We start from the raw sequence: 72,089 nt of genomic DNA, 5'->3' as shown, positions 1-72,089 counted from the left end.
CTTATTCTGTGTTCTGTTCTATTTTATTTAAAGTGTGAGTCCTTCTAATGGCCCAAGCTTTTTGGTCATTCGTTATGCCACATGATGTTTGTGATGAGCTAGCAATTGACTTACAGGCAGGGCTTCTTTTTGGCACTTGAGCCCTGCCAGACTCTTTTGTATATAATGTTTGGACTACTGGAGCTTAGTTTCATTCTTAGCTTACAAATGAAGAAGTTCATAAAGCAATTTAAATGTACTTTAAAAGGTCACAGCCAGGACTGCAGGAGAATCTGACTATTAAGGAAGGATAAAAGATGAGAAGAGAAAGAAATAAAATAGCAGTTTTGAACAGCCGAAGCAATAGATGTGTCTGTCAGCTTCCCGAGCATTTTCAACCTGGAAGTTACACACACAGATTTGCACTCATTCCTCCCACTGCAGGAGAGAGAGGCCGGGCTTTTTCCTCTCCCTTTAAGGCAGAAACATATTTCTTCCAGGCTTCCAAATATTGATTTTTTCACTAGACCTAAATACTTAGTCCCTTACTCTCTACCTACAAAAGTTCAGCTGACATCATCCACACGAAGTCTGTTTCTGGTAGTACTGGGGTCTTCACCTCAAGTCAAGGGCAATGCATAGATACAGGAGTGTGAGAAAAGACACCTTTTAATGTGGGAAAGAAGCCTGCAAAGCCTAGAACTGGCCAGTATTTTAGTTCACTGGCTACATTTTATTTATAAATGTTCTTTACGTTCTTTTTATATAAAAATGACAAGCACTAAATCCTGCCAGAAGAAAAGATTATTTAAAATTGCAAAATGTTTGCAATCATCTTTTGGTGAGTTCAAGCAGATAACCTTAGCTTTTAATACAATCCTGGGAAACACTTTTCTTATTCTGAAAATGCAAAGGATCGCAAGTATTTCAATGCCATTATGGACAACTGAAATATGATCATTTTAAATGCATTTTTTCTCTTCTTATCAAGGAAATGGACCCTTTCCTGAGGTTCAGCATGTATATGCACATTACTAATATAAAACTAGCTTCTGTTTAACCATGAAATGCAAGGAAACAATAATCCTGTGCATTTCCAACATCTGTGGAAATTTTGCACTACTTTGGTCAAGCCAAAGAAGTTTTCTATGAGAAAAACTAATCAGCAGCGATGGAAATGAAGGAAATAAATTTTGTGGATCACACTATCTGTGAATTTTAAGTATTGTCTAAGTGTCTTTAGAGAAAAAAGGAAGACTTCAGAAAGAGCTCTTCTAACAAAAGAGTAGTAGCATTTTTGCACTGCCTGTAATTAACAAAGCAAGCAATTAAAGAAACACGGCAAACAAACACTGAAGTTTCTAAGGAAAACAAAAAAGGCTTTATCTTTGTATTAATATATTACATTTTGAATGACTGACAACATCTGAAAGAAGTCCAATTAAGTAAAAACATTATCTAGAGACAATCAGAATCTCACATTTTCTCTCAGTTGCAGATGCACTTTATGCATCACACGAGTCTATGTACATCCCCAAATTCATTAATAAAACCTTCCTCCAAGCCCACCTGCTCCCTCTACTTCACAGGAATGCTTTAATATCAGAGACAGTGTTAGTTAATGTGTGATATTTCTACAGCCTCATCCAACACTCTCCTCACTGCTTCTTATTTCAATTTGCCTCTTTTATGAGAGGAAGCCTTTCTGGCTTGTGTTGATACGACAACAACACTTGTATCAAATATGATAGCATGTACACTATACTGCTCGTGTCAGAGTGAATAAGCCAAACTACTTCTGACACTATAGTCTTGTTTTTCTTCAGTCATATCTGTATATTTCTTTTGGTTTAAGTCATTAGGGGGTTCTTATTAAATCAAGGAATTAAGAGGAATTATATAAAACCATACATAGGTATACCCATTTAAATTCTGTGTAGGCCCATGTTCCCACCCCCAGTCAGGTGCAGTTGTACTGTTACTCACCAGTGATGTCAAAACGCTCTGGAAATGCATCTGCTATGTTCTTAAAATCAGATCAAAATATCAATACATATTTTTAACATCCTCTTGTAAAACAAAAATAAAAGGAACATAGCTCATTATAAAATTGAGCCATGACAATAACACTCCTTTTGCATCACTTTTGATCATTACTGCTATGATAAAATACATTTTAAAACTTCAGCAAATCTCAAGTTTTGGACTCATCTAAGAACCTATGAAAAGGTTCTCCATGTTTCCACAACTAAATGTTTTGTATTCAGGTTTTTATTGCTTCAGCAAGTTTTCAGCAGTATTATATTAAATAGCTAAAGGGCATTATGTCTTACTGTACATCATTATTGAATAATATTGAGTAGAATTGCCAGGCTCTTAAACTCATTCTTTCTTTGGAAAATATGAATCATCTGAATGAAAGCAACTCTGCAACCAATATTAACTTACATTTTTCTGATCAGTGTTTTCAAATACACTAACTTAAGTGCTACCTTGAACTCAACAGAAAAGTAGCCATTTTTCATAGTATCTACTCCACCATCCACCCAAAGGAAGGTAAGCAATTCCCATTCATTTCTGGGTTTGATACACTCTCTGCTGATGTTTTATTATAGCACCTGTCACAGAAGATCTCAAAGCAATTTGCTGACATTAACGAGCTAAGTCTCCTGACTATGCAGACAGCATGTTATTGCACAGACTGGTAAACAGAGATATGAAAACACATCAGACTTCGTAGTAAGGCTGTAAGAGATGAGCAATAGCTCTGTCTTCTGCTTTGTCCCCTAGATAAGGACTTTCCTGTCTGTTGTTTTGTGAAGAGAGGCACAAAAAGGAGCACTACTAAGGGAAGTAGTCTAGTCCCAGTACTCCTGTCAGCGAAAGATAGTGGCAAAGAAATGGGTGTTTTAGTCCAAGCACTACCAGCTGGGATCTCCACTCCCTTCCTTTCTGCTCATCCAGCCCCTGTCACTGCCACTGCCACTGGTGGGATGGCAGTGCCAGCGAGCCAGGGGAACCAACTGGTTCATGGCAGCGGCCACTGCCAGATCTGGTGCTCCGGGGCTACGAATTATTGGCATTGTGTGGCCAAAGTCAAAGAGGAGTTACAGGCCACTATGTTATTTTTTGCAGACTATTTTGTCCCAAATATTATCAGATAAAAAACTACAGTGCACCCGTTTACTCCCTAACTGATCTTTTTTTCCTCTGGCCTCTCCTCATTTTGCAGAGATGGCCCTTTCGTACATCCCAAACGATAACCAGTGAAATGTTCTTATGGCTGCAGAGATCAAGTGTGGCTCCTGTCAAACACCTGGCCTCTATCTAATCTGTACTGGGAGGTAACATTACTACCTGTGTAGACATTATTAAACCAGCTTTAATCAAATTAACTCAAGTACTAAAAGCCCAGTGATGCAGCTTCACTGTAGGCTACCAAATCCCCCCAGCCCCCTGGGCTGTTACCCAAGGAGCTCCCCCGTGCAGCCTCGTGTGCTGCCACGCTTGCATGGATGGTGGTGGGAGCCGGCGGTGGTGGCGGCACGGCCAGCGCCTGCGACACGCCGCGGGCAGCACCGCTCCCCACAGCTGTGCACGCATGCACACAGCTGGACGAGGTCCCTCGCCTGGGCAAGTCACCGCCTAAACAGACAAGGCAGAGCAACAGCCTCAGAAAAGCACAAACACAACTGGGAGAGGGGAGGGGGAGCCCAGCAAGCATGGGTAAGTGTGAGGGATAGATCACCAGAATCAAAGGCTACGAACGGGTTTTACAGCAGTGAAAGCTGTGTCTGGGGGAGAGCAGCGGCAGAAGAGCTGAGGCAAAGCTCATAAACTGCGTGTTTGCTCCTGCTCCCTTCACTGATTCCCTGACATGTTACCCTGTCAATCTTGCAAATGTTTCAAAGAAAACTTCTTGAGCAATAGTGCTTTGCTATAGTTGCTGCTGTTGGGAAGGGTTATACAAACAGCTGCCACAGACTCATCAAATAAAACTCAACTGGATTTTTTGTTTACATGGTTTGCCCCTTAAAACCGGCGGCACTCAGCAGCAACATTCAGTTATAGCTGCCATATTAAAAATGAACCTTTTATTTTAAACACAGTACATTTTGTAACAGGAAAATCAATATACTGTAACCCAGAGTACTCAGACAACAGCTGTAGGACATAATCTGATGACAGAAAGTTGAGAACAGTATTTTTGGCAGTTATATGTTGAGCTAATCTTTCGCTTAAAAAAAAATGCACCAAGCAATAAAAATCTGAATTCTCTCCCTACCTGGGGATCCAAAGCTACACAAAATGAAGAAGCCACTGTTTGGAGCATTAAAGTGCCATTAACAGTGCTACAAAGTAAATCACTTGTTATTGGATTTTTTTCTTCATACGATACTGTAGGTATTCCCAGAGCTACAATAAATTCACAGGCTCTATCTCAGAGATCTCACTGCCTTTGCCAAAGAGAGAACAAGACACTGAAGCATAAGGAGTACCTTGAAGGACTGCTACTTTTCACTGCCCTTCACTTAAAGGTGCTCAGCAGTGTTCAAGACTGGGATACACAATCCACCCATGCTCAGCAAAGTTGCCTAGCTAAAAGAGGTGACATGAAGCCACAGATGTGCCTTGTACCTGGGGGTATAGGACAAACATAAAGATCTTACTGGAGATTTGAATTCTGATCATCTGTTACTTTTTCTATATTAAAAGAAAGTTTATCACTAGAAACGATCTAATCCAGCTACATTCCTATGTCATCATTAAATGCTGAATCTACATATAAACTAGGGATTTCTGGAACCTACATATTTCTCCTTAAAAGGTGTGACATCATTAGTTCTCTAAAATGGCATGAGATTCACTTTGAGTACAAAACAAGACATTTTCTTGGTGACTGAATGTCGAAGGGTGCTAGATCATTTTGTACCGAAATTGCTTTTTTCGCCACGTCCCGCTGCATGTATTTTTCTCAGATAATGACATTGTTTTTATAAAGGTTTCCGATCCAGCTTTGTATGTGGCAAATGCTTTAATTAAGATTGATGCATACCATTTGTTTAGCTCGCCGCCTTTGAGTGGGAAGCTGCAGCTGGAACTGCATTGCCCTCTAGTGCCGCGGCTCCGGCTCCGGCTCCGGCTCCGGCGGCGGTGGCTCCGGCGGCGGCGGCGGCAGCCAGCCCGAGCGGCGCGGCCAGACCCTGCCTGCAGAGGCAGCTCCCCGCAGCTGGGCAAGGGCGCCCTTCCAGCAGAACCGCCAGAGCACAAGGGAAACCAGGAAACCTGTCTTTTATTTCAGGGACGTCGTGATCGGAACAGCTACTTTCAAGCTTCAGCCAAGATTTCTGCCTGCTAATTTCTGCCTAAACGAGTTGATGCAAGAAATTAAGCAAGTTTGAACAGCCTCGGATTGCTGACAGGCTTCAGAGGACTTCACGCTGCGCAAGTTTTATGCGCTCATAGCTGACAGCTTGCTTGGAAGATGAGTTCTCAATCTAAAACTGGCTGGGGCTTCACAGCAACTTCTTGGGTAGAGAGATAACTTTCAACTGAACTCAAACCGTCTGCGTGTTGTGCAAGGATCCAGTTGTAACCTGCTATGGAGGATGATTTTTAAGATGAATACCTACCTTGCTGATAAATCCAATTTATCAACACCTGGATATTTTAAAGTGTCTGCACTAAATAATGGCAATCTTTCTGGAAACAACTCCAATGAGACAGCAAGCAACCTGGATTCACCTGCCTTGGATATCAGTAGGGCTATAATTGTGGGCCTTATCCTAGGTGCCTTTATACTCTTTGCTATTATTGGTAATATCTTGGTAATTCTCTCTGTTGCTTGCAACAGACATTTAAGAATCCCTACAAACTATTTCATAATTAACCTCGCAATCGCAGATTTGTTGCTGAGTTTTACTGTCCTTCCATTTTCTGCTACACTGGAAATCCTTGGCTACTGGGTTTTGGGGAGGATATTTTGTGATATCTGGGCAGCAGTTGATGTGCTCTGCTGTACAGCTTCTATTTTCAGTCTATGTGCAATTTCTATAGACAGATATATAGGGGTACGTTATTCTCTCCAATATCCAACTTTGGTAACAAGAAGAAGGGCAATTTTGGCTCTCCTGGGTGTCTGGGTCCTTTCTATGGTAATCTCTATTGGGCCTCTTTTGGGCTGGAAAGAACCAGCACCCAAGGATGATAAGGAGTGCCGTATCACTGAAGAACCATTCTACGCTTTGTTTTCTTCCTTGGGGTCATTTTACATTCCTTTGATTGTCATCCTCGTGATGTACTGTCGGGTCTACATAGTGGCCAAAAGGACTACTAAAAACCTGGAAGCTGGGGTTATGAAAGAAATGTCCAACTCCAAGGAGCTGACTTTACGGATTCATTACAAGAACATTCATGAGGACACGCTAAACACCACCAAATCCAAGGGTCACAATCCCAGGAACTCCTTAGCTTTCAAACTGTTTAAATTCTCTAGAGAAAAGAAGGCAGCCAAGACATTGGGAATTGTGGTTGGCATGTTTATCTTGTGCTGGCTACCTTTCTTCATAGTTCTGCCACTAGGTAAGTTGGTAATCAAGGGATGGTGTGGGAGGGGAAAAGGTTAATTTTTACTACAAAAATATCACAGAAAAAAATCAGGTGAATGATAAGTAGATACCATTTTGAGAACTGCAGTGAATAGATGAGAGGGAGGGAAATGAAAGTAATTTATTTATAACATTGGCTCTCTCAAAGAGTCATGCTGAAACTTTGCAAAGTCTGCAGCCTGGCAGAAAGTTTGCTTATTTGTTAGTCATTCTCAGGGATGGAACAGGTGTCAAATCAGGGGATAGTATCTTCAGAGTTTATAATAATCCTTGTTTATAGGCTTTGCTTAATGTGAATTAGCTTTCAGAAGCATTTTTATAGGGGGTAGGATGCTGTAACAAAAATCCTAGATAGAAATACAAAAAGAGTTTTAGCATTGAAATGTTTTTATTTTATTCTACTGTTAGATGTTCAGACTATAATACAGAAGGTATTCTGGCATTTTTAGATGTCTTAAATGGAAATGAGCCTGATTCAAAAATGTGGTGCAAAATTCCCCTGAGCTTTGAGAAGCTGAAAAAAAAAATCAAGTTCTCAGCTTGAACTTCACTGATCAAATCCCCCAAAGAAACATGCAAAGCCCATTGATCCCACCAGAAATGTTCTTACTGATTTTGATCAGTCTTAGGTGTTCAGGAGATTGCTATGTGAGCTTGTGGCAGCCACTTCATTCAATTTCAATTTAAAATATTACTAAATCATACAATAGAGCTCAGTGTACTCCTTGTGAAGTTTGCCTTTGTCTTTAATACTAGCACCAGCTCTAAAGTGGAACATCTCAAGAGCTGTTAGCATTGAATTACTAAGCTCTCAAAAATATCTGTCTCAAATTCACTCCTCCGAGGCACTGACAATTTAGCAGCCTAAATATGGAAAGAGGTGGAAAACAAAAGGGAAAAAAAAGCCTTTGTTAATGTCCTGTATTCATGTTTACTTAGTTACCCTACCAAAACATTTCTAATTGAGTGGTAAGCTAATATTTTTAGACATGGTTGTAGAAAACTAAACTGAGTTCAACAATCTGGTACTGGTAAAGTGTTTTTTAAAACAATTGCAGAGAACATGTAATGTCATTTGGACTAGAATCCCTATTACAAGACAACTGCTGCAGGACAACTTTATCATCTCTATCTTACTGCATCTAAAACAGAAAAATCGTTATAATTCAAGACCTACATAAAGCTAATGTTGAGGATGTGACAAATTCCTAACAGCCCAAAAATTATGAGCAAAGTTCTCTTTGGCTACTAAATTTTAAGTCCTCTTAAAGTTTACAACATTGAACAAGCTGCCTATTCTTGCAGAAATACATACCTACATAAATAAATCTTTTCAGCATATAGTATTAGGAATAACACTGAATATGTAGTTAGTGGGTCAGGATCCCATGATAAAGTATGTTAGCACTCCCTCAATGATTTTGAATTACTGAAGGAACTTAAGAAGGAAAAAGCAAACATGAATGCAATATAATAGATCCTTATCTAGCAAAAGCCAGTGTAGCTACTGATGCTACCCAGTGAATACCAAATGCAAACCAGTCCATTAAAAATCTTACGGTTCCAAGGCAGAACCCACTTGAGAAACAATCTTCAGATTGAAACAGGCTTGAAAAAGGGTTTGAATTCCCCTTGAGAAGTTACTGCAGAACTCCTAGTACTCCCTGTGAGGTTTATGGGTTATTGCTTAACACACCTGCATGGAGAATTTATATCTTGTCACAATATGATTTTATCTCTCAGCTCAATTGCGTCCAAGTGAGGGAACCAGCTGAGAGCCTTCAACGCAGCACGCTCTGCACTGGTAGTGGTGCCTGAGGGCTTCAGCCTGGAGGGCTGTTGGGTTAAACTCTCTGCTCTGACCCACCACACACTGAGCACCTCTAATTCCCAACACATTCACTGAGGAGCTGCAAACACCTAGTGCCTTGCAGAGCTAAGCTTCAGGGAAGGTTGCTGTCATGTCAGTTAATATTCCACGCTGTTAAAAGAGTGAAAATACCGTCAGTGAAAATATCTTAGCACTGCAATACAGACTGCTGGTTCTGCAGCTCTCCCTGCCTAGAAATCTCTTCAAAGGCCCAACTCCTTATTGACAGCCTTTAAGCTAAGAAAGAAAAAAAGAAAGAGGAAATACAGTATCCAAATATATTTACATAGTAGGTACTTTTTATTTGTTTTGCTCACTAGGAATAGGGCTGGTTTTGTTCCTTGCCCCGATTTTTTTCATTAATTTGTTCAGCTCATTCCAGAATCTTTTGCAGTATTTGTCTCTGTTTATCAGTGCAAAGCAAATTAATAATGTGAGGGATGAGAGCATTGCTGATTAAAGCAGGTGGGGAAAACAAAACAATTATAAAACAGAATTCCTGACATGCACAATCCAGCAATTTTTAATTGGAGAAGAACATGGAGAAAGACTTTTTAAGGCAGCACTTGCTGTGTCCTGCATTTTTCATACCAGAAATCTTTTGCTTGTGTGTTCTGAAGTCACACACTTAAATGAAAGGCTATTAAGAACTCTTAGAAAAAGCTCACAGTGGTATGAAATTAATTTCAGTGTTAGGCAAGCCACAGAATTCAAAGAGCTACCAGTGATTTATAAGATGTTCCACAGGTGCTCTGGACACCTAAGGACACGCTGTAATGACACAGGCCACTCTCTCGTCAGTGCAGGACTGCAAACTAAACCGCCTTTTCTGCTGCTGAGTCCAGACTACCTATTACCTACCAGACTAGCTATTCAAGCTACTTCCTTCATTATCCTAGAAGGATGAGCTTCTTCTTCCACCTATGTTATTCTTGCCTTATATCTGCACCATTAAACCCGGTCATACCTTCACATCCTCACCTTCACTGTCTGTTTTCATTCCCTGTTTCACTCAGTAATGTCATGACTCTACAGAATGGTGTTAGCAGAGCAGCTTTGGATTTCAGAGGATCCAACATCAAAATACTTCACAGCTCAGTAATCCTTATTTCTGCAATACCCCCAAACCTTGTCTTAACAAATCTGCTTATATGTACATGAACTTTCTTCATGCCAAAAGTGTTTTCAATTCTTCTACTAGTTTCCTGACCAAAATTATAATTCTTTGGTTGTGACACTGCAATAAATGCCACGGCTACCCATTTTGATGTCCCAGACAAAGGAATATTGCATCCAGTGGCAGATATATACTGGAAACTGATGCAGTGCTGAAAGCAGAGATATTGCATGAATAAATATTCTACAACAGAGGAAGAGATATAATACTTAGTAATTACAGACTTTTTTCAAGCAAGAATCAAAAGGCTTTGCAAGGAAAGCTGTGTGCAGAGTTCTGTATACATCTACAGAGAGAGGAATTAGAGCACTGACACTATGATGTGTTGAGTACCATGAAACTATCAGTATGAAGAATGACTTACAATCTCCTGTTGTCCAGGGCTGTATGACTGAATCATGCAGCCTTCAGTGGTAAGTACCTGATGATGCAGCAAAATATTGTCAAAAGGAATAATGTGAGAAATTTGTTTTTATTCCAGTAGCAGATATTCTTCCCAGATAGCAATAGCACTATATCATATCCCTAGTATGCAAGTTCAGAAATGTTCCATGGCTTTCTAAGCAGTCATTTTGCCATTGAAATAATTTATGATACAGTGTAATGAATAAAATGAAGACATACATGCCTTTGAGACAACTCATTGTGTTATTGAGTGACTCAGTTTTGAAGAGTAAATATCTTGCTTCTTTTAAAATGAATGTTTCTTCCTCCATCCCTCCCATAGGAACACATTCTTAGGCATCAGAACCATCTTAAGTATCTATTACTGAAAAATGCTGAGTAAAATAGATGATTTTTATGTAAAGGCTGGAACACTGCAGAAATAAGGTAACATTAATGAAAATTCCCTCCTTTAAACAAAACTAAATCAATTTTTTTGCCAATACCTCTATAATGAAAATTAATCTAGAATGAAGGATCATGTATTCTCCTCTGACTGTGAGGTTACAGTTCAGTCTCATTCCTGTTAAGCAAGACATTAGACTAGGCTTGCAAATCCGAGCCTTAGGCCTTACTCCGCACGTGCGCACGCACACATGCATGCACACACACATGTGCACGCACACACACAGACATAAGCACAGACAGAAAGGGAAAAACTCACAACCTCTGCTACTATGAGCAGAGCATATTAACCTTCACAGCCTATTACCCAACTCCAGTGAAGATCCACAGAGCATGCAAGTAGTTCCTTGTTCAGTGGCTAACTCCTCTGCTCCCAAAACACTTCCAAACTTATCTGCTAAAGTCAGAAGCAAAATTCTTGTAACTTCACTGGCAGTTGCATAAGGTCCCAAGAGCCTCATGATGACGATACAACTGTTTTGACTATCCTAATATATTAAAATTTGGAAACCCCTTGATAAAATAATAAAAAATAATATAAAGTAAAAATATTCTGCATGCTGCAGGTCAGCCAATACAAAATGATTCCTAAAATAAAATGTTACTCAAGTACATTATGTAGATTTATGTTACATCAGGCCAACCTCTGCATCCCTGCACCAAGAATACCAAAAGGCCACTTAGTTTCCCATGGGAACCACACTTGAGGGCATTAGGCCTAGTGCTGTCTGCACGGGCGGGCATCTGCAGGCACATGTACCTTTGCTTTATTGAGTAAAGTTACACGTGTGCATATGCTTCTAAAACATCTAGGCCATATCTCCGGATCTCAGAGGCAGGGTCTTTAGTGTCCCATTCTGTGAACTGTAGGCCATGAACAAAATGTGAAGGCCTTTTTAGTATCTTCAGTAAGTTCTGCTTCATAGCCCATTACAAGATTTTGCACTATTTTGATGGGCTTTCAAATGATACCTAGAGACTGAAAAGCAAAAATCATTTGCCTCTCAGTAATTAAAGAGAAAATATAATGGAGGTTAAGGCACTATCTCTGTAGCTGTGCTATTCAATTCCCTCTTAAAACCCTATTGTTTACCAAAGGTGTCCAAGACAGATCGCCTTAGTTGTAAGCCAGAAGCAAGAAGGGGGAAGAAAAGAGACTGAGCAATACCCAGTAACTGAGGATTTTTAAGTATAATAAATGAAATGTCAGCAAACTTAGATTAGCTTTTCTTAACTCCTTAATCAGCTAATCCTTTGCAAAACAAGCAGAAGCTTGGCCATATTCTTTCTATTTAGTAAGCTGCAAAAGTCTGTAATTCTTTTTGACAAAATAATAAATAATAATAATAATATCATATTTCTGTCCCTATTTAAGTCAATTTTGGCCTACCGTACAAGATTTTTACTAAAATTGTTACTGATTTTTATCTTATTTATATGAGGGAAATGCTATGTAAACACAAATGAATTCTCTCCCCAGTGTAATTCACCATAGCTATTCTGGATGGAGGCACAGTAGACTGGTATCCTGGTAGCTATACCACCATATAAGCAGTTTGTGTAAAAATTTTAAGTGATTGGTTGAACTTTTCCATATCTCATTTTAAAGGACTGCTCTTTAAGTTTGTAAATAGAAGAGAGAAATGAACTTGAAAGAATCTTTGTTATCCAAGAAATGTTACAATTTTTTGCCAACTATTACGATACTATAAATCAGGCGTAAAAACCCCTAAAACTTGTTGCTTTTTTGATGTTTTTCTAAACTACAGCATTCCTCTCTCTTTTGGACTGGGGAAAGAAAGCTCCTATTTGTCTTTTTTATTGCTTTCTAAATACCAACTTGCAAAACTTGCAAATGGTCTGCTGTGCCACAAATGCTTTAAAAATCATTTTCCGTTCTTAAAGCTTTGGACTTCAACAGCATCTTTTGTGTGGAGCTGTATAAACTACAGCCATGGACTGCCGAACAGAGGATCTCTGGAAACAATAGATTTATCTCGTACCATTTGCCAACAATCTTGCTATTTCAGGAGTAACAATATTGGTGCACTGCCCCTTAAAAGCATAAATATAGCTGCTTTACTTTGCAGTTGCCTGTAATAGAAGAAGCTGTAACAATTCCAAGTTATGGTGAAAAGACTGGATCTATACTACCCTATTTATACTACAATTTCCACCAACAAAGCTTCAAAGAAGGTGAAGTCCTGGCTTTATTTTGGCCACTATAAGTTAGTCTCTAGCTTTGGGCCTTTAAAAGTACCTTAAGTTTGAGCCACTGTGAATGAAGTTAATGCAAGTCTTGTAGAAGTGATTTGTTACCTGAAATGTGAGGAAGAGATAGATAGTGGGCATGATAAGAAATTGTATATTTTAATTAGGATACGAAGATAGAAACAATAACCTTCCCCAGACTACAAGAAAGCAAGGAAAATTTTCACCTAAGCTTTTGCACTCATTCATCAACACATCTGCATGGGGAGGAACTTTTTTTGTTACAGTCTGCATTCATGCACATCTCCTAGTTTCGCTTACCCGCACAAAAAGAGCCGGATCAGGCCTTAGATCTGCAAGGGATGTTGAATATAGTTAATACCAATAATGTATTTGTTTGCAGACATTTAGTTCTCTGGATGGATGGGATGGAGGAGTGAGTATAAAGCACGTACAACCTATCAAGACAGATGGTGAGATTTCTTTGTGCAGCTTCACTGACTGAATTGGAAAACATAGAAGTGAAAGCCTCAAGAGTCCTGAGGACTAGATAAATGATACTTTCATCACTCATCACAATTGTTCACTCACCCTGGGCTCAGAAGCCTCCAGCTTCTCACAACTGCTATAGGTAGCCAGTCCTAAGAGATAAATACTGCACAATCCAGGCTTCTTTCCCAATTTCTGGCCTCGAGCCTCTGACATATACAAAATATGCATATTAATACATTGACAAATGATATTGCTGAACTTGCTACAGCATAATATTTCTATTTCTCCCATTTTATTTGCTGTGGTATCATTGCCTAGTCAGTTACTCCTTATTTGATATTTCTCCTTGCTCAGTGTACAGTGTTGCTCCCCCGACACATACCCAAGTTATCCCAAAGTTGGGAGCACAGCCCCACAGCCCAGTGGTGACTGCGGAGTGGCTGCTGATGCCACCGCTCTCGCTCAGCCCAGCAGCCTGGGCCCGGCCGGCACACGCACACCCAGGCTTCCCCGGAACAGCCGGTGTGCTGGAAAGTCACACCCAAATGCTACCTGTCATAACTGGTTTGTATAGTTATAATTTACTTATCCCCCCTTTCGTTTCATTTACTGAATTTAATTCCGTTGCTTTTGGATGCTCTTGCCATTCCTCAAGATTTTCTTCTCACTATTATTCTAACCCTCTCTTCCAGTAGGCTTGCAGTCCCTCCCAGCTTGATCAGTTCTTAATTTTATAAGCATCCTCTCTATCTCATTCTCTACTGTTTGTAAATTGTGGGGGGTTTTGCTAAATTAAATAAGTCCAAGGGAATGTAAACAAACACTGAATGCTGGATGGAAAAAAATCAGGAGCTTTAGAAATCCAATTAGCTTTAAAACCTTGGCATGTTGACTTGGCTAAGCATGTGGTAAAAAGGACCGCAGAAAGCTTAAATAAAAGACTAACATACCCTTTCTGCATTCTCTAAATTCACACTCATAATAATTCTGGTCAGAAGCAGCCTATTATTTTTACAGACAGAATTTTACTAGCTATACACATGTAGCACTTGAGATTTGCGTGTTCCCAAAGAAGCGGTTAGTACTTGACCTTAGCTACCAGCGCCTGCGGCTGCAGCAGGAGTCCCAGTGTGAACTGCAGAAAGGTGGAGGTTCCCGGTCAGGCCATCAGCAGCTGTCTACTGACTAGTACGGGGCACAGCCTCTCACTGATCAAATCACGTCTTCTCTGGAAGACCGAGTTCCATTCATCATATAAACTTCTTAGAAAATGATACTCGTTTCTGCTAAAGTTGCCTTCTTAAAAACAGATTGAGAGAAAAGGTTTGATATTGTTGAAGTCGCCTGTTTTTCATATTTCAGAACTCCTCTGTTATTTTGTAAATTTGAAATGTTTTTCATCATAAAAGCGAATTTTAAAACTTTGGAATTTTCACTTGCAGAGAATGTTCAAATGGTTAGATTTAACCCCACTAACTGCACAAAAAATGGAATAACTCTCTCCTGAGAAGGAAGGAGGATATATCTGCCTTCCAAAGTTATATTAACCTGTAAAATTTGACCAGTTTCTATAATAAAACTTCCAAACATTTATTATCCAATCCTCTGACTACTTCTGTTTTATAGCATTCAAACAAGGTGGTGTTCTCCTAAGAAAACATCTCATTCAGTGTTTTAAGTTTTAGAATGCTTTTTTTTCTATTTGCTATGAATAGAGAGAAGAAGTTTCAAATTACATGGTTACTTTTTTAACCTTAAGACAATGATAAAAACCCATCCACTGAAGCTCTCTCTCTCCCCAGTTATTGTTTTATGCCATATTTTATTGTAGCTAGTTTGTTATTACTGGTATATCAGCTGACACACAGCAAAGCACTGCAACAACTTCAGACTATTCTATTTCAATAAAAACAAATGTTGTATTTGTTCCAGTAAATAGAAACATACAGTCACCATAGGTTGTCTCTCATCTAAGCAAAACTGGATTTAGAAGATTTTCAAATGTGATTTTTTGTAACCAGTAGAAAACATAACATGTGACAACCCAGAACTCATTCATAAAGCCTTTTCTTCCCTTAAATCTAGGAAAGTCGTAGTACTTCTGCTAAAATGCACAGCAGTTGTCCTATCTAAGTCTCAGATACTTCTTTCTAAAGAGATTCAATGATACTATGAGTATTTATATACTTAAGTGGTGTTGAATACACAAGTTATTAAAAATAGATGTTTGATAACTAGAAAGTCTATCACCACAAGAGAAAATTATTAGAAGAGAGATTAGGAGTTGGAGATAGAACTAAAGAAGATGTAAGGAGAACAGAAATAAGTATGTAGAGTGAAGAATAAGAAAAATGAAATAAAGGTAATTAGAACAAGCCTAGATGGAAAAAGAAAAACCAGAAAAGTTAAAAAAAAAAAAAAAAAAAAAGTGGACAGGACAGGAGAATGTAGTGAATTTGAGATTAAAAAATCATTTATAGTTTAAAATTTTCCTCTTACAGAGCACAAATAGTAAATATATGTCATTCTTGAAAATCCACATGAAGAGAATACTCCCTCACATGAGGAGGACTTGCACAAACATTAACGTAGGATGTGTACCTATTTGACTTCCCTATCAGTGAAGAAGGCTGACAGCAGAGTGAGCTGTAGCAACAGAAATGTGGCTTATAGATTAAGAGAAGTAATTACTCCCTTTTACTCGACACTCATGTCTGGAGTACTGCATCCATGGAGGATGACCTAATATATCAGGGAGATACTGATAAATTGGACAGTGAGGGGCCTGGAGCCCATGCTGTGTGAGGACAGGCTGAAGAAATGGAGCTTCTTCAGCCTGGAGAAGGGAAGTCTTGGGTGGGAAGGGGACCTAATGCACAGCTGAGCCTGCTTGGAGCAGGAAACAGGACTAGTGATCCCATACAGTCCCTTCCTATTGCAATAATTTTGTAATTCTGTCAACTTCTTGGCTTCCAGTCCCATCAAATATATATGTATGTATATATGTGTATACATATACATATATATGTTTCTTATAAGAAGGATGCAGGAAGAGAATATAACCACACAATCAGAGCCTAGCGATATTTCACAAATGCCTGACTGTCCACTATACGTGGACATGTGCTCTTTTAGACACAGCTCTTTATTTCCTTTTTGGGAATGGAAGTAGCATACAGGGCTGAATGAACACGGATACCACAGGCAATTTTAAAAGTTTAACTCAAAAATAGTACTGCATCTTATCTTTTAAACTCTTGCTAATCCCTGCAATATCTGATCGCTTGCATATACACACAATTGGATAGTATGTTTTCTCCCTTCTCCTGGTAGTAGTCTGAGGGTTTTGTTTGTTTGATGGATGCTTTGGATGGTCTGATTTTGACGCTAAGTTCTTTCTTGAAAAAAGTAGAAGGGGAAACTGAAATATGTCCGATATGCTACACTTCCATCTAGAAGCTCACCAGCTATTACATTAAGGCTCGTTAAATAGAAGGTCTTAACTTTCCCACCCTCCTCCTGTTGATAAAGCAGCTACTGGAGAGAGATTACAAAGGAGCAGCTATTCAGACAGAAAAAAATAAGAGAGCAGGAAAAAACATGAGAGCAATGTGTGTGCATATGTATGTGTGTATGTCCTCTCTATGAGGCTACATCAAAACTTCCTTCAGTGACATTTTCCTTAATTAAGAACATTGGGATTAAGCCTGTCCAGATCATTTTCCTGCTCCTTACCTTGCTTTAGGGGGTTGTTCCAAAGTCCACTGAGTCATTATGAGCCCATACAAAGGCTTTCAAGGAGTTCCACTGACTCAAATGGAGTCTGAATTTTAATGACTCCATAACGTTCTGGCCAGATATTCTGCAGAATATGAATTGACAACTAATATGGCAAAATGTTTCCCAAAATCTTCCCTAATTTAATTGAGGATGCATTCATTACAAAACACTAATCAGATCCTAAATGAAATTTGCTTTTACTAGAAAAATACGTGTCAATTCCTTATTACGATATTTGCTATTGCTCAGTGCATTTGCAAACTGAATAGCTCTGTCATGTCTGGTAAGCACTTTTGGTTGAACCAACGTTCAAAATTCAATCCAAACTGGTCAAGTTGATGCGCTTCTGAAATACTTCACGCTCTGCATTTTTGCTGGACAAATGCTTTGCAAAATCTTCATGAGTGTCAACGCTGCAAACAGCAGCAACCAGATAGCATGTAGTGCTATGTTTTAATTAATTACAGGGTTTAACTTAGAGAAATAAGAGAGGATAAAAACCATACATTGCCTCAGAGGAAAGCCGTAAAACTTGAGCATCAGGAGAGAGATCTTTTGGAGCTGGGGAGTCATTGTGGCTACCCCCATCACAAATAAATCATCAAGGAGACTATTATAGGCAACATTTTCCAGCCATTTTAAAATGCAGTCTAAATCAGTAAAAGGAAATATTTAATCTGTTTATCAGACTGTGATGGGAAAATAGCTGGAGATTAGACAGGAAATACTAGTTTGATGTTTGGTGAGTGTGTCTGGTAGGCTTAGCTTTATCATTTTATCAAGGTACCAAAACAGCCTGCAGTTGTTTGCTCCTGGCAGGTTGGTTACGAGGTAAAGCACGTGTAGAGTTAAATAAAAGGCACTGTTAATTCCAGGAACAATGTAAAGAAAAGGGTAATGTTAAAAATATAAGAACTCATCAAAATATTTTTCTTATCTTTCTATAGCAAGAGGCAGTGGAGCTTTTTACAACAGTTACCAAATTAAACTATATTTATATGTGGCATGTATGGGGACATCCATCTAAATAAAGCACCTTCTGAATAATAAAGATCTCTTCCCTTACTGCAGAAGACTCAGACTGGTATTCTACCCAGTGAGAAGTAACTAAACACAAAAAAACCCAGCAACTTCTTAAAGTCTTGAAGAGAATAAGTGCCCAAATAAGTATCTGTCTTGTACATTCCATTTTTCTAACAGTTAATCCTCACCCTAAATATTGGATATATTTACCGAGGGCATCTAAGAGTTCAGTGTCAGTGAGATTCCAGTTCTACAAACGTAAGACTCTGCTAGGTTGCCAAAACTTAAGCTATAAAGTTTTCCTGATGAACAAAGTTATATTCTGCAGAGTTAATCAGAGAAAGCGGACTAGAAGGGATCTGAAGAGGTCACTCAGAGTGCTCTCCAACCCAAAGACAGGATCAGCTGTACATAAATCAGTAGATGTGTGTCTACTGTGTTCTTAAAAGCCTTCAGTGTTGTAGTTTACACCCTTCTTAGGTAATGTATTCCAGAATAGAAAGCATTTGCTAACCTGTATGCTTGATTTCTCAGTGTGAGAATCAGTGTGTTTCATATACTAGCCACGGTGGACATGGAAAACAATTTCATTCTTTTCCTCTTTGCTGATAACTTTTATGCTTTTCAAGACTAATTGTCATGTCTGTCCTCAGCCCTCTTCTTCCATGGCGAGAGTTTTATTATGAAATTATTATTTTTCAGAGCATCTGTGTCTTTCACCAGTTGTCCTTTTCATTAGCCATGAATTGCATCATAGGTGGGGTTCTGCCAAGGTCACAAAAACAACCACATATGTCCAGAGCCTCTGCAGTGCCAGCAAGGTATCTGCTCATGTGGATCAGTTTCTGCTAATTTCAGAAAATATTCTTGAATTCTGCTTTTCTTTTGCAGGGGGCAGGGGTAGCAGGACCCACCAAACACATTATTGCAAAGTACTGTATTACCCACAGCGTATTCTGTTAAGAGAGTTGTGCTAGGTCTCATGATTCTATTCCTGGTAAAACAAGGACTTTCTCCCTGGTGAAAATGATTTAGCTTGTGACCTTCTGCTGCTCACTTTTACCTTTACCTGGGTCACATTGCCCACTGATAAAATCAGGATGGTGTAAAGTACTGCAAGATGACCAAGAGCTGGAAAGTGCTATGTAAGAGCAAATGAGTCATGCTCCTACATAGGAACTTACTTTCACTGCGATTGAAGTGACCTCTCTTTTTGTTAAGGCCTTCTTGGAATAACTGTCCTACCACTATATTTTTAAAACAACTAGGAAGTAATAGTGCTTATATGAAGTATGTAGCAATACACTATAGACCAAATGAAATTCACCTCCCTTCAAAACAGCTATTTATATATATGTTAGAAAGGACAGAGGGGTTAAGAAGAATTCTATTCAATTTTAATGCATCAGCTGGAAATAACAGCTATTAGCACAACAGTCTATAAATCAGTGGATTATTTATCAAACTGGTATTTCTTGTTGCAAAAAAATACACTTCTTCCTTGCCTTCTTGTGAAAAATTTATCTTATACCTTGTGTATAATTTCAAAGTCTAAACAACACTCTCGTTGTGCTGTTTGCAGAACTGAGAAAAAAAATGTAGAACAAAGAAGTATCACCAGTGTTGTAATTAACTATCTTGCATATTGTTCTTGTATTTCTTAGACTTTCAAAACCTTTCTAATATTGTAGCTAAATAGTGATCAACCCCTCATTTTAAAGTCACATCACCACATAGTTTTCCAAACTGATATATTTCCAGATTTTCTCTGTTATTTCTCAGCCAGGCAAAGTCAAGATGCACTATATCATGGCTTTTAAATGATCGATCGAGATTCAGTGATATTTCTACAGTCAGGACTGAACACAAGGTGCCTCCCTCTGTCATGTTGTTATTAATAAATTCTCTGCTCTTTTGTGTAGCTGTCCTTTAGTATAAAAAAGCTTTAAAAATGCTTGCTGCAATCACTGAAAATGATCTGCTGTCATTTTTTTCCAATGACATTTGAAAAACAGATTATTCTAAAAGTATTAGACTTAAGCTCCTTATCTTCTTTTCTTAAGCAACACACATTTCTTGAAGCATTTTACAAAAATCATCCATTTTTTTACACTCGGCTTTTTATCTTTTTCCCTAGTTGGTCTCTTGCTCTTTACAGTATGTGTTTAAATTCTGTTCATGTGCAATATAGGTTCTACAAGCACAGCCCATTTATCTGCATCGGTTCCCAGCATTTTTCTCAATACCTTAGCTTATTTCATTTGTCCTTAGGGAACTTCACAAAATCTGTCAGTAAGCTTTCTTAATAAATTATTTTTTGATTTTATTGAAAACTATGCCCTAATATTTACTATGTCCACATTTAACCTGCCTAAAAATATTAAAATCTTGTAGAATAAAGTCCTGTAGATTTTCAGCTATTGCATAAGGAGAGAGAAGCAAACCAATTGGTCTGGAAAAACTCACGACTGAGCAGTCAGGACTTGCGCTTAAGAAAAATGGGAGCTCTTTGGCCACTCAATGAACTTTACTGGGCTGTAAGAGATTATCTATATTTTAAAGAAGTTCCTGAAAACAACTGAAGAAATTTAACAGCTAGAGCTCCACAATGTTGCTCTTTGAACATTATCACATTTTTACTTGTTGTATACTCACAGAGCGTCTCTTTTCACTAAATTCAATGGGGAAAAAAAGTAATTATTACTTAGAAAATTAATCCTGACAAAGTTTTCAACTGCGTATGTGGGGGTGTTTTGGCATCTTTCTCAACTTGTCTATAGTTACAAACTTTTTAAAAACTTTTAGAAAAGCTTTATAAGACTCTGACGTGCAATTAATGGCTTATTCATTAGAATCACATAAATTATTACTGAGTCTTTCATCGAAGAGTATGTAACACTAACAAAACAGTTTAAGTACTTGTATTGTTTTGATTTGTCTGTTGCATATTTATTGGGTAAAATTCATAGTTTCCCCAGTGTTTAGATATGTTGTACTCAGTACTTTCTGTAATATCAAATTAGGACTAAGACTTAGGACCTCCATCAGATGGAGAGAAGAGGCATTTGTGAAAACCTGCAAGCTAGGAGCAGCAACAAAGCAATACAGGGTCAACTTACGAGGGACTTGCACATGAAGAAGTCAGTAAAGTGCAGGAGCTGTGCAAGAAGTATTATGAACCAGGTAATTTAACACCTCCACTTCCAGCTTAAGGGCAGGAGTGTTGCTTAGCTTGGAGGCAATAGGCAGAACCAGTGCTAGCCCGCAGCCCCAGTAAACTGCCAAGGGAAGGAACTCTTTCTCCGGATTCACAGTATCCTCCTGGCTCCTACTGCCCAAGTGAGTGGGAGGATGAGACTCTCCAGATGGCCAAAGTGACAGAATGTTATTTTCTCTTCTGAGCCCACTCAGGGACTAGCTGACGCACAGAGGAGGGCAGGCAGACGTGTGAGGAATGGCACGTACTTACCTCCCTTAGGCTTCCTTGTGAACTGAGGACACTCAGACCCCCATAGTCAGCACCAGGCCAACAGTGTCATCCAGAAAAATAGCAGTATCTGCTGCTGCACATCAGAGCTATTTACCCAAGAAGCTGGGAAGTGTTTTTGTATAGTTTTGAGGCCCAAGCCATGGCCTCTGCATTGCTCTGAGAGGTGGGAAATATGCCTAGAATGACATCCCTCCCCGCTAAGGCGCTCTGACAGTTACTACTGACCCAGCTGCTTTCATAGCCCGGGGCATCTGAAACCACTCCAGCGTACCAGGTCACTGCTCTCAGAGATGTGACACTCAGATTTGAACACTTCTTCTTGAAAAGGTAAAATCTAAACCCTGTTCTTGAAATAAGGCTCCTTTCCTAACCCCCTTGTCTTTCATAACTTTAGCGAGGCACAAAGGTGATTTCTCAGATGAGTAGCTGCTGAATTCTTGTGTTGCTTAAAAAAAGTCAGACATCCTTTTTTACAGGCTGCATTTGCTAAATTTAGTTGACCAGTTGCATGTTTTTAATGCTGAAAGTACACTAAATGGATTTCCCAGTATGAGTTTATTTGGACAGCTTTTGTAGGGAAATTATTTGGTTGAAAATGAAAGAGGAAGTATTCATGAAATAATCTCATTGTTTGGGTTACATCATTTCTATGAATGGCTATGATGTGAACTATCAGAATTAACTTCAGGTTTCAAGAGGTTTGTATTATTTTAATATTCTAGATAAGATGTGGTGATGTTTATGAGCTGCTAGAGAATGTATTAGAAGTGATGAGCTATGTCTGAGCGCACTCCTTTCCAAGATAAGGGCAAATGAAAAGGAATAGTTAGACCTTTTTCTTCAAAAACGATATTCAAAAGCTCTTTGAAGAAAGCATACCTGTATTCCGTGTGTGTGTTAGGCAGCTCCTTGGGCAATGGAGGTATGATCTTTGTTTGGGATCCATAAATGTTACTGCAACAGACATGTACATATAAACACAAAGATTGTTCTTTAATTCTACATTAAATATGTACTCCTTTAGCTTTTGCATGGTGGATAGAGCATTTCCTTATTAGCTTTAAAAATAAAAATGACTTATTATCACCAAAAGACTTTAACAAAAGCAGCAGGCATGAGGGATTTTTAACAAAGATTCTACTAGTTATCTGAAGAAACATCTTCATTTCCTAAAGACTGGAAACCAGTTACCTCAGGTATTGTCTCTGCTTGTTTCTTCTGGACAGGTTCTCTGTTTTCTGTTCTGAAGCCCCCTGAAACGATCTTCAAGGTGATTTTTTGGCTTGGCTACTTTAACAGCTGCTTGAATCCAATCATCTACCCTTGCTCAAGCAAAGAATTCAAAAGGGCTTTTATACAAATCCTAAAATGCCAGTGCCACCGTCGGAAGCAGCTGGGGTGGTGGGCCTACAGCTACAGAAACTGGAATCGGTGCTCCTTTGAACACCCTAGAAAGGACTCTCTGGAAGACAGTGGGAGTTTCCTAAGTGGCAGTCAGAGGACTTTGTCTTCAGCATCTCCCAGCCCAGGCTACCTGAGCAGAATCACTCACCCGCATATGGAGATGTGCACATTCCAGGAGTGGAGAAACTCCAGTTCTTTCCTGAGCCCCTTACAGGAAGGCAACAGGCAAAAGGACCCATGCCAGTTCTTTACCTTCAGTCTCTTACCAGAGCGCAATGGACACATTGCTGCTGGCAGCCAGGCCTCCAGCAGTAGGGACTGCAAGGCTGTGTGTGACACACTGAATGGCAAAACCAACTGCAAAGCAAACATGATGCTGGAATGAACAAATTCGAAACACTGGCTGCCCAGACTCTGATCTCCTCTTCATATACTAACTCACTGGATGTTAGCCCAGGTGAAGAAATGGACCTGTGCAGAGTTTCTCAGTTTGGCAATAGAAGAAAGCCAGTGAGGGACAGGCAGGCTCCCGTCACAAGCGTGGCAGAGTCTGGGGAGCAACTATATTTCAAATCAATTGCCAGAGAGGCTACAGATTGCAGGGAAGGTACCAGATAAACCCAGGAAAGAGCACAGCCAATTATTTGGATATCATGGAAGTGCTGTAGAACAGCCAAACATATTTGTGTATAGAAATAATGTAGAAATATGGGGGTGGGCAGGGGCAATGCTTATGAATATGTGTGTGTACATATGTGCTAGCCACATGTTTGGATGCCTGAGAGTGGATGTGAGCAATGCAGTTGCACACTATTGTTTGTACCTCTCCAGGGTACTAGTTACCACTGATTTTGCCTGTAAAATTCTTATGGCTGTTGTACTTCACTGTACATTAGCACTTTAGAAATGGCAAACAATGTCAAAGATTAAAGTAATTTTGCAACAGTTTAAACACTTGCATCTATTAATATAGAACTGGAATTCAGTCAGGTTCCCTCATCACTGATTTTCACTTCAAAACAAAACCCTTGTAGAGGTCAAGTTTGCCATGCTCTTGAAGCTTTCTGCAGTTGCTTCTCTCCCATGTTTCCCTTATCACCAATAGATGTAAACTCCTCTATCCTTCACCATGCTTTTTTGAAAGCTTGAAAAAACCCGCACTGATAAAAGCTCGCAATCCACATTTCAACACATTAATAAGTGTCCTGTAAATATGCAGGCTGCAAGAGGATTTGATTTCTAAAAGCAACATCCATAAATCACTCCAAATCCCTCATAAACTCTGCTGTGGACACAATAAAAAAGAGCAATGACCACCGGAGGCCCCAAACCCAACCTTAAAACAGCTATGCAGAGCCCTTCGTTCTTTCAGCACACTTTGAAAATAGCACTGCATATTTAGCAGCTTTTACTTTGCCAGTTACATCAGAAAAGAAACAGTCAAAAACATGCAGTAGAGTAAGAGGTTCATTTTCATTAATATTTTTCACCTCAATACTACACTACTGTAACAGAATTCCTGAGAATATCTTCTAGGACGTTTTAGGTCATGTTTGGAAATTGTTTTCATCTCTTGTGATCATGAAACTAATGACTGCTTTTTTACATGAAGTGATACCAACCACGAAAACTGGTATTTACCCCTTCCTTTAACTGAGGCTTTTATTATTAGGATTTTTAGTGACATTTTTGTAAAGCCTGAAACAGAGAATAAGCCATAAACAGATGTATTGAAAATACTTAGGGTCAATTTAACAATGCTTGATCCCAAGGGAGAGCCATTTCCTTTTGTGTCCTTGAATATGTATTCTCTCATTAAGTTGACAGGGAGGGATGTGGCTTGTGGTTAGATCAAATATTCCCTAGCTCAGTAAGCAAAGATAGGAAAGTCATGTTCTAAGGTCTTCCCATGGTCATATGTTATAGTGAGACCCATATAAGTACATTTTGAGTCTAATCCTGATCCCATAGGCCAATCTCCTATTTAAACAACTCTGTTTTGATCATGGGGAAGGCTGTAATTTCCTCTTAAAAGGACAACGCTTATAAAATTTAAAAGTATTAGAGAACAGATAAATTCTTTTTCTCATTTATTGTAACTCTTTATGGTTACAATAAATCAAGAATCTGCTACTTGGCTGTGATGTGCTAGCACGAAATGATCATCTTTAGGCTTCTAAGTAGCAAAAATATCTTTCAACCTACTGTTGTAATTTTTGGAGTGACCTTACAAGAGTATGTCAAACATTTTTACTTACATGGGCTTTGCGAAGCCTCTTAAAAACTACTGCAAACTGGAAATCAACTTTTTAAATCTAACCAGCTGATGGCACACTTCAGCTAAATTTTGAATCACACATGACTTGTACAGTATAAAGAAAATACAAGTAACATTATCCGTATTTGAGATGAATATGGTACCCTAAATGATATAGTAGGTTTCACAATAGCTACCATCCCATTACTGTAAAGCTTCTAACAATGTGGCTTTCAGAGACTGGTCATTCTCTTAAGTAGTTTCTAGTCCTAACAAAGTTTCTAGTAGTCTCTGATATAATTTAAGCTCCTTAAACAGTATGATGTAATTCTCTAGTTATCTATGAAAGCTGACAGGCTACCACTCTGTTATCAGAGAGACCTATGGGTAGCTGTTACCTCTGTATATTTTTACACGCAATGGTACAAACACTGCAAGGGAAGATCCCTAAATACCCTAACTGATTGGAGGAGAAGATAAAATATTAATAAAAGTACAGATTAACATTATGCTAGCCTATGTCATTTAGAATAGCCAGAGCCTCTAACTCCATGAATTATATGCAAAAATCTTCCCAGCACCAAAACCCCAAGACACATGTCCTATATGCATCAGAGATCTGAGGGGAGAAGGCATTTCACAGGCAGACTGTAATGTTTTCCCCAAGAGATCCCTCGATCTTCTGTTGGTTTGGGCTGGGAAGGCTACCAGGCTCTGCAGGAACTCAGTACCACAGACACATCTGCCCTTGCTAGCTTGGTTCCTCTTAAAGCCAGCCACAGCCTCGCTGCTCCTCATGTGATAAAGTCATAGCATGGGAGGCACGTTTGAACTGCATGCAAACTATATGGGGCTCCAGAGCCGCAGAACTGGCTCCCTCTAGTGCTTCCCTAAGCCCAAATTCTGCAAGTACGTTAAGGGCAACCTCCCTGGGGACATGACAGGGTTACTCTGCCTTGCCAAGAAAGCAGGAAAACATGAGCTTTGCTTCATGATCTCTGATAGTAAAGAGAAAAGGGGGGGAAGTTTCTTCAGCGTGTTAGAGTAAATAAAAACCTGGAAATAATCACATGCAAAACATTCTGCCATTTCTAAGACAGACATTTCCATCAGTCCCATTTTTCTTGGCATATTCACTAGGCCACATCCTGAGGCTTCATCTCATCTCATCTGGCATCATGATGAGATGCCATCACATGAGGGAGTGAAAAACTATAGGGTCCATCAGAGCAAACCAGTCATGACCCAATAAAATTTTAAGATTGAAGAGTCTGCAAGTTACAGTCCTAACAGATATAAGATGGAGGGATTCTTAATTTCTCTCCACAATGTATTTCTCAACTGGATTTTTTTTTCCCCTGGTCATGTACTTATCCTGCCATGCAGGGCTCCCCATGGCCATCCATTAGATATTACATGACTTACCCAAACAAACAGATTACTGCTCTAAGCTCTTTACCTTTAATCTCATAAATTCCCATTTTGTAGGTCCCATACAACCTGTTCTCCTTACATTAGGCAACACTGGTACCAGTCCATGTGAACATGCTAAACTGTGTAAAGCTCCAAAAAGGTTGCATGACATCTCCTCATAAGCTACCAACAATGATTTCTTCACCTCCTGCCACAACCTCAGTGAAGGTACAGGCAACCAGCTGATTGTAAAATCAGTGAAAAACTAATATGCAGGCTTGAAGGAAGGAAGAGAAGGATTAAAGAGGACATGGTCTGACACGCCAACTTAAAATATAAGTCTATTTCTAGCTCACTTGGTTTCTCTGGATATTTCTCTGGATTTATTCTAAACCTCTTTATTTCTACCACTGGAATCTTCTAAGACTGCCATTAGGCAAAGCCAGTCCAAATGAGCCCCAGGTCTCTCCTACTCACTTTGTTAGTCCTTTCTCTGTTGTAATATTTTCTTTAAAGAAAAAACTGTTTGGTTCAGGGCATCATCACCAAACCTTTTGGGACCAACAGGTATCAGCCCAATTTGTTAGGAGAGCCAAAACTCATCTGAGAAGCAGAATATCCACAATCTACTGAAATGGCAGATAATATGCTATGGCAGTTTGTGAGATGCAACTATATTCTATTGTGCATGATTTTTTTCTGCATTACTGACAGGCCTTCTGATGAACCCATTCAGTGGGCAAATAGATCTGTCTCCAAAGAGGAGTTGCTGCCATTTAGCATAGAAGGTGCTCACAAAACACCACGAATTTCTCCAGGTTAAGCTACTATGTGGAGTTTAATCACTAACTAGGGGCTAGTACAAAGCCATTCAGTTGAATGGCACAGCTGTAATGGCTCACAGAGTAATGTTACAGCCCAGCTGCACATAAATTAAACCCATTAGACTTCAATGCACTCAGCTATCACAGAAGTGCTTCTTATTTTTGAAAGGGGTTACGGTAAAATCAATCCAACTGAATGAGACTGAAACTCTGGATCATTTTGCATTCTTTGCCCTTTGGAAATGTGGTGTTCTATTATCTTTCCAAATGAGACAGGAAGACAAGAGGGGACATTAATATTACAAAGTATAGTCTGGAATATGTAAAAATAGCAACTTTCTGTTCAACAGATGTGCTCCCTATTCTCAGTCCTGTGTTCGCCTTTCACCTGACACAAATGAGCAGAAAATTGCACAGTGCAAGAGATGGTAACTCACAGCAGCTACGGTATGAAAGTAGTTGTATACAACAACTGGTTATTCCTATTAGGGACCCCAAATTAACAAGCTCAGTCTCAGAAGAATAGACCAGATCTGGTTTTGATATGTTTAACAACACAACTGCTTGCTTTTCCTCCAAACCACCACTCTATGGCTTACATACACCTAATAGGGCAGACTGGAGCCTCACGGGGATGATTCATTAGACAGAAAGGCCACTTGGGTCCTGAAATGTCCATAAACAAATATTTCAGCTACAACTAACATGAGGACAGGTCATGCTAGTTTTCATCACTTTAATGAAACCAAAAAATGTTTATATCCACTAGGATGTTTTGGGGACTGGAAGGGGTAGTCTGCATGAAGCATGCTATTATGTAAAGTGTTAAGTCAAGATTCCCAAGGCCAGGAAAAGCACTTGAACCAGTAACATAATGGTCAGAGCACCAGCCTAGAAAAATTCCATTCCAGTCTCTGCCGTAACAACTGTTTTTATGTTTTCTCTACAGGCTGTATAATAAAATCTCCATAGACAGCACAGGGAGAACAATACTCCTCCCTTCCAGACAGCTGGGCACAACACTGTGGCATGGCATCCCCGCCTCCGGCACAAGGCACCGTGATGCCCCAACTATACAGTGGCCTGGCCTTTACAGGACACATCCATCAAAATTTGTTCTCTGGGGGTTAAGGCACTCCACAAAGTGAAGAGAAAAATGAGTTCAAGAGTCCTTCACATAGAATGACTATTATGCCGACTGCCATCATATAAATGTTGGGCTTCCTCTAACTTATTTTTTTAAAAGGGAGAGTTTTACTTTTCCTTTTAAAGAAGAGCTGGAAGCACCTATCCTCTGTAGAAACATCAGGACTACGTATCCTAAGTGTTTGGGGATACCTTCCTATAGCATACAGGAAGATCCTTGGAGAAGACAGGTTTTCAGATACAGTTTCAGGTATGTAAGCCATAGAGTGGTGGTTTGGAGGAAAGGTAAGACAGGTTTTCAGGTTTCCTATTAGTAACCAGCTGTCAGCCCAGATTTACCCAGGTAGTCCATATTAGTTGCCATTGCTGCACCTCTGCATGCATTGTACAGGAATCACAGATAATAGCATTTTGTTGTCTTTTGTTTTTCTCTAAGAGAACACATATTTATCCAGGCTTATTTTTAACTTTATCAAATGTTTTTCCATACATTTGTCCTAGAAAAGTTTAATACTTTCCAGAAGACCTACGTATAGCATTCAGTGAGTATGCTAAGTATGAAAGAAAACTTTCAAAGGCTCACAAAAAAGAGGCAGCTATTTCACATGGAAGTGGTTCATTAGAGCCATCTGCTCCACTGACATTGCAAAGAGACAGAAATGATATATCTTCTTAAGCAACCTCTATCAATTCTTTACTATTTTAGGTTTGTGTATATATATATATATATCCAAAAAAATCTAAACTCCACCATTATTCTCTTGGGATGTGTAATTGGTGGTTTGTCTATGAATTGCGGGAGATGCTTCTCTCTGAATGCACACTAATCAGAGTATCATGAACAATGATTTTTGTGGTAAAAGTGTGTGGAAGTCTTTTACCCCATTCTCCTGCCTGAGTAGATTTGTTTGTGCCAGCCAGCTGAGAAAAAGCCTGATGTTTCGAAGGCACCAGCGAAGTTCATATATACTGGACAGTGTGTAACTTTAACATTTTCTGGGAAACAAGAGAATGAAATCTAGATATAAAAATAGATGTGGTTTAGCCAGTGCATAGAAGATTCTGGATTCAGGAACAAACTGAGTCCTTATTCTATTATGGAAAGCTGCTTTCACATTCAGTTATAGATGAATACATAAATGTATATAGATATTTGTGAATAATATGACTAATTAACTTGCATGAATCTTTACCCTGGTATTTTAAAGAACTGAAGCTCACACAGTAACACTGTCTGTCCATCCATCAGGTTTCCTCCCCATCCTCTTAATAACCTTTGAATCTCTTCACTAATTTCAACCAAATTGAATCGGAAGTTAAATGAGGCAAGATGATCAATTCCAATACTATTATGAAAACTGGTGTTTGAGTATGGGGAAGGGATCCAAATTATTGCCTCCTCTCAGGAGAAGACCTTTAGAAGTCCTTCCCTCAACCATTTCCAGAGCCTGCTGACTACTAAGCTTGCTCATGCTGACTGGCTAGGCAGCACACAGGTAGCCCAGAAGCAGCTACACAGCATGCTCCCATTTGCCCATTAAACAGGGATGAGAGGAACAGGACATATAGGAGGAAGCTATAAAAAGGGCAATGTGGTAGTCAAATGAAGGTGCTGGAAATATTAAATGAATAGTGTTAAAGAGACACAGGTCACAAACTCATATGAGATCAGCCTTCATTCATTCTGCTGATCACAGGACAGCTTTTTATACCGTGTTCATGCGATTGGTTTATAGCTACAATGTGGAGACAAGCAAAGCCTCCCCGTAGACAAAAGTAAGACTATGACGTCAATTTATGTCTCTGTAGCATGGGCAGATGAACCTACACTTCTCTGTTCTCCCTCATTGGTTGTGAAGTATAAGGTTAGGTTCAGTTTATATTCAGTTATAATCTGTGGTTTGGCTTTTTCTTAAAATACCCATAAACTTAGGAATTTTAGTTTAGTCTGAGTATACAGTTCTAATAAAGCTTTTATCTAAAACATATTTCTTCTGCTTTTCTAGTCATTCATTATCAAATGCTTACTGTTGATTTTGATCAAGCACTGGCTTAATGTTAAAGCTGCATTTTTGGTTTATTCACATAACCAGTGAACTCCATAGAGATAATAATCATGTCTTGGTCACTTCACTTTCCCATTAGCATCATCAAGGGTATAAGCCTAAAACCAATAGAAAAAAAGCAGCATGCCCTGAATCAAAGTCATTCTCTTCAAGATGAAATTGAATTAACTGAAACCTATAACACTTACCTGAGGCAAATATTTTATTATCAATTTTAATAATTAAAAATTAGTTAATTTTACAACTTTTTAATAGTCCTTGTAATGTGCATCATAAAAATACTCAGATTTCATGTGTCAGGATAAAGAGGCTGTCTAATGGGCTCAGTGAAACTTTTTCTCCCAGTGTAGAACACTGAAATTCTACCTAGTTTAGAATTCATTAATCCAAAATTTCCATAATACAAAGAATATCTTCAAAGAGAGAATTCAGTGATGACTACTACCATCTGCCATTCTGCCGTCTCTTCTCCAAGGCAGGATTATATAGCATCCTTTTTGTATTTGCTTACATGGAGAATTCATAGCAAAATGTGCTTTGTTTTATCTGTTCTTAATGTAGTAAGACTTTTTTGCTTTTACCTTTGAGAAAATCGTTTATCATATTATGTACTTCTGTTCCTTTTCACAGTGGCTCCCCTTTTTTTTTTCCAACGGTAGCATCACATGGCCACACTCTGCCAACCACCTGTGAAAGTGAAAGACCACAGTCTGGGAATTCTTGAATTAAGTGTACTCTGGGGTTTGTTAATACTAGTCTGAATCCCTCCATTTTCTAGCATCTAGTATTGTCACTGGGAAGGCTTGCAATCCCACTAGATGAATCAGTGACTTCATGTGGCAAATTCTGATCTTGATACTCTATGGCTGTGTATTGGCATAGTTTTGAGCTCAACATGGACAAGCTCATTTACATTTGCTGAGCAATAAGCACCCTGTTTCTACAAAACAGCAATAAAGGTAAAGAATAGTCTTAATTAAAATAGACTGGACCCTTATTTTATACCTTGTAAACTCAAGTCAAATTGAGGAAAACAATGGAAGGCTTGCAAAACTACTGGTTCAAGGTCTTTCAGATAACTGGAAGGTAACAGGGTGAGGAAATCTGGTGCTGTTGCTGGAAATTTCTTATTTCAAAACATATTAGCTTGACCAGCTAAGAACATGCTCCCTTTTAATTCCAATGCCCTTTATAAGGCTCCAGCCAAGACCCAAAGAAAAAGAGAATGGTTGTTTAAAATTCATAAGAACCCTTCCCAATTTCTTTGATAAGTCAAAGTGAAAAGTGGATGTAGTAAAGCTCTAATTTATAGCTGTGATTAAAAAGTCTTTAATTGCCTATTTCACAGTTTCCTTTAAAATGTTCTTTGGGAAGCACAACAATTGATTCCACCGAGACTTGCGTGCAAATGTTTAATTCTAGCAAAGAATCTGAACTTTACATGACCCCTGGAAAATTGTAATTATTTTTCCTATGTTTGATTTGTGCGCTTTTGGGTTGTTCATTTTGAAGATCAGAAATCTCCCCAAAAACTAAAATTAGCATATGCTCTGGAGCCTGAGGTAATTATAAAATAGTTCACCTCTCTTCTTTTAGATAGCTAAGAGTCCAATCCTGCACTGTTTTACTAAGTGGGAGCTTCAGCACTGATTTCAGTAAGAACTGGATTAGGTTTACAAAGAAAATGGGGATCCTGGCATTGAAGATCCAACATCGCCATCTATTGGACTCACATTCAGGTGAGAGTTATAGATACTTCAGTCCATCCGAGTTTGGTGGATTTTACACACTACAAATTCAGCCTCTTTAATAGTAAGTCAGGAAGACTTTTTTTTTTTTTTTTTTTTTTTTAAAGGCTGCAAGAGGATTTAGATTTCCAATCTTCCATTTAAATTAAGTCCCTCTCAGAAATTACGCATTCCTGATGCTGAGTCGATTTTGTCTAAATAAGATAATCTTTTTTCACAGTAAAATCCATGAAGGAAAGTTCAGATGTAAGCTTACAGAAAAAGACATCAGATAACTAAATTCTGCAGTTGCCTTTAAAAATCCCCTTCTCAAATTTCACTTACATGAAATAGCAATTTGGTTTCCATACAAATTATTATGTCTTAAAGTTTTACTCTGTTCCATTTTAAAAAAAGAAAAACATTGCTCAAGTAACTCAGGACTAGAATCAATAAAAAGTATTTCTGTGAAAAGACTCCCTTTCCTTTGATTGGAAGCTTCCTGACATTACCTGCATTCTTTTGTTAGAAAGAGTTTTGTTCAGTTTTCATTTCTGAAATAATTCACTTTCCTTCTTAAACCACACAAGTCGGCTACAGTAATAATCAAAAATAAAAGAGAAGCTATTTTCCAAAATGCTGAACGGAACATACTGTACTCCACTGCAGTATACCCCAAAAATCCCATCTGCAGCCTGTGGCATGAGCTGTGGGTGCAGTATGTTTCTTTCCAATGTTGATATTGTACCAGTATTGTAGCCAATGTGTCTTGAAGATCCTTATGGCCTTAACTGCACATTAACTAATTGTTGCTGTATGCCTGCTAATTTACATTATTCATGTCTTAAGCAGCCCAAGTCTGATCTTTTCTCAGGGATTCATGCTTTAAAAATACATTAGAAACTACCAGCAGCAGATGTAATTTATATACTCGGGTGTAAATTGGTCATTTTCAACCAATGACAAAGGCTCCTGCTTTCATTACTGTGTAAAAATCCAGAATCCAACTAAGGGATCATAATGCAACACTGAAGTAAGAGGACCTGCACTGTAGTAGGGTGACAAAGCAAGCCTCAAACAGGTAAAAAAAAACCTTTTAATATTCAGAATTTGGAACCCTCACTTGCACTAGTCTAGCAGTGCTATTCCTGCAAAGTCCACACGTTCTGTGAAAAACATGAAGCACATATATACAGTGCTCAGATGGTGGGCCTGAATCATCTGCTGTAAATATTAGTATCTGAAAATGTCCAAAGACTAAAAAATTCAAATGCCTATCTTCATAGCCTCTAGCTGTTTGAATCCAGGGTTTTGATTCAGTTTATGGGCAAAATTTAAACACCGTAACATCTTTTATATTGTATGAAGCTGGAATGGTGAGAATGAACAATTTTAGGATCACCTCAACATTTCATAGAAAAATAAGAATGTTTTTGAGATATAAATGTGAAATGTTTATTGGATAAGGGAGCTGGAAAACAGAATAACTTGCAGTTCATGGAAACACATAAAGAAATAATGCAACTTTCTGGAATGAAATACTAGCAAATTATTATACACAAAGTCAAATGTAATACATGGATGGATATCATCAGTCTTTAGGAGAGAATGGAAGCTGTAGCAGGAAAAGAGTTGCTCTGATTTACCTCAAAAAAAAAAATTGTTTCAAAAGTGATTTTTCAGAACATAGGAACAGCTGTTTTGCACACTCAATTTTCATGTTTCATGTTTCATGCATATAAATCAAGCAAAAGAACAGACAAATCCAATAGTATAGCGTCACCCAGAGTGCCTGCTGTCACTGTTATTATGCATGTAGATTAGATGCCTCTTTGTGTGAACTCAAGGATATAGGCTATGAATTCCAATAACTACATTTAAAGAGCAGAGTCATTTTACAAAATGACAAGTAGAAAAATGGAGAGTAACTGGTATGAATTTTTAAAATAAGTTGTTTTAACAATCTGACTAAAATGCCCTACTCCCCCCTTTTGCCTTCTTATCTTCTGTAATAGTATTAACAGTTGTAAAAAGTTACCAAAATTTGAAGTTCTGAATCTTAAGAGCACCGAGAAAAAAATATTTGTGTAAAATCTAGCAAAAATCTTTCATGACAAAAAGAAACAGAAGAATACAAGTATTTTTTCACATTGCTTTTTTCTATGTTTCTTTCAGCATAGTGAGAAGTTAGACTCAATATTTTTCAGTTACTGCAGTTTTTCTTTCAGTAGGTACACTACACTGTACTTGCACCAGTTGATCATGCCAAATATCATCATCATCAGGGTGTGGATAGAGGAAGAAACAGGAAAAATTTTGGAAGAGTAAAGAAGGTCTTGCTGGAGGAAAGTATGGAGATGCAGAATCTTTCCTGACTTTATCTCGTCAGCTTACGCTTGGCTCAGGAAAATAGCTGAGGTATTGAAGTGTTCCACTTCAGGTACACAGTGACCCTGGATTCTGCTGTGGGCTTACCCCAAGAGGTAAACTCTGTCAAGACAGTGAGTAAATCTCATCAATACAAGCTAAGGCTTCCATAACCAAATTCTTATCCAAACATTTCTACTTATTCAGGATTATATGTTCTTGATCTTCTTCAACAGGTGTTCTGTTAAATAAACACCACTGCTCTAAAAAACCCCTTAGCACCAAGAAAATTAAACAAATGACACTGAGATTCCATTTTTTGTATATATACAAGCTTCAGTTATTCATACACTTCCACTCAGAGCAATTAATTAGAGGTTCTAAAGGACTGATTAAAGCTGTAATATATTCTGTGTTGAAACAAGTGAAATTTATTGGTAAAAGCTGACATCTGTCCTATAACCTCTGGGGAAAGTGATTCTTACTAAAAAGTTTATGTTTGGAAATACTGTAAGAGAGCATGTTTATATATTTTTCAAACATTAAGTAACCTATGTACAAAACACTTCCATGAGGAAAGTTTAAGTTTAGTGTGTAAACAAGGGAAAGTAAGACATACAGCGCTAAGTCAGCACTTGGGAACCATCAAGGCTGAAGTTACACACTACTTCAGTTTCTAATGGAGATTACAGTAGTGTCTGGCTATTCATTTGCTAGGTAGAAGATTGGTCCCTTGATGGTGGCAAGAGAGCTCTTTGGTTCTTCTGGTGGATGTTTAATCCCTAAATGCCAGTAAAGTCTTTGGGCTTTTAACTCATGTTGGCACTTGCAGGCATTTCCACAGGAAGGATACTTTGTTCAGAGACTTTCACTGAGCTGCAGCTTGCTTAGGGCTAACCTTAGGATGAAACAATGGTACTAAACAGCAGCCATGAGGCTCAAAGGTAATTCTGCTAAAAAGGGCTCTTGGGGTCAACCCAGTCTTTAATGGAGCAGGACCACGGGAAAGCTTGCCCTTCTTGCTAGCTCTAGAGGAAAGATGAATTTCCCTAAATGAAATCAGGGAATTGAGCTTCTGGTGAGCTGCAGCATTTTCCCTGCTTTGTTTTGGGAGAAACATAATGCTGACTAGATTCCAGCTGAAAAGTTCAGGGAGCCCTGAAGTGTTTCCACAGCAGAGGATATGCTAGCAGAAAATTGTTTTGACAAAATCTGCTATTTTTTCACACACTTCTATAAAGTGTTAGTGACATGCTATGTTTCATCAAAGGTGAGGAAACCTAATTATAACTGTGTTGATAAGGAAAAACTGCCAGTCATTTTGGGTCAGCAGGCCCACGGCATCGGTGTCAAAGGTGGCAGACAGATTTTGGATAGTGCTCAGCAGGGCTGGCTAGGGATTGGAGCTGGAAGCTGCAGCATTTCTGAAAAGCAAACTGAATTTGAGGCTCCATGGAAGCTAGAAACCCCTGCCTCACACAGAGGCAAGGTAATACCTTGCCACTAAGCTAGGTATTTGAGCAGCAGTTCCTCAACAGAAACAGTAGTTCCTGTCAAGTTTTTACTGGCAAACAAACTTGTTTGGAAAAGGGAAATACAGGCTGGCACACGTTGGAAGGCATTATTCTCATCACTACAATTCTTAGAGGTGAAACCTCTTATATTTCTCAAACCCCCATGCTCTTTGCACAGCCAGGAGAGTTTTAAATAACATTTCAGCCAATTCAAAACTGCATGGCTTGATTTGAACCAGGGCTATAATCTCCTCCTCTCTTTCCAACTGAAATGATATTGAACAGGACAGTGTGAGGGTTCAGAAATATTTTCCGTAAGTCAGAATAAATTACATAGTGCTAGCAGAAAAACAGCAGAAAAGCATATTTTTCTGGGCTCAATCATTGCAGCTGGGAATTGCAGAACACTGAATCCACTTTTTTTATCTAGGGAGGAAAAAAGAAAGTTTTAGGCTTCCTGTTTGTTTTTACTATAACTCGCTGTTCTCTTGACAACTTACTGTAAGTGTTTCAGCATCTAATACCCACATCCATTTAAAAGGCATTTAAAAGATCATAATTTAGGTTGACATTAAAACTGTTGAGATATTATGGAATATAGAGTAAGAAATGTTCATTTAGAAACATTGATCAAACAAATGAGAACCAAAAATGAACCTGGATCTTCTACCTCAACTTTGAAAGGCTGAACACGCCACAAGCCCTTCAGGCTTGAATTGAAGCCCAATGATGCCATTGAGTGGATTTTATTTGGAATAGCGGTCAGATTTCAAAACATTTCTAAAGACACCCCCCCCCCCTTCCCCAAGACTCCAAGATTTGCATCTTTATTATCTTCTCACATTCTCACTGTCCTGCACCCTTCCAAGGCAGGGGGGAGTTGTCTGGGCCCACCGCCCACCTGTGCCACTTTCAGCTGTGCCCTTTGATTTCTCCCCACAAGGCCCATCCCTCACCCACCTCCTGCCACGGCTGAGCCGCGCCCTGGCCACAGATGGGAGAGCTGGGACAGGGCTCTGCCACCCCGGAGACCTCCTCTCCCTTTACCGACGCCTGATCGCTTGAGCTGCCTCTGGGAAGGCAGCACCCAAGTCCCCTGCACCGCAGCGCGGGGCCGGCACCTGCCCGCCCCCCACAGGCGGGACGACCCCTCTCTGCCTCAGGCGACGTCCCACCTCAGTGGGCGACGCAGCCACGACAGCCCCCCCCCGCCGCACCCGGCGCACGCGCGTGCCCAACGGTCCTAACGGCGCCCCCGCCGCGCGCCAGACGTCGCCAGACAGCTGCGTCGTGGCGTCATTCTTACGTCACGCTCGCCCGCGAGACTACAAACCCCAGCGACCTGCGTCCGGCCTCCGCTGATTGGCCGGCGCAGGCAGGAAGCGACCTGCGGGGTGAGAGGGCAGCGGGGCAGCCGGAAGGGAAGCAGCAGGTCTCTGCCGGCGGCGGCGGGGGGCCGCTGTGGGGTGGGCCGGGCCCGGCCCGGCCCGGCGCGGCGCAGCAGTCATGGCCGCGGCGGGGCGCTCCGTCTCCCGCGCTGGGGCGGCGGGCGGCCGCGGGGCTCTGCCAGGAAAGGCTGCCCGGGGTGCGGGGGCCAGGCCGGGGGGAGCGCGGGGCGGGCGGGCCCGCGGGCCGCGAGCGGAGCTGGGCGGCGCGGGAGCCGCGGCGGGGCAGAGGGCGAGGCGCGGGCGAGCCAGGTGGTGCTGGAGGCCTTGTGCCAGGTAAAGGCCGCAGCACAGAGCTGTGCTATGCCAGTCCGGGGAATCCTCGAGTGAGTCGTTCATGGAATCATGCAGGGGCCCCATTCAGCTCTAGAGCAAGTTAGAGAGGCACGCAGTAGTTCCTTCTTCTGCTGAAGGGATAACAGTTTGCCTGAGGTGATGTTAGAGTAAAATTTCAAGTTCCTCGATATTCATTAGTTGACAAGGCTTTTATATTAGGCTTACTGAGGTTTATTTCTCTCTCATTTCTAAAAACCTAACCCCTCCAAGGATTCCAACATGGAAGAATTTAAAGATTCAAGGCCACCGGAAGAATTACTCCATAACTTAAAGTTTTCTGATCAGAAGTCTTCAGAGAGCACCAGCTACTTGGCAGATGGCCCCAAAGATGTGCAGAATGTGAAAAACACAGAAAGTGGGTACATGCCATCTTCAGCCAAGGAGCCCACAGCAGCAGATGAGCGCTTCCATGACTGTCATGACTCCTTTGAGGCAAAAGAATCCAAAATGGATGATGAAGGGAATTTACAGAATGATGAGAATAGCTCAAAGAAGCAGACAGAGCTAGATGAAGAATACTTACTAGAACTAGAAAAAGATATGCCAGAGGAGGAAAAACAGGTAATACAAAGTATACCAAAGTTGAATGTAAAAAAAGATGCATTTTCAATGTCACTTTTTTGAATGGTGTGTGACCTTTCTGGCATAAAATTCAGCATGTAACTGGACCTTTAAAATTTTTTTATATGTCTAGTTTTACTGTTCTTAATTTCTTGGTTTTGGTAGCAAATATTTTGTTAGCTTTCCTTACTGTTCTTAATAATCACATTCCTTTGGAGATTTTTTTTTTCTTTTATGTACTGCTGGGCTCACCAGTGTGTACAGTTATTGTGATTGAAAGAGATTATAAGAAACAAAAATCACCTTGTTTCATGTTGCTTAGTTTGTGTGCATTTGTTGTTTTCTCCTGATTAGCTGCAGAGTACTTTACAAAAACTCAGAGGAGGTTTCAGGATAGTTTTGATATCTGAAAGGCTAGTTCATGTAATACTTTCAACTTTAACACCAATTAGCTCTATCTTTTTTAGATTACTAAGGATTTAAACAGACAAAGCACTTGAAACATTTGTTTCTTTGCTTGCTTTTGGTGCAGTTACATTGAACAAAAACTGGGTAACAAACTGGATATTGTGATGAGGAGGAATGGAGAGGCTCTGAGAAAAAGTCTAACAGCCTCCTTAATCCTTTTTACTTTCCTATAAGTCTCTGAGTGAATCACTTCTGGGCTTTTTGACCCTCAGTCGGTAATGCAGTGTAAAAGTAGTTTGTTTTCAGAGTTCTAAGACAGATATGGTCACTTTGTATTTAAGAAATGTGAAGCTTTTTCTAAATTTGAGAACTTGTAAATCAGTTTCAGGATTTCACTCAGTTCTCTTGAGTAATGTAGTGAATTTTTGTCAGAAATGCTCTCCATAGCAAGTGGTCATATGCTTTCTGCAGGTGTATGATTCCTTTTTTTCTTTTCTCTCTTAATTTAAGGGCATTCCTTTTTTCTTTTCTCTCTTTCTTTTAATTTAAGGGCATTAAATTAAAATGCATGTCCCCATGTGCTACTCTTAATTAAAATATATATATTTAACTTTTGAGAACCCTACTTCTGGTAGGTTAGGAAAAACAGAATTGTATAGCTTGGCTTTTCAAACAGATTGTACTTCAGAGAACTGATCCACCATTTTAGAGTCTGATTGGATTATCTAAGCAAGCAGCTAATTGTGCTGAAAATTGAAATAATGATGAAAGGTGCTACTATAGCTGCTATTAAGCAGTTGGGGAAAGGGGAAATTCTGACCTTTTGTAACTTACATAACAGAAGACATCAACAGACTTTAATATATTATACTCTGTTATAGACCTATAGGCATGAATTGGATCTTATTTTGATAAGAGTGCTTACTGGAAGCCTGGCTGTTTAATTTGGATCATAGGTAACACACTGAATCATAAATTATGATGAGTGAAGGAGAGAGTTGGGTAAGGAATGGCAGTTGATGGAAAGGTAGACAGGACTTTAGGAAAGCATTACCTCTTAGGCAAAGGCAGTGTATTGTATAGCTTTATAGTTTTTATTCTGGAAACTCCTAAATTATCAGGAACAGTAGTAGTAATAACTATTGGAGTGGACAATCAACAAAACACTACTAAAATGAAGAATTTGGTAAAAGAAGTAAATAAGAAATGAAGGTAAATATATATATATATATATATATATATATATTAGTATGTAAAATACTGTGTGTGTTGCTAACGATTCTTAAGTTTCATTAGACTTAGAGGTTTATTGGTTTTTTTTCGTACAGGCAAGAGAATCCTTTCTTTTTTGTCTGACTTGAAAAAGCTGTACAGTTCTTTCATAACTGTTGGCTAGACCAGTCTGTGTTGCAGAAGTAAATAAATGTTGGCTATCCATTGCACCAGAAAGCTGGAAAGGGGGAGAAGCTTGGGAGTAACTTTGCTATGCCATGATCTTATGTCCGCTGTCATAAATTGAGCATGATGAGCCAGAAGTATGCAGAGCTTAGCTCCAAGAAGCAACTGAACAATGAAATTGTTGGTTACAGGTCAGTGCAATGAAATTTAATCAAGTTCTTGTTGAAGTAGTTTGCTTGCTGGTAGGGTGTTCTTTTGATTGAAATACGTCGGTGAAGGAAAAGGGAATTTTTCACCTGTATTATGGATATTTCTGCATTAATGTGGAAATTCTTTGGGGTGGAAAAGCAATATGGCATTGGGAGTGGGAGGGGAACAGGAACACATTAAATACTTGAAACAGGAATGAGACTAAGTGTAACACTTGTCTGCTGCTTGACCTCATGGAAATCGCTTCGTCCATATTTCACTCTTCCTCCATCTGTAAAACGGGCATGATGATACTTGTCAATTGTAGTTTTGATATCTAATAATGAACAACTGGAAAAAATCTCAAGAGGTTCTCTGGTGCATTCTTTGCCTCAAGGCAGAATCAGCCATGTTGATGTCATTTCTGACACATTTGTCTCTTGTTATTAAGGACCTCTAGTGACTGACTGCCTAGACAAGTTATTCAAGTATTTTGCCATCCTTGCCATTATAAAGCTTGTATTTGTCCTGTTCATTCATTGTGTGTATGAGCAAAGCACACCTTATTTGCTTGGGTTTTTTGGAACCTTTTCCAACCTAAGTTATTCTATGACTTTTACACTTAGGTAAAAGTCATCTAGTCCAGTCCCCTGCTCAAAGGCAGATCAGCTGAATCAGGTTGCCCAGAGCCATATCTGTTTGAGTGTGTCCAAGCCCAGAAATTCCACAGCTTCTCTAGATACCTGTTCTGGTATTTAACTACCTTCATTGTGAAAACCTTTTTCCTTATATCAAATCTGAGTTTTCTTTATTGCAACTTGTGACTGTTGGCCCATATCCTTTTTTCTAGATGACTACAGGAAGTCTGGCTCAATTTTCTGTAGCTATAATATCTCCCCTGAGCTACCTTTTCTCAAGTCTGACAAACTCAGATCTCCTAAGCTTCTTTGCCCAGGTTATGGCTTTTAGCACCCTTGCTATCTTGGTGGCCCTTCCCTGGACTTCCTCTGGTAAGTCAATGCTGTTTTGTATTGAGGAGACAGACTGGACACAGTTCTCCAAATGCAGTTCCTCAAGTGCTGAACAGAGGGGAATAATCACATCCCTTGATCTACTGGCTACACAGAAAAAACATTAATGCATTGTCCTTGCATCTTCTCCTGTTTTTTCCAACTCATATTTGTTGCTTGTACAACAAGAAGCACTGAGATCATGCAGCAGTATAACTGTAATTGTATGCAGTTCTAGAGTTTAATAGACAAAATGCTGAACTTCTGGTGTAAAAATTGTCATAGAATTAAGGACTATAAAGAAAGGAACAGACCTAGAAATGGAGATGTCTTAGCTCTTTGCATCTCTTGTTTCTCATGTATCATTAGGTAATCATTTAATTTTTCACATCAATCTTTGCCTTTGGTAAAATTAGCAAAAGAACTGTACTCCATTGAAAGATGCTATGCAAGTGCCTCTTTCCTTAGTTTCATTTCCAGTGGTGTTGAGAGATTATGCCCTTCAGATTGCTTTGTGACTAATGAAGTAGAGGGAATCTGCAGGTTAGTGTCACCATAACTATTACCCTGGCAATATTTTTACTGTGGACTTTGTTCATGTGCCATAGTTTTGTGCTGAGTGTGTGTGTGTGTGTATATGCACACACGTATACAGTCTTAAAATATAGCTATATTCTCTCAAGTTCTGCTTATAACAGATACCAACAATATTTAGTTAGAGAGATCTGTAAACAAATGAGGAATGAGAAGCTTACAGCAGTTATAATTATTGATGTAGCCTATATGCACATTCTTACTTTGCATCACCTCACATTTTCTCTTTAGTAAAATCAGGGTGATAGGTCATTCCTGAAGTCACACCCTAAATTACCTTGAAATTGATGTTTACAAATTTTATTTCATTTTTAAAAGTGAAATTTTCCATATTTAGTTATAAAGATAATCTTATAATTGATGCAGATTTTAAAGAAATGTACTGCAGTTATGTTCTGAGAAGAGTTTCTTTACATCCATTTATCCAGAGTTCTTCAAAACTTCTAACCTCCTTCCTGTTACTCAGAAGGTCATTTCTGAGATGAAAGGCAGCAGGAATTTTTTGCAGCTGGAGAAAATGAGGCAGAAATATTCAGAGCTTGTTTATTTGACTGTTTAGGCTGTGACTAGACACTCAGCAGCAGTTTTGTTTGCTGCTTAGGCAGTGCTTGTTTAGTCATTCTCAGCCCCCTGCTGCCTCCTTAATTGTGCTGGCACACCTGTCTGCATGAATGTGCAGTGAACCTGTTACGGGGACTGATTCAGATGAAAAATAATGCTGTATTGCTGTATTTATCAAGGACACTGCTGCCTAAAGTAGGCCTCAAATGGCAGCGTCATGATGGCATTTATTTATGAGGTAGATGCATTTTCCTCAATCATATTACTTGCCTAAGTAAGAAAACTTTATATGAACGGTGGCTGGAACACCAACCATAAATTAAGTACTTGAGTCATCGGAGAGCTCAGTGTTAGCCCTGCTCTATCCAGATTATGGAGCCACATCTCTACTATGACCACTGTTGCATTTTAACAGCATTAACAAATTAGTGCTTTTGAGTTATGTTCTCAGATAGCTAGGCTGTAGAAAAGGAAGTTTTTCTAGTTTATTCTGAAGGTGCAGGGACAGATTTTAGTCCTTGCTCTATGTATTTATGTATATCCGTGCACAGGCTTTCACAGCAGCAGCTCAGAGCAGAAATTCTCACCCACACAGAAGCTGCTACAGAAATCAAAGGGAAAGAGCAAGTGGTTGTGTATTTTCTTTCAATTATATTTTTATAGCCCTGTACTACAGTGACATTTCTGATTTTTAACCAGCAGGAATTACTTCTGAGGAAACGCCACTGATGCCATAAGAAATCAGGTCTTCTCTGTACAAAGAAGTAAAAACTTGAAGGGAAGAGTTTATTAAGACACAGACCTGCAATAAATATTCTGAAGAAACAGATGTAGCATAGACAAGAGCCAGGTTACTTGCCTGGACTTACAGCTCTGAGCTTTTTGAGAATTATGCAGCTTGAAACAAAATTCACTTTCATAAGACTTTTTTTTTTTTTAAGCATGCTGATTGCTGCTTCAGCGGAGTCACTGAGCAGTAAATTGCTTTTGATGCATTACAAACAGATTTTCTGGTTAGTTGTCACTGACAGTGATGGCTTTGACATTGCTCTAGTCTGCAGAATTAATCAGAAGACACCCAACAGCTGTTATATAGTAATTGTTTCAGTCTGACACAGCCCTCTTCTGGAGGGACGCTCATTAATTATGAGTTTATCCAGCAACAAGATTCTGAATCCCTTGTGCTCTTCCATCATGACAGATGTTGTCTTGTTCTTTGAACCTTGTAGGGCAAAGATTTAAGCACCAGACCAAGAAAGCTCTTATGTTTGATATTGAACCCTCCTTTTTAGCTGCTGAAAGACCCTGGAATAAATATCTAATACTCCTCAAAAGCAGTTACCTTCCTTGGTCTCTTGCATGTGTTTAGAGCTACAGCTGGCTGTAATCATGATCAATTTCTATCTTAACTCTGGGAAACGTGTCAGCAAGAGAAGGAATATAAATCTAGTAGAAGAGGTTTCTTTCTTTCTTTCTTTTTTTTTTTTTTTTAAGTGTCTCAATAGTACTCTTTAGGTTAAAACGTTTTCTTTTTTTTTTTTTTTTTAATGCCTGAGATTTTGTTATTTCTGGGCTAAACAGAGCAAATCTTATTTCTTCAGAGGTTCTGAGGTGTGTTTGAGAACATCTTTGTCCTCATCAAGAAACTTCTTTTAGAGTGTTCCCCCCCTCGAGCTTTTCCCCCTCCCCACCATGCTTCGGATTCATCCATTTGTTCTCCCATAAATTGCATCTTCTGTTTAGAATTTGCCTTTCCAGTGTTTGAAACCAGAAGATTTGACCCTGGATTCTTCTGAAGTGGCTTCTCAGTTGCAGTCATTCGTTTCTGCATTTGGTATTTTCTTAGTTCTAGGCATCTGTCCAGAACATAGTGTAGTAACCTTGACTCCATCCAAATTCAACTAGTTTCTCTACAGAGATTACAAAATAAAAGCTAAAGTACAAAATGGAAGACAGGATACAAAGAAGCTAGTCATGATTTGGAGGTCTCAAAATTCTTCTGGGAAAGAATGAAGTGGGAGGACTGAAGAACGTAGTTCTAACACATGAGAAAAAGCAACTGACTGTACAGCAGCAAAATGTACTACGTAAATCACTGACAAATACGAATAAGGAATATATCTCTTGTTAACCTTTCTCATCAACATTCAAAATTATTTTGCATAGCAGTGAAACCTGCAAGACAACTGAGTTTTGAAGGGGTCACAATGTAGTCATGTGAAATACAATAAAAGGAGATTCCATTATTAAAATGACCTGCTTTAATAGCCTGGATCTGGTATACAGTATAGCAGCAATATTAAATAACTTATTTTGGTCAAATCAGAGGAAAAGAAGGATTGTTAGGCTGAAACTGCCTTGTCTTATATCTTGAAAAATAGAATAAAAGATGGACAGTGTATTTTCCTGATTTAAAGCTTAGGGAAATACATCTGAGAAGTATATCCATCTCTGACAGAGTAGTTGATTGATGGTGGATGATGGTAGATGGTGGGAAGAACCTGAGTAAAAGCTGATGTTATAATTTCCCCCTGTGATTTATAGTTTTTGGGTTGCACTTATAAACTAAAAAAAGTATCTTTTGTTGGATGACTCTTTAGCAGAAAGAGTGATCAACTGTTCATTTTTCTTTCAGTGCTGCTATCTGATTTTAGTCTTATGTTCAGTTTTAAATTTCTCTGGAAGAGGCTGATGCTATCAGATTGAGATCCTTGTTTTACAAAATTTAGAGCTTATCTATGGCTAAAGGTTTTGGCTCGTGTGGTGATGGATTAAGTTGTCAGCCCCACTTTTCTGCCTGAGGCTATTGCATCTTGAGCAGGGATGGCTAAGTGGCATATATTATTGCTCAGGAATAGTCAAGTTTTCAGTCTGGCACCTTAACTTAAACTGACTGTCAAGAATGGATGGGACCTATTATCTATGAAAGTACTACTTACAGTTTCAGGGAAAAGTAGTGATTTGGCAGTGGAAAGGTTAATGCATCTTTACTGAGAACTTACAATGAGCAGAAGTCTCCAGAGTCTAGCACTGCTTATTGCTCAACATCTCAAGTGTAGAGGGTGGATTTGGCAGAGTTTTGAAGCCAATTTTGCAAAGATTGAGTGTCTACAATCTTAAGTTGAAGTTCAAATCACTGAATGCATGATACAGCAATAACTTCACAAAACTGCAGGGGGAAGCAGATAACTGCTAATTGATGTCTTACAATAGAGTTCATATTTGAAGATGGAAAATATACTCCTTACCTATTTAAATTCCTTGCTTCTGTGTACTTTTTGAACCACAGTAGGTTTAAATGACTGCTATTTGACCATACAGAAGGGCATATAAGATGCAGATGTGCATTGCCACACTGTAGGAATAGACTTGGAGAGAAGCGAGCACATTTTCTGCTCTTGATAATACTGGAGCCAAGAACAGTTCCCTAGCAAAGTTAAATCAGTTGATCAAATAAAATACATAAGAACAGCCAGAAGAAGCATTGTTGGAAGCCTTGCAAGCTGTGATAGTATTTGTCCTCCAGCTGTGATAGTGTTTGTCCTCCAGCTCCTACCATCTATATTTAAAGATACAAATTCCAACACTTTTATTATATTGGTTACTTCCAAAATAAACGGTTAAAACTTATAGGTTACTTTAATAGTAGAACAAACCTCATCTTAATGCTTTTTCTTTTTAACCTTGAACCTTTTGGCAGAGAAGCAGAGGTTGATGACTTTGACTTTTTTTTTTCTTGAGTTGCTTTACTTCATTGACAGAAGACCAAGCTGTCCTTTTTCATCTCCTCAGATCACTTGCTAATCTTCATCACCTCTTGCAAGCCAGACAAGTTTATGTTAAGATTCCAATTTCTTCAGAATGTGGATGACTGTAATTCAGTATCCAAATCTATGAACCTTTCTAAATCAGATTTCTTTAAGAGTCATAATACTAGCTAAATGAAGTTATTTCTGCTAAACTAAACAAACAAACAAAAAAAAAAAAACCTTTATGCATTAAAAGCAAATGCCTGCCACTTGGAATTTGTCATCTTCATATTAAGAAACTTTGCAAAAAAAAAAAAAAAAAAAAAAAAGACGTTTAGGTTTTGCTCATTTTGGATAGCAGAAAACCATTATGCAGTGTAAGCTGGGGAGATTATACCTGACCCAGTGCTCATATATGAACAGCCTGAGGGAACACAGTAGGTCAAAATATTTTTTCCTTAGGCAGAGCATTCTAGGAGTTCAGTCTGACCTACTTCCCTCACTGAGGAATGGCTAGCATGCCCTGCAGCTACTTACATCTTTTTCTGAAAAACGAGCGGGTGGAGACACTGAAATGACATTGTGCAAAATTTGTCCCAAGGACAAGTCACTTGCAATTTTTTCACTCTGGGCTGATACAATCATAGTAAATTGATGACCAGTCAATTTGCAGTTGGTCATCTAAGCTGCAAGTCCAGCATACTGGATAAGGACATTAGTGCTTTATTCTATTTAATCCTTAATTTGAACAGAAAATGGATTCTAACAGTGTCTGCATGTGGATGCAGGGTATGCTCCAACAGTCCTTTCAGAAAAAATGTAAATTAATCCAAAATAGTTGACTTCTCCTGCTTTTGTATCAGGACTTACGTACTAAAGAAATGCATGTACGTGCAAGAATAAATTATGCATTTATTTCACATATATGTAAGGCCAGAGCACTTAGGACATGAACTTCTAATGCATGCTTTGGTATTCTGTGGGACAACGAGGGGAATTTGCTTTTGGAGCACTCTGCTGCTCTGTATTGCTAGTGGATGATATTCCAGATACAAAATCAGGATATGCATGAGATGCTTTATAGACTTCATCTATTTAAAAAGTACTGCTAAAACTAGTACAGTCTGGATGCTAAGGGATAGCCTGAAACCCGTAATACAGGCATGTCTTGAACACATTTGTCAAGTTAAAACAAATTCTTGTTTTGAACCCAGACTGCATTGCTTGCATAGCTGTTTTCCAGAGTTGAGTAAGATGCAAAGCTGTATAAGGTGTCCTTAACAATGCCTCTGGCTTCTGACACATGTGTAGACAACACCTCTTCTGGTCAAATATTCAGAAATGACAGCGGGACTGTTGCTGACATTTGTATATCTTTAATAGTTATGTGAATAGTAGTCTTCTGTCCTTCCAGTTTGTAAAGCTTGAATTGCAGGCAAGAGGACATATCAAAGAACAGGCTTAGCAGGGAGGAGGGTTGTATGAATTGCCAGTTTTCAAGTACAAGAGCCCCTAAACTCTCAATTGCTCAGAACTTCCAACTCTGTTTTTTTTTTACAATAAACGAGGCTGAACAGCTGCCTTGGTCTATCATCTGGGCTGAGTTCTGCATATCTGAGGATGTGCAATTTTGTTTTATTGATTTATTTTATTGTTTTAACTTTTTAAATGTAAAGCCTATTTTCCCAAAGCATTCTCACTTCAAAACACTGTTTTTATATTAGTAATTAATGCTCGATGGGAGTAAGCATATAATCTTTTGTGATGTTTTTAATGAAACCAAATGATAATCCAGGTTCCAGTGTTCCTTGATTTTACTGTTTGAGTCGGGAACGCTGCAACCATGCCATAGTTCTCACTTCCTAGAATAACAATCTTTTGTATATATTTTGCAGACAACTCTATCCTATGCAATAGGGAATCAGTTAATGGCACTTAAAAGCCAATTCTAAATAGGTCACGAGCGATGAAGTCAGAGGTGGTGTTATGAGCACGTCTTACGTTGTGAGGGTCGTCTATGTAGATCTTCTATGTTTTCTGGAAGAGTCATCTCACAAACCTGTTCTGTGCTGAAATCTGACTTTATTCATTGCAATAAGACTGACTTCTGTTGTACTTCTACTCTCTATGCATTAAAGATGTTTAAAATTTTTTTTCCTATGGAGTGACAAGTGGGGGTGAGGCAGTGACCCAGTTCCAAAGTTTAGGTGCAGTTTTCAAATGTAGTTATGTACTCCATGTATGAGCAGCCAAATACCACATATATGCAAATAATTTGTCTGAATTTTAATATAGTTTGTCTCTTAGGTGCTCAGACTTGTTTTTGTGCTCATATTTAGACAGCAGTACCTGGTTTATGTACATTGAAGGAAATGATTGTTGAACTTGTGATGGTTTGTCAGTCCATCTGGGAGGAACCCAACTGTTAAATGGTGGTGTATGTTTTGTCCGCAATATTTTATTTTTTTTTTTTAATGTGAGGAGCCATGTGAGGAGCAATGAGTATTAAGAAGTATATTTAACAGGTGATAAGAAAATTTTATTGACCTAAGCACATATCCAAAGTATCAGATGAGATTTTACTGGGTAGTTTTATATGTGACAACTGAATGCCATTCCCCTGAGCTTAGTTTTCAGCACACTGTGGTTTCTTAGTAATAAGGTGGTAACAGTGGTTGGTGAATTACTTTACAAAAGCAATAAGAGCAAGAGGAGAGAACCTCTGATTTTGTATTGTTTGTCAGCTAGTTGGCATAGCTGTGAGATGGTGCAGTGCTCTACAAAGAGTACTATATTTAGCTGTTTCCAAGGAGATGTTCTGTGCGATATTGATAATTGCATTAATCCTTGATTTACACAATCTGCAGGAAAGGAAACTGCTCCTTTCCTTACTGTTGGCTTTTTAATTGCTCAGTGATCTACAATATACAGACGCTTTGATTTTTGTCCTTTTTTTTTTTCCTTTTTAAGTCCTTTTGTGTGCATGTGTTTTGGGGCAAAATGAGTGGTCAAGTGATCGTTTTCTACAATAGAAATGGTTCAGGAACATGAATGTTGCTTCTTACTGATGCTGTCTTACCTATACTTCTTTGATTTTGTTTGTATGAGGTATGTCTGCATGTGAAAGACTTCCTTTGTAAATAGGTTGAAGAGGTTGCTTGATGACATCCTGTATTTTCAGTGTCAGAGGCTGAGAGCATTCATGTCAACTTAGCTTGTGCCAAGAGTACTGTTCAGTTATTCATGGTTGAAAAGACATCTCGCTCAGTGTGTGCAATTTTCACTAGCTAATAGAACAATTTTCCTGCCTCTGGGTTTGATGGTTTAGTCATCAATGAGCAATGCTAAGTGTTACAGCAAGGAGAAGAACGAGCTTACTAATGAGACGAAAATACGTGTTTGTGCTTTCAACTTGCAGTCACTCAAAGCCTGATGACCATGTTACTTATTGGGGAACAGAGGGGGGCATTCTATGTACCAGTCACTTTTTACATAAGAAACCTTCTAGGGCAGTATTACCTGTGGATGTGTTTCTAATGAAGTAAGCACATCGTACATACCTGAAGCTGAATATAAACTTCTGGGGTGGAATCACTTCAAACAAAACTTCTGAGGCTTCACATCTAAAATATATTCTATATAGTTGATGTGTACTGATTGATTTAAGTGGATTTAGAAAGGAAATAAGTCTCAGACTGCTTTAAAAAAAAAAGCTAACAAAGTTTAAACCATGTAGTTCACTATGAATGTTCTGTGTGCTACTGTTGTCCATGAAGTGGAGCTTCAAATGTCTTGCCAGTATCTTCTAGTGTTTTATGAATCTGTAAGGCATATCATATCACAGTGACCGCAAGCAAGTAATTGTGGTTCTAATTAAAATTCTTCAGGTTATATTTGATTCTGATTTCCATTCATAGTTTATGCAGAACTGCAGCTGACCTACTTGTTCATTTCAGTTAAATACTTTGAGACACTGTCTTTTCTTTTGCAGAAAAGAAGAAAGGAGAGCACAACCCTGAAGGAGAAAGGAAATGAGCAGTTCAAGAAAGGAGGTGGGTTGATAATATTCTAATTTCATGTAGATAAATCAGATAAACTTCAGTTAATACTTAGTCATCATTGTGATGTTGTAGAAAACCCATAGGAAGATCTGTCTTTTATCTTCTATATTGTTTCCATCCGGTTCTCTGGAACAAAAGGAGATAGCAGCATGCCTATGCCTAAAGAGTTAAGTTTAGATATCAGCAGACTTGGATTCCTAAAACAGGATTCTCATGAAAGTTAAGTGCTTAAATCCAAAAACGTGATACAGGATTGACTGCCTTCCAAGTGCCAGTATTTCTTTTACTAATCCAAATGGGCTTTTGCTAGGCTCTGAGTTCTTTAATGCACATGCTTAGAAACTTAGATTCATGCTCCCCTCAGGCAGTAGGGCTGAAAACAGCCAATTTCCACTTCCCAGTATACCTTGGAAGTATACCTTGATCACTAGATAGTGGCCTTCCTACTGTCTCTTCAGGGCTCATTAGTATTGTCTTAAATAAGACAAGTTCAGGTGGCTGAAAAATGTTGGTATTTAAGTCTGCCAGATACTGTATAGTGGATTTAGGTACTTGTTCAGAAGTCACTAAATATATTTCTATATGTAGTAGCAGATACCATAATATCACTTTGTCTAGCTCCAAAAGAGCAGACTGTATTACAGCAAATGCATTAATTTACAAATCTATGGAAGTAAACCTGTGAATAATGAAATGATACCTTGCTTTCTAAACTAACTTCTAATGTTGTATTAGAAGCATCTTAATTCTATGATAACCACAAAACCCTGCTGTGCTATTTTTTAATCTGATACAACGTTAATAACATGTATCCCTTCCTTTCTATACATATTTTGTTCTAGTTACTAGTACAGGTATATTTTTGAGTATGATCTAGACAAGAAATGCACTTGAAGACTTCTGTGCCTGCTAGGGTCTCTTCTTCAGCTTGTTTGCTGATACTTTCCAGAAAAACTTTCTGGCAATCAAGATACTGTTAGGGGTATTTCTTGCATAGAAACTCCTTGTACTATTACTTATCCCATACAGCCTAATGGAGAAGTGCCTGTGCTTGATGCCCTTGAAAACAATTATTGTGGTTGGTATCACAAGCACCAGTAAAGACAGCCATGCATAGAGGAGTGGAATACCAGGTCTGAGTAAAAATGAATTCTTTGTTTGAGGGGAGAAATCCCAACCAGAAACACAATTGCAAACCTTTTGAGATAGGAGTTTGAAAAAAATATCTGTGCCTGTCCAAGGCAACTTGAAGCTATTACTCAGTGGTCTGCTTCTCTTCATTCAAGTTGTGATTCCTAACTAAGTGTTTGAGAATTCAGTTCTCTTGCAAGCATATTACAGCTTGCAGGTGGTTGTACACGAAGAAAGAGAATACTGGGGGGAGGAGAGGGATGTGACTTTTCATACTCAAAGCTTCTTCCATGGCTCTATTTAAATTTAAATCTTCCTGTTCCACTTGCCAGATTTTTTGTAATAGTAACAGTGGATTTGGTTTCATTTCATGCCTAGACTGATCTGGCAACTGTTGATGATAGATGACCTTGTTTCTGTATACACTTCCCCTGTACTTCTATATCCACTGTGTTATATGCAGCAATCAAGTAAATGAAGTCAGCTGAAAAATCTGTCATTCTGCAACACACAAACGAAAGGAGTATTTTGTCTGCCATCAGCCAATTAAGCTACATGGTCACTAGATTTAACAGGAGTGTGCAAGAGTAGTGTCACAGACTGTTTGTTGGGGAGCTGACTGTTAGACAATCGCATCCTTGAGAGTGATTTAGATGAGACAGGTAGGTCTTTTTGGTCAGAGCCCTGCTTCTTCCCTTCAGCCAACGCTGGCACTTGTTTAAACTTTTGAGCCATTTCAGCTAGCAGAAAGTGATTCACCACTTAGGTTTTGGGCTTTTTTTACTGGCTTATGAGTTCAGGTAAGCATCAGAGCAGGCAGAAAGGAGCTGCTGGGGGAGCGTTGGCCTAGCTGTTTTGTGAAATTTCGTCCACAGCCTCTTCCTGACATATTCTTTGGCAGATCTTTTCAGTGTGCCTGAGCTGCTAGTGTCTGCTGAAGTGCTTCCTAATCAGAAATAAGCAGACCCTTTGAAGCACCTGGACAGTCGTTAGCTGATGTGTGCAAAAATAAATGCTCTGTTTTGAGACGCTTGTTGGCTGGCAGGGCATTGTTCAGAGTCTGTATAGTCAGAGCAACTACTGAGTCTTACCACTAGTTTAATATTGCATCTTGTATTGAGAAATGTTTCGAAAGAAATCTTAGCCATGTGATTCACTGACTCTACTGCCAGTTGAAATAAATGGTCCGTTCTGCTTTTTCTTATTACACCTGCAGACTATGGAGAGGCAGAAGACTCTTATACAAGGGCTCTGCGGATTTGTCCAGCCTGCTTCCAAAAAGATAGAGCTGTTTTGTTTTCAAACAGAGCTGCAGCAAAAATGAAACAGGTGAATATTCTTTTATTAAACAACGTGTATTGATTATATGACAAATGCAATCATGAAGTCAAATACTAATGATATGTAAATGATGGCAAAGGAATTAAATTGTTTGCAGGTTTTACTGTTTTCTTGATCTCTTGTGTTCCCAGTAGAAATGCTGGTACACTTAGTTTTATGAAGGGGAAATATGAAACTGAAAGTTTCAGTTGGAGCAGTTGTTCAAAATTCTTCTGTTGCATTATGTTTAAAAAGCTTTTTTCCATTCTGTTTGTCTTAACTAGATTCAAAGTCTGTGTGGCAACAGCTATCTTTAAGCGTGTTTAGGATATTCAAACCATGCAGTGGTGGTTTAGATGTATAGCTAGTTAGTGTTTTGCTAAAAAAAAGAAAAAAATAAATAAAAAATAAAAAAAAGGATAGTTGTATAATTGCCTCAAGCATTTTGAAGCTTAAAATGGACTTCCTAACTTGGGCTTTACCAATTCAGTTAGTCTGCTTCCTTCAGGTTACTGTATAGCAGGACAAACCTATATAGTAGGACATTTGTTCTCAACAGAACAAATACTGCTTATTTTATGTATTTTCTACTATATCACTAGGGTAGGCGCCCAGATGTTAACAGAAGTTAGTGACACACTTCAGGCAGTGTGGTAGGCATAGAACACAAAATATGTGTCAATAGAAACTCAAAAATTTAACTTGTAAGCTGATACTGAATTTTAAAAAAATTACAGTTGAAAGTTCTTGATATAAGTGAGGATTTCGTCTTTATAAACAAGCTGTTACACTGCCCTGTAACTGGAGGATGGGGAGGAGAACCTTTATGCCTCTTTCAACTTGCATAGCCTGTGGACATCCTGTTAGTTGACCTCAGCAGGAGCTAGGAGGACCTAGCAACAAGCATTCAGCGCAAGCGTTCGTGTGCTTTCCTGGCATGTGTTGGGAGTCTAAATTTAGTTGTCTGAGGCACTTGTGTAGCTTTTCTGTCATGCTTATTATCATGCTTTCAAAACTATTTCTCTTCAGGCTATAAAGATGGTGCTAAGTTATCTATTCTTCCTAGAATAAAACAAAGAATTCAGGAGAAATTGCTCTTTAATTTTGCCTTTGCTTTTAAAGACTAAATTATTATAGGGAAAAAATGGCAGTAGTTCCTGTTCTCAGGTTATCCCCTGCAAAGTGAACTTCCTTACACTGTCTCCAGTATTGAGAGATGCAGTTCTTGAGCAATGTACCTTACATCCATATTTAGCTATGAATGAACTCTGTGGTAGCGTTGGAGTGTTCTCGCTCAGCTAGAATTATCTAACTCATTCTTGGGCTACCAACTTGTTTGAACAGACTAGGAAAAATGGGATTCTGTAACAGGAGATGCTGAAACCTTTCAAATATGAAAGCTGCAAAGTGAAAAAGCTCCTCATAATCCAGACATTAACTATTCATGTCATTGGGCAACTAATCCAATAGTTCTAAGGAAGACAAAGATGATAAAACTGTACACAAACATAGCTCACCTGTATAGATCAGTAGAACCTAATGGACTGATACGTTGCCCTGAAAATAGAATATTAACAACATCATTAAGTTTTTTTCTTTTATGCCTGCTGTATCTATTTTCTTTGCACTAAAACAGAAGCTTGTCAGGCATTCTTTGGGGATAGTTTCTGTTTTAGGGATAAGAAAACCTTCCTTTTGGTGTAGAAAGGAAGGAACCATCTACCCTTATCAATACTGCTTAGATCTTCAATATAAGCACAGAATAATTTTCCTCTGCATATTCTTCTTTTTTTATCCTTAGTTTAGATGAAAACAGGATCTGTGTCTCAGCTCTTTTGCCTTTTTTTTTGGGGGGGGGGGAGGTGCTTTTTGCCTTTTTGTGTGTGTTGCATTATGAACAGATTGCCTGCATTGAATCTTCATTGTCTGGGTGCTCAAAAATCCTCTCTCTGCTACATCAAGAAGTTTCTCATGTTGTTCCTTATAGAGAAAGCTGTATCAGTGCTAAAGGCAGTATCTGCTTTCAAAATGTCTTATCTCATACAGACAAGAATTTACCCAGGAGTCTTGGGAATCAACTATTCCAACCTCTTAATTAATTGATGAAGGTAGAAAGGCTGTAGCTCAGTTAAGCCAAGGCCTGCAGATGTGACTCAGCCTTTTGGCTGTAGCTTGCTGCCAGCTGTTTAGTGCAAACTGATTAGTGGGACAGCCGTGCAATCTGAATGCTGGCAGTCTGCACAGAGAGGAAGCTAATCACTGGTAAAGAGCTCTGAATCAGAAGCAGTGCTATGAAAAGCCTTGATTAGATGAATATCCAGGTTTCTTGGAATGTCTGACAAAGCTTTTTGTTTGCAATAGTAAATAATTGGTTTCTCAAGAAATATGATTTAAATATAACTCTTTTATGTTCTAGGACAAGACAGAAGCTGCCCTAAATGACTGCAGCAAAGGTATGGCTTTTTTCCTGTGTCCTGCTCTTGTGCCAGATCTTTCATACATAAATCATGCCAGTTAGTGCCTTTCTGCAAAGCTGTAATTTTTGGCATAATAATCTTTAAAGAATTTGTAGAAAAGTTGTGGTGAAGGTGAATCCTGTATCTAGAATTTATTTTGTGAAATGTCTATCAAGTATCAAGTTTTTATTGTCTGGATTAATTTATTTTCTGATCTCTTGTATCAATAAGACTACTGCTTATACATTTTTTTTTAAACAGAAAAATCTTTTTTTTTAATGGAGACTGTTTTCCTACACCTATTATTTTAAACCTTCTTCTACCTGCTATTCCCCCCCTCCCCCCGCCAAGATCTTGAGTTTAATTCCAGTTTCCAAAGAATTGTGTGGCTTCATGGAATTAAAGGCATTATCAAGTCCCTTCTATGCAAGGCTTTTGCTTTGTCACAAGGGCTTATGCTCTGCAGTTCTTGTCCTGCTTCATTTTATCTTTGCAACTCCTGGTGAAATCATTTCAGCTGTGCATTGCTTTCTTGCTTCCACCCACTGACCCATGCTTTGAATATTTGTCAAAATCCCCATGTCAGCTGGGAAGAAAAGTCCAATTAACAATCAGAAAACTAATCCAGTGGCTGGGTGTCAGTACTGCTTGTACAGTAAATATGAGTTTGTATATGCTAAAAGTATTCTAAAAGGTAGCAAATTCCAGCTGACCTCTGTCATTTGGAGATTTTGCCTTGCTTTGGTGGTGGTGCATTTTGAAAACGCTTCTGTTAATTTTATAGTGGCTGAAAGGAAATTGGTCTGCTTTCCAGTGCAGAGACTTAAACCAACCATCACTTGACACTCCCCAGGGACTTGGCTTACAAACTGCAATGCAACACTTAAGAGCACAGCAGAGCAATTCACACTAACCTGCAATTTGCTGACTGTAGCATTGTCTTTGTCCTTCCTGAAGAAATAAGTCAGAATGTTTCGCTGGAGGATCCTAGATTTAGTTGTCCTGAGAACAATTTTAATGGTTTAGCAGTTATAAAATGGGCAGTCTTTCATGCTGCCTCTTTCTCTGAAAACTGAAGGAATAAATTCTTGAGAGATTACCTTAAACAAGTTACTGGTAAATTTAACGATCGGTCCTGCACCAGTAAACATGGTCATGCCTGCCAAGAGAATAAGGATAAGCTTAAACTCAATCAGTATGCCTCTCTACTAACTCATAGAGCTAATACAGCTGTTTGTGGATTCCCGACCCAATTTAACTGTTTGATATTACAGTAAATTCAGAAGAACACCAATAGCTTTCCTGGAGTTTGTCTCAACTTGCCCTGAGATAAGCAGGGAAGTACTTGCTTTCCCTGGTACATCTTTCTTCAGGTGTATGTAACTCTAGATATAGCTAATAATGTATCCTTACTATGTACAGAAAAGATGGAAAAATATATCTTGTATCCTGCAAATTTCTCAAGCTTCACTTCTAGTCTCTGCATTATATATTATTGCAAAATTAAACATTTTTGTGCATTGTAAATCGTCTATATGTAGTGGTAGATTATAGGCATTAAATGAAACAGGATCAGTTGCGTTACTTCCATATGCAAGTGCAAGATATGCCTTTCTGAGTTATGCCTTGTCTTTTAAACTGCTACTCTGCTTGATTCTAAGCTGCGTTACAAAGATGATGACTATTAACATCAAGAATTTAATACACACTGTGTAGTGGGGTGTAGAAATGTTTCAAGTGAAGTGGTGCTTTGCTTTTGTTTTCTAGCAGTGGAATTAGATCCGAACTATATTAGAGCCTTGCTGAGGAGAGCAGAACTATATGAAAAAACAGAAAAACTAGATGAAGCTCTGGAAGATTATAAAACAATCCTAGAAAAAGATCCATCAGTTCATCAAGCCAGAGAAGCTTGCATGGTAAGCTTTTTCAGCAAACCTTTGGGCTAACTTTAAAACAAGGCCTTTTCTCTCCCGGTCTAAATAGCGCTGCTTATGCAAGCTGCTTCATGGGCGGTGGCAATAACTTTAGTTTAAATCAAGAAGTGTACTGCTTTTCTCTTCTGCGTTTGTATAAGGAAAATTTTATGAACTGCTGCAACTTCCATGATCATTCTGAGGTCTATAAAGCATAGTTCTTAAGCTTCTTAAAATGTGTGTGAAAGTGTGTGTGGGTGTTCAGAGCTGTTAACATAAAATTACAACTTCACCTGTTGAACAGGCCTTCTCAACCATCTACCTACCTAGTTGATCACTGAATATACTACAGTTTGTACTTTGCTCTGATTTGATTCACCCCCAAGAATATCATGGAACTGTTACAATGCGGTAATCTCTTTAAAATAATATTTCTTTCAAAACATGCTCTGTTAAATAACATTCTGATAAACCTCTAACAAACCTTAGACTTCTGATTCTCCTGATATTTGCATCTGTGCATGTGCTAGAAATGTGATTTAGGCCAGAAGCTCTGACATATGGGCTGTTTTTAGTCCTTGCCTGATCCTAAACTGCCTGATCCTAAACCACTGCTGCATTTTAGCAGCCATCGCTTCAAAGAGGATCTGCAATTTAGAGATCAGAATACGGGTACTGCATAGCACAGTTTTTGCTAGATAAATAATTGGTTAGCCTATCTTTCAGTAGGGTTAATTTTCCAGTTGGTGAATTTGCAGTCAAATGCCTTTGTGGCATAATTTTAAAATAATTACTTTCCTGTTGAGTTGATTATATAACTCTGGGGGTGGCAAAGAAGTTTCTATCAAAGTTGTTAGCTATGTTTGAATTATCTGTAAATCTACTTCAAAACTTTGATATTTTTGTTTCTTGATTTGACGTATTTGCTTTTTTTTGCTATGCTTTGAGTGTGTATTGGCAGCCTTGAGCTGTTTTACTAACATTTGCTTAAATCTGCAATTAATCTTTAAGGATTTAGTCTCTCACTTGAATAAAATGGCGCCACGCAGCAGTGTGTCCTAATTCAGCTACTTTCTTCATTAACAAACAAAATGAGTTTTGCAGCTTTATATTGTAATTGTTGATTGAAAGCAGACATTGGAGCACAAATACTTCAAGATTAAAGGTTTCTGAGGAATCTTTGCCGTATCTCCGTAAGTGTAGGAAAATGCTGTAAGAGTTTCCTTGGGTTTGTGGACAGGATGACCAATGGTAACGTAAATTCCTAGCACTTCTGAAACCCCGTTTTAACATGTAAATAATCCCTACTCAGTGAGCATTTAAAGTTACTCCCACAGCTGTTAATTCGAGGTTATAAGCAACTCTGTGTAACATACCAGCAGGAAGTGATTTTTCTAGTGGTATTTAGGATGTTAATACTTAATGTGAAGAATAATAGTGGCTTTAGCTTCTGAAAAGACCCTCTGAATTTGTGAAAAGGTGGCAGGAAAGGAGAGCTGTTCTGCACATAAAGCTCCTCTTAAAGGCTGCTTGCTGTTCTTCTATTTGGAAACAAGTTGTGAAGGCATTTTGAAAGGATAAATGGGGTAGGGATAAGGCTAGACAGCCTGTAGTTTTGAAGGAATGTGTATTATGAAAGGCAGCTGCTGTCAAGAATATAATGGTGGTCACTCGAAGTGGGCGCTTCAGGTCATGATAGGTGAATGGCTTAACAAGCCTTCCAGTCCCTGTAAAGAGTTGCCCATCTTCTGCAGGTAAAAATGGAAGTAAAAGCAGTTTTTGGTTAAGATAAATGGATATAATTTTAAAACAGTACTTAGCTGGGCACCTGAATCCATCTGATGGTATTTGATTTTTTTTTTTTTTAATTGGTTAAATTTTCAGAGAGCATGATTACCTGAGGTTCACCTTCCTGTCAGTGAATCTGCACTATATTCTACACCATGGAAGAAAGAAAATCATGTGTATTCACTCCCAGAATCTTTTCTAAAAGCACTTTGTATACATTAATGTCAAAATCTGTTTGAAATCAGTTTTAGGTGATTTAATTCTCCACTGGAGAAAATAAATCATTAGTACGGACTTCCCGCCCACTATAATACAGTGTTGTAGGTGTCAGATTAGAAACTGCTTTAATAGCATATTAGATAGGAAGCCTTGCCTGAAATTATTTCCTATGGGACTGGATCAGTTACACTGATGGCAGAAAAATATTCTGCTTAGCTGTGTAACTCCTATTAGTGCTGTGCATGCTAAGGGTGCGGTTGCAGAAAACAGCTAAGCTGATCTGCCAGCTGCCTGCTGCTCCAGATGTCGTTTGGTTGCTTTCCTGGTGCTGGCACCAGCCCTGGTACTAGCCCTTTTCTGACCCTATTGAGACAGCTGGTCCTGTGTCCGGCAGACAGCTAGCTCTGCCAAAAGGAAAAACAGCAACACAAAAAAAGCCAGCAACCAGAAAGCCCGAAAGTGAATAGCTTTCGATGGACGCATTGGCTTTCTGGCATCAGGCAAGTCCTAGTGCAAGTGCCAGGGAGAAGGAAAGAACATGTGGCCAAGGTAGTGCAGGGACTAGGGCCGTCCCTTTCGGTAGCAGCCCGTGACAAAGTCAGTTTACTGTACTGTGAAACAACCCCCTGATGTTTGTTGCCTGCATCTGGTTGAGAGCAGGGGAGTGCTTTAGCACCTAGCTCTTGGCGATGGCCTAGTAAATGACAAGCTTGTCAAACATCGTTACTGCATGGGTAGTGAATGTGATGGGTCTATCATAGTCTAGAGATGTATATATGTGTTGGCCTCGTTCAGTCTTCTAGCTGAGACTGTCACTTAACTGATCCAGTAATTCAACTAAATGTCTGCTGACATTTGTAAAGAAAATGATAACGTTTAGTTTTTGTAGTTTCTAGAGTATTCTGTAGTCTCTTAACATGATCTTAGACCTCTTTCTGGATCTAATCTAATCTGTTTAGTTACTTGGTAAAATAATATTAGTGTAGAGGAGGTGCATGCTCTCAGTGTGTTTTAGCAACCCTTCAACAGCTGTGGAGACCAGATGGATTGTCATGAACCACCAGCCATCAACACCATAGATCAAGAGCAGTGTCAGTAGGTGGTGTGAAATGTAAGGGGTTTAAAACACACATGTTTTGGCTGATTAGAAACCTCTATAGTTATACATACAGCAATATCATGATCTTCCTTCAGTGAGTATGCCTCATCTCTAAGAATTTTACGAATAAGCCCTTGCTCAGGAACCAGTAGAGATTTGTCCTAGAAAAGAATGTTCTTCCTGGCCATCTTTCAAGAATGTTTTAGAATGAGCAGTGATTTTGTAGCTAGGAAGTACAGAGGTTGACTGTTACAGATGCCTTGTGCTGCTTGGCCTCATTTTATTAGGCAGAGACTTTAGGCTGACATGTGGTGCAGACCATATTGTACAAAACACCCTCAATTTACACCTCAATGGGATTTAGGGCATTCTGCTCCGAGTTGCTCCTGTTCTATGTCAAGTTTCAGGGCTGTCTTTTGAAACTAGCTTAAAACACTTCTCTTGAAGATTTGTTAATGAAGTGCTGAAAGACAGCTAGTTCTGCATTCTTCTAAACATAGTGAAACTTCACAACAGAAAACAATTCACTATAATGTCAGTTCCATGTGTGTAATCAACATGAGTGTAATATGCAGGGGACTAAGAGGCTCTGCTTTATTTTAATCTGAAGTCCACTCCTCTCTGCAGAAATAGTGCAGCACTTTTCCACCACCAGCAACACTAATAATAAAAATGATGCATCAAGGCTATTCGCAAATAACTAGCTTCATTTGTTGTTAGAACCAATCCTCCTTATTTCTATGTATAGAAAATATTTGGCATACTGCTTTACGAGATGTAATACTTGTGTTAATTGATATATTAAAAAAAAAAATCTTCATCACAGAATATTTCTTTGCTGTGGTTTTGGCGTATCTGCTCTGTAAGTTTGATGCTGCTTATTTCAGTAGTTCAGCATTAGTGCTTTGACTATAAAGCCCTGTGTGGCACACTTTAGTTACTTTTGACATCTTCAATGCCAGATTAAAGAGTTTGAAGTTAGTGTTTTGTGGCCAAATAATCCCTATTGATGCTTTTCCAGAAAGTGTTTAATTATGTAGTATCAATCTTAAGGTTTTGTTTTTAGCAGATGTATAAGTGTTATGTGAATTTTAGCTTCCACACAGCTTCTGAGGGACTAGCAAGCCAGATATACAGTGTTAATTACCAAAAAGAAGCTGTACTTTGAAAGAAGTGTCATAAACACATAAGAAACAGCTGTGCTTATGGACACCTTTCTATAGCTAGCTAACTTTTGCAAGTATTTTGGGGGAGATAAGAAATAGCGAGTCTACAGAATATTAATATTCAGATGGACAAAACATGGAACATGTATTTCAGATCTATTATTTGTGCCTTCATTTCCTGCTGAAGAGAGGTGCCATGTATGTCAAACCAATCCAAGATTAAGTAAATCTCACAGCCACAGCCTAAACTGAAGTTAGAGCCTGTGGATAGCCACACGTTTTCCTGTGGCCAGCTCAGGTCCAGATTTCACCCAACTTAATAAGCCCCCCTGGGCTGGCAGAAGTCACATGTGGTCTGACTGGGCTAATTAGATCTGGCTCACTGGTGGTGATACTGGGCCTGGGCCGGTTTCAGGCTTAGCCATCCTTTTGTCTGTGTTATATTCCTTAGTATTCGTTTATCTGATTTCCTGTGACATACTGCTTCTCTTCCCCATTACTGCAGAAAATGGACTGTATTTGCTTGTCTTCACCAGTGTATGCTGCTTTGAAAGGAAAGAATAATCAGGCTGCCTTGTCAAGGCGCTTTTTCTTGAGGTGAACATCTTATTTTACTGTAGTGATATCATCAGAATGACAGACCCATATATGATAACTGGAGCTATAAATTACAGGAAAGAACAGGATCAGGAAATTGAGTTCTTTAACTCTGTTCAGAAGCCAATTATCACAAGGGGAGTGTGTGCAGAGTGAATCCCACACCTGTTACCACAGTCAGCAACTGTAATTAATTTACTGATAGCACCATTAGAGTAGATCTGTCTCATTTGCTCTGACCTCCACAAGAAGAGAGAGTATAGTTACACCTATAATTGTGTCCTGAAATGGCAGGAATATATGGTGATAAGCATAGTATAAAAGCTTGAAATAGTTACTTCTGAAAGTATGAAAAAGACCTATTTAAAAATGTCTGTCATTCATGCTATATTTTGTTTCAGTACTGTATTTTAACTGATGTAAACTGCCACATAGTATAAATGATGCAATGGTAAGTTTAGTTGTAGTGAATGTAAAATTCTAGTTAAAAGTGGTCATAGCATTCATTTAGCAAAACATGATTACTATGTAAAGAGAGGAGATGAGTCACAGCTGTTTTAGGCATAAATGGGAATCTGTAATTATTAGGAGTGCACAGAGCATGCAGTTACTTAATGCTCATTAGAAGCATTTGCAAGTTTTCTGTTTGTGGTGGTATAAGAGATCTTAACACTGGCACCAGTTCTGAAGAGGTGGGAAAAAGCTCCTAAACTTTTACTTGGAGCTCAAGTTTAACTACTGGACTTTGCTTCATACAATGAAAATTGCCAGATCAAGGCACTCATTTGTAATACCCTCTCCTCTTTAGAAGCATGACATAGATGGCATAATAAGATGCTGCTCATTAAACTATATCCTGAAGTTCATAGACAACTAATTCAGTGGTGTTCTGATAAAATATTCATACTTACATCTTTCTTCATCTTTTCATAATACAGATTTCCTTGAAGTGTCATGCCAGCAAGAGCTGAGTTCATGGCTGTGTCTTTCCATACATCTCTGTGTTTATGTTCAAAGTCAAATGTTATGCTTGCTAGTTCCTTCAGTCTCTTCTACCAAATTTAAATGCATGCAGCACAGGAGATAGGGCTAAAAATATACTTTAATTCTAAGCCTCCTAAATTCCATAAACTTGTCCAGATAATATATACCAGAATAAAATACCAGAAAACAGATCAGACTTTGTTTTTTCAGCAGTAAAAATGTATGCCTGTATGAAACCTGCACTTACAAATTACAGCTTACTGTTTGTGTGAACTGATGTAATAGGGTGAATATAGGTTTCCCAAATAAGATGAAAGGGTCAGTTTGACATAAAGATTTCTTTTAAGCCATCCTGGGTATGGGTATGCAAATCAACCACGGTAACCCACAGTATTGTTGAAAGCATGCATCTAATTCCAATTTTTCCTCTCATTTCCCACAGCGATTACCTAGACAAATTGAAGAACGGAATGAAAAGTTAAAGAAAGAAATGTTAGGTGAGTAGCTTGTACATATAAATTGCTTCCATAATAATGTTAATAGTCAACTAGGAAAATAAAAATGCATGACTACACAGATCTCTTGTATAAAACTTAAAGAAGGAAATGCTTGTTCTGTATTAAACAACTTTCCAGTTTTATATTGCTTAATTTTATCAATAGAAAGTTGTAGCCATATAATCTCTTACTGAGAAAATTATTAAATTTAAAGAAAAATAATCAGACTTCTTAATTTAATTTTGATGCATGAAAAAGAATGATGTGAAATAGAACTATTATGCCTGCGTTCTTTCCTGCCCTGCAAGTAAACTTTTAAAAGGAATGTTCCCTTTTAAAAAAAAAGCAAAGATAGGGTTTTCATCAAACCTTTAACTGAAAAGTTGTCCAGATGATGCACAGATATATTTGATCTTGCATCTGAAGAAATAAATTTGGTTCCTTATGTAGCATTTTCTACCTGTAGACTTCCAAGCCTTCCTATCTATTCAGTGTTCTGAATTTTCTCAATTTTGTTTATGTGGAGGCTGAAGCAAACCTACCTAGCATTGTAAAAAGGCCTTAGGCATTGCTAGGAATAGCATCAGATCTCCTAACTACATTGTTCAATGTCTGGTTAGATTTGACTTTTACAATTCTGTACTAAAGGATACTGCTGTTTGAAACTGTTTAAAGAAAAGAGTTTAATATAACTAATTTAAATATATGTCCCCCCCCGACCATCATTGTATTGTATTGCTTGGATAGTATTTGAAATAGTGATATATTTCAAAAGCATAGCTATTTAAAGCTGATTGTCCAAGTAAGATTGGTTTTCATGTGTAATATTAATAAGAATAAAGCACTTCCTTACACAAGTCTCAGCTTCATGGAAACTAAGCATTCATAATAGTTTGGGGGAGAACCTACCCCCTCAAAAAAAACAAACTCACCCACCTGCAGAAAGCTTCTGCCAATGTTGCCTATTGCTTCCTAGTTAAAAGAATTTGTGTTTTCTTATAGGTTCAGACACAGCATAAGTCATTCAGACCTAATTAAAATGAGTTTTTATTTCTTTTCATTTCTATTATTTAGAAAATCCACACAAGGTATGCAGTAATGTACAATGGCTGAAATACTATTTTAAGATGAGTAGACTTGAGGGTTTGGGTTAGGAAAGGGGAAGAGGATGTCTTTGGAGAATTGGGTTAAATAAACTCAGTGTCTTTCATACTATTAACACTAATTCTTAAAATACTTGAGAAGAAGAGACTGTTTCAAGGGCTTCTGCTGAAGTCAGGGTTTTTCTTTAATTGAATGTTTTCTGAATGCAGTGCTGTGAGTCTAACTTGCTCTTGTTTTCTACTATCTTGCACTGGTAAATTTGAGTAAAGTTGCAATAAGGCTTTCTACAGCTGCTGTCAGGAGCTACTTAAAATATGCCAGAGGTAAATAAGATTGTGTGATAGGAGTATAAATAAGTGACAAATGCAGAAAACTGTTAGTAGGATGATGCATAGTTGTAGGAGATTGGTCTCAACATTGAGTAATATGAAAGCAGTTCTTGAAATTCTTTGAATTCAAAGAAATTCTTTGAATTCTCCCTTTAGACATTGATAACAATAGTACAAAGGACCTCACTAATCACAAGGGACTCCACAAACAAACTTAGCATTATAAACTGTCATTACAGCCCAGTCTCAGACTGCTAATTTTTGCCTAGATTTCTGATTAGGTTTGACTTTTCTATAAGCTATGAAACCAGGGGCAATTAGGATTTCAGGTTTGGATTGGTTTCTGGAGAACCAGCTCAGGCTGCCTCTGTTGGGATTCTGGAGAAGGATGTTCTCTTAAATCTCTTCTCAATGATGTTAAGTATGTACAAGGAGATGCACTGATGTAAACAGCCAGGCAGGACAGCCAGAGTAAGTGTGAGGTAATGCAGCATCTAACCATACATGTCCTTGGCTCTTGTGTGTGACAGGATTCACAAATTGTTGTATCTGTTGTCAAAATTACATGATGCCATTTGGCTGGGTGATGTTTCATTCTCAGCTGTGCTTGTAATCATTAGTGTAACAAATTGAGGAATTTTTCTGTAATACATTCTCTTAATAGGACATTTGAAATTAAATTTGGAATATGGTGGTAACCAGAGTCATTTTTAAAGTGTTATTAAATTCCCTGTATCCTGTCTGCAAGAGAGGAAATAGGGACATCATGGTCCAATGATGCAGGCCTGGGAGAAAAATACTTCCTAAGATTTTCAAAATGCTGCTGCTCTACGTGAGGTCAAAGACAGACACTTACAGCTGCAGGTAGGAGTTCTGGAAAAAGGGAAAGAAGACAAACTTGAAATAGCCTGGTGGTTGAGACAATTGTATGGATTGGTTTTGCTGTACCATATATTTGTTTTAAGCTGGTTCAACTTTTTCAAGGACTTGGTTAATGGCAGTTATCCACTGAGTACTGTGTCAGAATAGATAATTGCTTGCTGTAATCTCTTAGGAGATTATCTGGTTATTGGTAAATGGTGCCAAGGCATGCAAGCATTCCCCTGCTTTCTCCCAGCAAAGCCAGTGGCAGTGCCCCTGGGCTGTACCCCAGGTTTCCTGGCTCCTGGAGAGCAAGTTGGACGCATCCAGTAGTTCAAGGCAGAGCCAGGCCTGCCCTGGCAGCACTGGCCTTAAGCTTAAATAAATAACAGCGTCTCAAAGAATGCCACACTTCATGCTTTGGCTTCTTTGAAGTTTGGGGTTGCACTGAATTCCTATGGTAGTCAAGGAATCAGCTGGTAACACTGTTTTTTTTCTAGGCTTTTCTAGGCTTTTATTTCTTCTCTCTCTCTCTCTCTTTTTTTTACCAGCTGAATAACCTATCATGACTAGAACTGCATACAAAAAAAAAAAAAAAAAAAACTAAAAAAAGAAGTGCCTCCTTTTCGTTCTCCAAATGTTTCCTGTTTTCCTATGCTACAGCTTGTTACCACATAGTTTGTAAGAAGCTGAAACCACAACTTCTTAAGTGATTGTGTGTAAATAAGAGTACACATTCTTGGCTGGATTTTTCTTTCAGACTACCTATGAATTCTTGCATGCAAGTGATAGCACATGTGATTAATGAAGTTGATGACATTTAAAAATTTTATATATATTTATATATATAAATATATATGTATGTATAGATGCTTTATTGCCAAACCAAGTTCATTTCTGCTGTGTCTTTTTTGCAAAGGTTTAACTTTTTCAAAGCTGGTGTTGGCATTTAAATTATTTTCATATTTTCCATTCCGTCTTTGCAGATGGGTGCTGCCACTTGTCAGTGAAGTTTGCTCAGTAGCAGCTAACCTCAGTTTACTGGAGTTTCACAACATAGTGAAAGCTTAATTTATAGTACATTTTTTAAAAGTAGTTCTTAAATCTATGTGGCTCTCTTCCTTTATGCTCTCACAACACGAGCATCCTCTGGCTGCTGAGAAGGCTTTGGAGCTGAGTCACAGCTCCACACGCTTGCTTTTTTTTTTTTCCTCCCCTCCCTCATGCACAGTCTCTCTTTTAAGAGAGTGCTTTTTTTTTTTTTTTTTTTTTTTGGGGGGGGGGGTGGGAGGGAGGAGGGCTGAGAAGGGAGGAGAGTGGACTAAACTACAAATCTTAATTTAGGGATGAAAGGAGAGTGGGGGAGGAGGAAACAGTGCTTTCCTACAATGATGGGTTTATGTGCTCAAAGCAGCAGGAGCAGTGCTTTGGGCTCTTGTTCCTGGAAAAGGCAAGGCTTTCTTCTGCTTCATTAACAATTTAATAAATGTGGCTGCACCAAAAGATGTTGCTGTATGTGGATTTAAATGATTGAATAGGGAAGTGACCTATGGTTGTATTGTTTAATTATTCAATCAAAGCTGGGTGAGATGAAGAATATAGTACAAAATATAACACACAGTCTTTAGCCTCCCCCAAAGAACGGGCCTAGCTGCAAGCAAGAATACCGAGACAGTTGTTCTGTGTTTATTGACTCTGGTATGACCGGAAAGGAGCCATCATACTAACTCTGATTAGAAGAGACCTTTCACTGTTTCCTGAAACAGGCAAATTTGTCTGCCTGCTCCTGAGCCAGCTGCAAGGCTTGGATAACTTGTAAACTGTTTACAACTGGCTCTAGGAATGCCAGATTCTGCCAGGGTTCTTCCACTGCTGGACAAAGACTCATCTCACCCCAAAGCTTGAAGCTAAGCAATGACCAATCATTTGTCCAAAAGTACATAGCAACTATTCATCTCTGTAAAGCTCTTCAGAGCATCTCTATCACTGTTCTATAACCAAAATGTTTTTTGGATGCAGTGTAAAAATTACCAGCTTGGCTTAATAGTTCATTTATCTTAAATATAGTATAGGTTAAAAAGACTGGTGCAACAAAGCTAATTTTAGCTGAGCCACTCACTGGAATGACCTTGTCCAAATCACTTGACCACTTCATCTGTTAATCTAAACAGGAAAAAATCAAATTGAAGAGAAATACTGTTCTACAAATTGATTGCTTTTGTTGACTAAGGTTGTGTGTGTTTGTTTCCTGCAGAAATTTCCATTTTGATCCTCCAAAGATTAGTCTTGCTTTAAAATAATTACACAAATCTCAAACTCAGTTGTGAACCTGCACTTTAACACAAGCTCTTAATTACGCTGGCATACTTAAAAATGTGATGGTAATGATAACCATTTCTTTATGCAGTTCTGAGTTTCTTTAGATTAAAAAGGCTTACATTCTTTTTTCTCTCAGCTGTCTTCATGTATTTTCTGTGAATCTGTATTCAAAAAAGGTGCCCCTGCCCCAATTAACTCTTGCAGAGGTGATTGAAGCAATAGTATATTTTGGTTTATTGTGGTGGTGTTCAAGCCGGGTTAGCTGTTGCCAGACAGTTTGCCCCTTACTTCTTGCATCAGTTGGGTAAGTTAAGACTTTGATACGATTTCTGTTCTGAGCATGGGCACAGGCTGCCCGTGTCATGCGAGGCAAATCGCTTGATCCCTTTGTACTCCATTTGTATAGCATAAATACTGCCTGTCTCTTTTTGTACAGGACTTGTGTAGGACTTTGCTCCTTATGTTTCTGTACTTCTACATCATTATTGTGAAGTTACTGCTTCTGTATGGCTTAGTAACAGAGCCCTAATTAAATTCTGAGTGTTCTGTGTGTTGTAGTGAAGAAACTTAGTAAATGGCAGTAGTGACAATTGCACTGCTGGGCAGAAACAGGCAGCTTCAAGGGAGAATTTGTCTTGGATGCTTTTTTATATATGCATATATATGGTAGGAGTTCGTATTAGTTTGCAGTTAAATTCTAATGTGTCAGATGAGGCTGCTCTTTACTTCTAAATTCTCTGAATGTATTCAAAGGAGAAGATGTCTAAAATAATGTAGAACACGTTTCATAACTGAGCTGGTCTACAGAAAGCATGTATATATAGAAGTAGGAATAGGTGTGGCATTTACACATTTCTTAGTTCCGTGACTGTGACTGCATTAGCAGCTTAATTGGGCTTGCTCCATGCCAGCTTTCCATGTTGTTGCTCTTCCCCCTCCATGTGCACACATAACTCCCTACAAAACGGCATCTGTTGTCTTGAAGATCTAGTAACAGTAGAAGACTTCTCGGAAGATGTATGTAGCCTGTGGATGCAAAACTAGGGCTGGCGTCAACTTGTACAAACTTCTCTTCTTTGTTCCTTGGGAATTAGTCTACAATTCTGTATCAAAGCCAGGAGGAAAATAATGCTTTCCTTTGAAAACCAACCATCTTCCTTCATCTTTGCGGTGTCATGCCAGCAGCTCAGCTAGCCAGTGTTCAGTCAACGTTGAAGCTTCTTGTTTAATTTGTTGTTTAGAGCAACCTCTACTTGTTTAATTTCATACGTTTTATCTATTCTGTTTATCTATTCTATCATCTCTGTATAGAGATGACTTTTTTTTTAAAAAAAAAAAAAAAGGATTTTCCTTTTTTGTCATCCTCCTTATTTAGGTGGTAGCAAGACTTGTATTTAAAGAGTTGGAAAGCTTTTCTAGTATATATCAATAGAGGCCTTTAGATTTTATTAACTGTCATACCCTATATAAATGTAACGATGCTTGTTAAATAGTGATTGCTTAGAACTCTTAACAGTGATAAATTAACTAGAGAGTTGTAGTTTTGAAGGTAAATTCATGATGCCATATCTTTAAACATGTGCCAAGGTTTTTGCAAGCAAAATGGCTGTAATGTTACTATATACTTCAAATATAACTGCAGGCGCAAATGAATTTGCATGGAAGATTGTTTTATTTTTCCTTATATCAATATACACATGTAAAAGGAGATTTTAATAATTACAAATAGAGTTTGAAGCTTTTCTTTTTCACTTTATTTTGGAAGTCTAGGAAACTGGGCAGTTACACTTGAATGTTTACAGACCTATAGCTACACTGAAAATGGTAGGACCTGAAAACTTTGCATTTGAAAATTGAGTGTTGGCAGTTATCAGAGGTTAAATCCAGGGTTAAGCATGTGGGAGAGCAGTGCCTTGTTATGAGTTATGAAACTCACGTCAAGAGCCTGTGATTGAGGAAATCAGACACTTCTAGATAGCCACAACCCTGAGTTTTTGGCAGGGCTGCCTGATGGACCATTCAGGATTGGTGAAGGGATCTGTTTTCAACTCCAAAGTTAACAGTTACTATATCACAGTTAGAATTTCTTTAATTCTCTTGAGCCTGAGTATTTAACAAACTGGAGACACTTCCACAGCACTTACCTTAACCTTTTACAGCTGAACTGTGTAGTTGGGCATATTCAGTGGAGTCTTTCCCTCTGCCTATTTACTTACACATTATTTCTCTTTTTTTGTTGTAGGCAAACTGAAGGATCTTGGGAATTTGGTTCTCCGCCCATTTGGCTTATCAACAGAAAATTTCCAGATAAAACAGGATTCATCAACTGGTTCATATTCCATTAACTTTGTTCAAAATCCCAATAACAACAGATAACATGAATTGAGTCTAGTTCTGCTGGCTTTCAGGCTTCCTGACCAGGTGCTTGCATGTATCAGTGAAAGGATTCTGCAAACATTTATCAATCTATCCAAGCAAAGATAGACTCGAGCATATTCATTTACCTGCTTGTGGAATTACTTACAATGTGGATGTAAAGCAAGTCATTTGACTTCTCTTAGTGATAACTTTGTCCAGTGTGTGATTTTTTTTTTTATTATTATTATTTTTTTTTTCCCTCTACTCCCCATTCCCTGTTGTGGTGTTTAGCTTGCCTGACAGACAGGTTCATTCTTTGGCTCATTCAATGCTGGCAACAAAATTCTAGCGAGCAATTCAGTTGAATCAAAATACCCATGCACTTGTAGCCAAATACAAAGCCTAGTAGTGTCCTGGGGAGTTAATGAATCTAGCAGAAGCACTTCTTCACACTTAGCAGGTGAATATGACTGACAGCATGCATGCAAGCAAGCCAGCCTCTTCTGTGGAATACTTTTCTTTGTAATAAAGGCTTGATATTTCTGCTGGTTTGGTTTGTGAAGTTCTTACCTCATATGAATCCTTCCTATGGTGGTTTGTTGTTAAAAATGCTTGTAACTACTCACAGATAACAAATTTGCAAGACACTTGAGGCATTTGATTTTTTTTTACTTTTTTTTTGTTTTGTTTATAGTGGTATCAGTGAATCAACCTTGAGGCTACCCTTACACCAGAGTTTTTCTTTATTTTTTCTGAAGATGACAGACAAGCTATGTACGAAGTACTTATACTTTGTAATGGTACCATAAAATTGTTGGAATTTGCTTGTCTGAGATTCATTCATATGCAGATATTCATAATGGAAAACAAATAAGTGACATTAGCATCGATTGCAAATGATCTTCATAGTGTACTAGACCCAGAGAATTTTGAAATATTTTTATACATGTGGTATTCAAGCTGGTCCTTCAGATTTTGGAAAAACAGTATCTTTTGTAACTGCTTTTTTTTTTTTTTTTTTAATAATACCAGTGCTGAAATCTTTGTTCGAGGCACTTTTTTTTTTTTTTTTCAGTTTTCTCTGTGCAGGTTTTAAATCATGATTTAATTAAATAATTAGTGGTAGCTGCCTGTTGGCTATTAGTTGTCATCTTAAATTTATTTCAGGAACTCTTTTATGTACTTAAGGGCTGAAATTTTTAGCAGTTGCGTGCCTTGAGTCTTTACACTGATATGCCTGAAAGGGGCATCTCTCAAGCTCAGGTGTGTTGAGGGGGAACAGTTCTTCGTGCTGTTGTTCTTCGCTTTGGGCAGACATGGGAGGCTGATAAAACTGTTGCTGTTTAACTCTTGTCCTGCTACATTTAGTTTTTTTACTGTATAGTTGCCTGATAATTTGTAAACTAGATATCAAGTCTGCAGGTAATATGTTTAAAAGA

The 72,089-nt window shown here is 38.6% G+C and overlaps 2 protein-coding genes across 4 annotated transcripts; both read left to right on the top strand.

The window, feature by feature from the left end:
* The first annotated feature begins 5,293 nt into the window (after positions 1–5,293).
* On the top strand, positions 5,294–23,791 carry ADRA1B (adrenoceptor alpha 1B). Its single transcript, XM_062587228.1, has 2 exons — positions 5,294–6,561; positions 22,706–23,791. Exons 1-2 carry the CDS (start codon positions 5,589–5,591, stop codon positions 23,266–23,268), a joined length of 1,536 nt encoding a protein of 511 aa, XP_062443212.1. The 5' UTR covers positions 5,294–5,588; the 3' UTR covers positions 23,269–23,791.
* Positions 23,792–37,597: 13,806 nt separating this feature from the next.
* On the top strand, positions 37,598–71,195 carry TTC1 (tetratricopeptide repeat domain 1). 3 transcript variants are annotated; one of them, XM_062587226.1, is made up of 8 exons: positions 37,598–37,629; positions 38,189–38,539; positions 50,440–50,500; positions 52,857–52,969; positions 55,377–55,413; positions 57,184–57,332; positions 63,625–63,679; positions 70,535–71,195. In XM_062587226.1, the coding sequence occupies exons 2-8, from the start codon at positions 38,198–38,200 to the stop codon at positions 70,666–70,668; spliced, it is 891 nt and encodes a 296-aa protein (XP_062443210.1). In that variant the 5' UTR covers positions 37,598–37,629; positions 38,189–38,197; the 3' UTR covers positions 70,669–71,195. The 3 variants fall into 3 exon arrangements, with proteins under 3 accessions (XP_062443210.1, XP_062443209.1, XP_062443211.1); XM_062587225.1 differs by lacking the exon at positions 37,598–37,629 and adding an exon at positions 37,674–37,782; XM_062587227.1 differs by lacking the exon at positions 37,598–37,629 and adding an exon at positions 37,903–37,918.
* The last annotated feature ends 894 nt before the right edge of the window (positions 71,196–72,089 follow it).

This window comes from Rhea pennata, chromosome 14 (assembly GCF_028389875.1).
Source record: "Rhea pennata isolate bPtePen1 chromosome 14, bPtePen1.pri, whole genome shotgun sequence".
Taxonomy (NCBI): Eukaryota; Metazoa; Chordata; class Aves; order Rheiformes; family Rheidae; genus Rhea; species Rhea pennata.
This window is presented reverse-complemented; position numbering and strand designations above follow the sequence as displayed.

Coding starts and splice junctions, on each gene's coding strand:
- ADRA1B (XM_062587228.1), top strand. CDS start 5,589: ATGATTTTTAAGATGAATACCTACCTTGCTGATAAATCCAATTTATCA. Junction 6,562..22,705: donor CTTCATAGTTCTGCCACTAG/GTAAGTTGGTAA, acceptor TCTTCTGGACAG/GTTCTCTGTTTTCTGTTCTG.
- TTC1 (XM_062587226.1), top strand. CDS start 38,198: ATGGAAGAATTTAAAGATTCAAGGCCACCGGAAGAATTACTCCATAAC. Junction 55,414..57,183: donor CCTAAATGACTGCAGCAAAG/GTATGGCTTTTT, acceptor TTTGTTTTCTAG/CAGTGGAATTAGATCCGAAC. Junction 57,333..63,624: donor AAGCCAGAGAAGCTTGCATG/GTAAGCTTTTTC, acceptor CATTTCCCACAG/CGATTACCTAGACAAATTGA.